The sequence below is a fragment of the Triturus cristatus genome, chromosome 3_2 (assembly GCF_964204655.1).
Source record: "Triturus cristatus chromosome 3_2, aTriCri1.1, whole genome shotgun sequence".
NCBI classification, from domain to species: Eukaryota; Metazoa; Chordata; class Amphibia; order Caudata; family Salamandridae; genus Triturus; species Triturus cristatus.
Genome location: NC_140584.1, coordinates 959,441,846 through 959,513,934, shown reverse-complemented (window position 1 = coordinate 959,513,934; position 72,089 = coordinate 959,441,846). Strand labels below are relative to the sequence as shown.

Below are 72,089 nucleotides of genomic sequence, written 5' to 3'. Positions count from 1 at the left end.
CGCAAGCATTGAGGCGCCACCCATTGTCTCTCCCGAAGCAAGGAACCAACGCATCTCCAACGCTGTGAGCCTTTTGTTTATTTTGCGTTACGCATCCAGGTACTTTTGTGAGAACTGTGTTGCACTTACCATCAAACTGAACTAAGTTAATTCTACCATCTTTAAGTCAATTTTGAGTACAGTATTGTGGATGTTTGTCGTTTGTGGTCTTGTGTCTATATAAAGAATACTTATTTTTATAAAACCTGTGTGGTGTCCATCTGTAGTGTTTTCACTGTATTACTGTATGTGTTCACAAATGCTTAACACACTGCCTCTGAGATAAGCCTGTCTGCTCTTGCCAAGCTACCAAGGGGGTGAGCAGGGGTTATCCAGTAGTGTAATCCCCTTTCCCTGACTTAGAAGCAAGGGTCCCTATTTGGTCAAAGGTACACCTTACCCCTTCAGACCCATTTCACAATAGTCCTAGTTTACTACTACTCGAAGTGGCCTGAAGTAAAATTTGTAGCCAAAGTTGATTCTAAAGAAATCCTTGACTTCATGAAAGAGGTTATCATGTAGGAGGGTTTTCCTAAGACAGTTATCTCAGACAATGGTGTACAGTTTATTTCTGCTGATGTTGAGGAATTCCTTACTGAATCTTCCATCAACCACCTCAAAAGCTCCCTCTATCATCCACAAACCAATGGATTAGTGGAACAGAATCATTGGGGATTGCATACAGTGGGCAATTTTTCACAACAAATTAGTACCAGTTGCTGTAAGGACCATGCTGTGGTTCTACAGAACCCCGCCTCACTCATCCACTGGTGTTTCTCCATTCGAATTGCTCAAGGGCAGGAAGGCTTGCTCTGAATTTAGACCAGAATGGATGTCCAAGTGGTTCAAACACAGGACCACTGCATTCGTGCTTGACACAATGGTTAGAAACAAAGTTGGGGACACTCAATCCAAACAAAAAACATACTTTGACTCTAGGACAAATGTCTCCAATAGGAGTTACGCAGTGGGTGACATAGTCAAAATAAGCAAACAAAGTTTTGTAGGGGAAAGGTGACTCCAAGTTTAGTGAACCTGTTCGCATTTACAAAATTTGTGGCAGTGCTGTTCACGTCAACCAGCGTAACTGATGGAATATGAACAAGGTTGTTCAAGTCAATGACAAGTCATATGATAATTCCTCTCACGGTGCTGATATGGTTACCATGCATTCCCCAGGTCCTAGATCCAGTAATCGTTATCTTGTAAATAAACCTCTTGTTCTCCCCAGGAGGAGTGGCAGAGAAATTAGACTGCCGGCCAGGTTCAGGTAAATCTCACCCTTCCTTTGCACTTCTTTTCTCTCTCTCTTTCTCTCTCTTTTCGTCTTTCTCTATCTCTCTCCTTCTCTTCTCTGGTTCCCCTGCTCTTGCTTCTTTTATTAAGGAAAAGCAATATATGTAGTGTCCTGTCCTCGCACGTGGACATTCTATGCCATGCTGCCTAGCGCTGCCCGTTGGTGCGTGATGAGTTCTGGAGTGTTGACAGTTGGCCGGGACAGTTGGTCAGGCCGGCGCCATGCCTGCACGCATGGCTGAGGGCTGTCTGTGGGATTTCAGCTGCTACCGTTAAATAAAGACATCTTGATCACTCACTGGTATCCTGTCATCTCTACATAGTTCTGCTCCTGGTGGGGCTGCTCCACAGGAACATATCTACATGTAACTTCAATAAATCTACTTACTCTACATCCTACCTGCATGGACCTTGTTACTACAGAGTCACTCCCCTGCATCTGCAGGCACCGCAACAAAGCTGACCGGTCTGCTTTTCCTGAGCTCCCACGGACTCCAAAGGGTTCTGGAACACAGGGGGTGGTTCTGCAACTCCCTCAAAGCCTGCACTGTCTTCACAGCAAGTTTGAAGCAGGTATCCCTCGTCGGAACCGCTGAAGCAGTACTACTGTGCACCGCGTCCACTTGCCGTTGCCAAGGCTTGTTGACCCTCTTCTCCAGAGATTTTCGGGCACCAAGAAGTTCAAGCCTCAGGCATCTCTTGCTACCAAAATCTTTGTCCTCACTGCATCCTCTGCACCATGGGCCTGCATCATTGGTGAGCTGCTTGCGGTCCGCTTGCGACTCCTGTGCTTTCGGCCCGTGGGTCCTCTTGAGGATCTTATGTGGCTCCAGTGGGTTCCCCTGTTGGCTCGGGCCTACTCTGACTTACCAGCACTTGGTGAGTCCCTTGGACCTTGCTGGTCCCGACACTGCACCTTTTTTGTCTGCCACATTTGTTGCCAATGCCAAAGCTTGTTGGTGCTCTCACCGGACATCGACCCCCGGGATCTTAACATTCAACGTGGGACAGCTCATGAACAGCTCCTTGTCTTCCACAGCATCGCCTGGTCTGCACAGCTACAGCGCCAAGGTCATTGTCAACTCTCCTGCCTCTTACGACATTGGTGGACATTCGTCTTCCGTGCCTCCTAGTCACTCCTGAGTGGCATAGACCCTGTCCCCTCTGCTTGCAGGTACCTCTCATCCTAAATTAGCCCTTGGTTTCCATCAGACTTTTTCAGCTCCTTCGCCAGCTGCATCTTTACTGAAGTCCTCCACTGTTGTCTACAGCGGTTTCCGACGTCACTTCCCACCTATGCACCCGGCTTCCCTGCTGTAGATATCCTGGTTCCCGGGGTATCCACGGGTAGTATGACTCTCCAACTTCCATCTTCGACTGGGTTTCTTTGAGGTCCTCTGGAAAGGGTCCTTCTTCTTAAATCTGCAACCACGACTTCCTCATTGACTTGTGTTGATCACGCAGTCATGTTCCCACTCTGCACATAGCCTCCGTGGGGTTCCTGAGTACTTACCTTGGGTGGTTCCTTGGGTTCCCAACACTTCTACGTCTTCTGAGTCCAGTCGTGGGTCACATTCCACTTACTTAGTATATGGTTTGGTCTCCCTCTGGAGACCACTGTGTATTTGTGCTACTTACCTGTTCTATTACTGAAGTATTGTGTGTATTGTGATCATATATCCGGGGAGGAGTTAGTGCTATGTGTTAATGAGTGTTTATAATAAATACATATTTTTATAACTACACTGTGTGGTTCTTTTTCACTTGGCCTACACTATATGATTAGTACTGGTAAAACAAGCTGCTTACACTCCTTCTGGACTAAGTCTGCAGGCTGCTCTCCACAGCTACCACTTAGAGAGCTTTCTAAGGTTGCCTAACACCACTAAAATCACCATAAGGGTTGTCTGGATTAGTGCAGGGTGCTCCATTTACATAAGTGAGTACCATATACTAAGCCAGCCTCCCACATCAGCCACCTAGAGGAGCAATTATGTATTTTGGATTTAATACTGAGGACTTCAAGAAAGGCCACTCAACCATTAAGCACTGTTTAGTCTATAGTCGATAGCCAAGAAATCAATAGAGACCGAGAGCAACCTGTATTGTTGCTTAGTCGATTTTAAGGCAGCTTTTGACTTGGTTAATTGGGATATCCTGTTGGAGAAATTGGAGAATATAAAAAGTGATGGAGGGATAATTATTATTCTGAAGGAATTGCATAAGGGCAACTGGGCAAGGGTTGAACTAAATCGAGAAGGTCTGTTATCCAAAAAAACACTGATTAAAATGTCTTAGGACAGGGTTGTGTATTGACACCCATCTTGTCCGCCCTTAATTAATTAAACTACCCCTCATTTTATCCAAAAAGCAGGCATTTTCTCGAAAAATGGGAGGACTACCTATACGACATATACCTTGCTTGTTATATGCCTAAAATCTGGTCATTATAGATGTATCATGGAAAGGATTGCAAAGGAAATTGGATGCTTTTACTAAGTATTGCGATAAGAAAAAATTGGTAATTAACATGGATAAAACGAAGACTATGGTTTTTGGACGTCAAATGAAAAAATATCAATGGTTGTTCAACAGGGTAAGGGTGGAAGAAGTTACATTATATAGGTACCTTGGATTGAATTTTGGGCTAAATATTAATTGAAAATTACATCTGAATTCCGAAAAAGCACAAGCATATCCTTCTGTCCTGGGCTTACGCACATTTTACAGGGCCTATGAAGGATGTGATATGCTCATGGATTTACAAGATTTTAATGCCATGGTGCAAATAAAATGTATTTATAGTACAGAACTTTTTTATGAGTGGCTATCAAGACTGGAACAAGTTGGAAGTGTCTGAAAAGACTTTTAAGTATTCCCTAATTGTCTATGGTCCAAATAATAAGAACAGAATTCAAACCTGTTTCCTGGTGTTTCAGCTCAATGAAGCTGTGGATATGATATTGGAACAGGTTATTACAGTACTGGGAGGACAAAATTGCATCCTTTTGTAAAAATGAGCGTTTAAATAGTGAGTTGTAGTGGGCTGCAAGTGTAAGAGAGCTTTTAAGGAAACCTTTACCTTGCACGCTATGTTCTCCTACTACAGGGTTACCCAGAAAAATCTTCCGGCTGGACTTGAATATGAAAATAGACATCTTGTCTGGAGAACATGATCTGAGGTATTTACGCTCGGAAACACACATAATTGATTCATGGTGTAGTGAGGATATGTACCCTTACACTTCCAGATTGCCTGATCCAGGTTTGCAATACAGCATTTTGAAATACAGATTGAGTATTAACCCAATGTAGTCGGGTATGAAGCTACCCAGTGCGACTTTTAAAGTTTGTGGACACTGTAACAGTGGTACGAATATGAAATGTACAACTGTGCATATTTTATCGATTGTTGGTTTTATATTGGGGAAAGGTGCAGAGTATTAAAGTCCATTTTAATAAAATATGACCACAAAACACGCTAGGTAATTTCAAGATTGTTATGTGCTATGCAAACATTAGACGTAATGATGGCAGTCACACATTTTTTACAAATGATTGAAAGGAAAAATAAGGGGTATTTTTTCATTTGGTGATGTTTTTAGTTTGTATTTCAATGTAACTATAGTAGTTTTCATACTTGGGAATTATAAAATATTGAGATTAGTTGTTAATGATGTTTGACATGCCCATGTTTTACAACTGGAATAGTTTAGTAGACTATATTCCCAATAAACGTACTCTTTGACAGACTGACTAGCTGTCTGAGACAGAAAATGTAGCGTTTTATGAAAGACTCTCTATGCTATCGCTCATGAATCCCAGGCCACTAGCTGTGCAAATTGATAGCATAAAAAGACTACAAACAAGGTGAGATGTACTTAAATAACTCCATTTATTTTTGTTATATTGATAGTATTTTCCTTTGCATGTATTGCTTTATTATATTTGGCTTTATAATGTACTAAAATAATAAAGGTGTCAAAGTATATGTGACCATTTATCAGTTAAATAAATGTGGACATTTACAAGTTAAAGTTTCATCTGTTCACAAAACTCAAAAATAAATATGAATAAATACTGATAAGACAGCCAAAAAACTAAATATGGATAAATACAGACATAAATGTTAAAAAAAAATACCATAAAACCAAGAGCCATAGTTCTCACAAAGGGCCTAAAGAATCAAGGATGAAAATGGACTTGCATGCTTCAAAGCTGGAACTTTCTCTTCTACCGAATAGTTTAAAACCGTTATTCTCATCTTGTCAATCCTAGCCTTCATAGCTGTCTTAGAATCTTGAAGATTCGGAGCGATTACTCTCCTTTCACAGTCATGTTTCTCTAGAAAATCAGCAGCAGTAGGCACATGAGGAATAGACAGCAGAAAATAGAGAAAGGAACAAGGATAGAATCCCCGGATGCAATTTAATGGGGAGACTTTAGTAGCCAAGTAAAAGGAGTTGTTATATAAGAATTTTGTTAAGGGTAGGTATTCTGTCCAGTTGTTTATAGAGGCACTACAGACACATCTCTGATATTCCTCTAGCCTCTAACCGGCCCTGTTTGTAAGACCGTTTGACTGTGGATGGTAACTTAAGGACAGAGCTTGATGGATATCCAGGGTAGAGCAGATTAAGTGCCAGAACCTATTGACAGCCTCTGTTTGAGATTATGGTGTCAGGGAGCCCATTCAGACTAAATATATCAGTCAGGAATTTCATGCCCATCATGCTGGCTGTTGGAAGCCTCTGAGACATAGAAAAGTGTACCATCTTGGAAAATGGTCCACAGTGAATATGAGCACTTGGTTTGCACCTGATGGGGGCAAGTCCACAATAAAGTCAGTGGAAATCGTGTACCAAAGATGAAGAGGAATGGACAAAGGCTGAAGAAAACCAAAAGGCCTATTATGGATTGACTTGGACTGTGAGCAGATGAGAAATGACTTGACAAAGAGCTCTACGTCCTCGCAAACAGTAGGACACAAGAAGGAACGCAAGACTAATTCAAAGGTTGATTTAACTCCATGATGGCCTGCTCCTGCCAAGTCATGACATATTTCTAGAACCTCCGTTGGAGAATTTTTGTTGGAATTAGCAAACCTTGCTGAGATAAATATAGATCCTGGTGTTAGGCTAAGAGCACTTGACTCTGCAGAACATCAAGACCTTCAGAGGAGATCTCAGAATGACCCCAGGCAGAAACTGAAAATAAGCGCTGGTTGGCAAAAAGATGGAGTCAGTGTCAAGACCTCAGCAGTAACTGTGCCCTTAATTCATCCCAAGAAGAAAAGAAATCAACGCTGGAAGCAAAATGCAAAATATCCTCGCTGGATCAGACAACATTTGAGTGCAGGACTAATATTAAGGCATTGCGTGAGGCTGATAAGAATCTCCCCCAGAGAAAATGTTGGCATCACCAAGACGCATTCACTTCTGGGTTCGCGGTCTAGTGTTTGTGGACTCGCGACTGACAGAACGTCCAATGCACATGCTCCACGAAGGAGCTGCGCACTTCAACTGTAACCGTGCGCGGAGAAAGTGTCTCCTCAACGCACAGGTCTTGAGACAATATTTTCTTTACAATTTTGGGCGCGAGTAGCGTCATTCTTTTCGGAAGATTAGTGTACAGAGAGAATAGTGTGGTCTACTTATCGCATGCGCAACGAGGGAGCGAGTTGACTGACATTATCAAATTAATTCAAAAAGGTAAACTCTTGAACCTTTTCACGTATTCTGAAGAAACCGACACAGCGGTAAGCTTTTGAGTCGAAGGGACTTCTGGTACAAGGTATTGAGAATCCACCAATTAATTTCTATTAAGCTTGACTCCTTAAGAAATTCATCTGCTTCTGACCAAAGACTTTATAGTGGTTGAGCTGAAGTAACCAGGTGTTTGCATTTCCAGTTTTGAAAGTTGTTCATGGATAAAATAGCTGTTTATGGATAAGGCGGCCACAGTGCCTTGAGGAGGTAAATATTTGGTCATATTCAACACGTTATCATACAGTGACAGCAAGAGTGTATAACATTAATTTCCCCCCCCTGTTATTCTATCCAGGTACTACACGAGTGCAGGTCAACCCCCGCATAGAGAGTAGCAAGAGCCTAGAATTCATTGGGTAAACATATATGTAGTAAAAGTCAGAGCATGTTCCCCAAATGGGAAAGTAGGTAACTAACAAGTTTTATTTCCCATACAGGTGACGTAAGAAGACGCTCAAAACAGAGTCTAGAGTGAACTTCAGTCCTCCACGAAGGCTGTCTCTCTTTGTTTTTCCACTTCCCCTTTCCCCCTGTTTCAGCTGTCACCCTGAGTTTCTTCGGGTGGCAGTTGTGGCGGAGGGGCATTGGGACCATCGTCGACTCCAGTGGCTTGGACACGCAATCTGACAGTCAGCTCTCATTTTCATTTGCTTTCAGTCACTCTGTTGACCTTATCATGGATTCTGAGATAGCTTTTGAGTAATCCATATTGCTGACCTTACCAGAGGTTGTCTTGTCTGTCCAATTATCAGCCTGATCTGCTCCTGGATATCTAAACATTTTGAGGTTTAGTAGAAATTGTGGCTAATATTGAGTCAATATTTAAACTTCACTTATCAGTTGCGAACAAATTGATTAAGGACATATTGTTTAATATTTTGGTTTAATTTTACAATGTAAAACATTCAACATCCACTTTAAAGGAGCATGTGACCCAGTAAAATCACATTTAAAAAAATACACAGCTTGTGTAGTACAGTAGTCCCGAAAGAAGATAGCACATCTCGACTGTCCCTCCCATCCGAGTCCACCTTTTGTACTTTCCCACCTTATGTCTCTGCCTAGATGTGAATCTAACCTCCCACAGCAATGACGTGAAAGTAAAGTTTATGATAGTGCTTCCCCTTCCTACCCTAAACCATAGAAGGAAACATTAATTACGCAGCTATGCCAATATATATTTGTGCTAAATAGTTTTTGGGAGAGAATTGAAAACAACTGTTGTTTGCATTAATACATCAAGGCGAAATTGAAAAATCATTGCAAGCCTTGAAAAAGGTGTGCCAAAACACGAGTTGCCTGTATTACGTCTTCAATATTTATTCAATAGACTCTCTTTCTTTATTAAATGATAATAGGTATGGAAGTATTGCTACCAATTATGAAATGTCTACAACGAAATGGTATATTTTGTCGATATATATTAAATGTATATAGATTTACATATTGTGAATTATAAATATAGTGATAAACATAAAAGTGAGTTCTCAAACATTAATTGTGCATTCTGGATTTGGGTAGGAGCCTCTTACAATTTTTGTTATTTGTGTTACTTAATGGATTGTACATCTCATTGTTCTTTGGCCATTGACTGCTATGTGACTATTTTTTGCTCTGCCAATAAAATGCGAATAAAATTGAATCTAAAAAACACAAATAGGTAAGGAGAGGATGGGGAAAGGATGTGGAACAACTGCCAGAGCTACAGACTTTGGAACTAGGGTACCAGGTTCCAGTCTTGGCGTTGGCTCAACATCCTGTGATTCTGGGCAAATCAGAACCATTAGAATGGCGGGCGGGCTACAGTCCACCCGCCACCCTAGCGGTGCTGGGACAGGCCGCCAGTGGTGTGGCGGTCCCGCACCGCCAATTAGTATGCGACCGTCACCGTGGCGGTCGCAACCCGCATATACAACATTGTGGTGGGCGGTGCTGTGAGCAGCACCCGCCACAATGTTGTGAATGCATGTTGTGCAATGGCATGCACAACATGACAGGCACCGGGCGGTGCCTGCCACCTTGTGTATTCCAATGTAGGGGGGTACCATGGGTACCCCCCAAGTGCATCCCCCCACCGCCCCCATCCCCCAAAATAATCACTGCATGCCTTTCCGTGGCGGAGTCTCCGCCATGGAAAGGCATTTAACCGCCAACATCATAATATGGATGGCGGTGCCCACCATATTGCAGGCCTTTTCAGCCCGGTAGGCAGTAGTGACGATTGCCTACCGGCGGAAAAGCAGCAGATGGTCTTTCCGCCCGCCGCGGTATCCCCCGCCATGCTAATTTGGCGGAGGTAAAATGCCGTCCGGCAGGGTGTTTTGGCGGGCGGATCGCCACCGCCGGTCGGGCAGTGGCCATCTGCCAGCCAAGCTAATGGGCCCCTTAATCTCCCTCTGCATAAAATAAATAATGGTGTCCTTGTGTAATTTAACTGGTGCTTGTGTAAAGCTTTACAATGTCTTTGGGTTGAATTTGCGCTGTAAATAAAATCCATTCCATTCCCCAGTACATCAATTGGTATCTTTAATAATCTGTGGGGGGAAATGTAACCTTATTAGTTATAATATAGTTGATATATAGAATTTAGTTATCAACAACTGATAGGTGACCAGTTAACTTTTGCAGAATTTGTCGCTGTGCTCCAACACAAGTGACACATCTACAAGGATGACAGGCAAGCTAGCGTCTGTTACAAGAAAGTAATGTAATTAACAGGTAGGATACTAGGTGTAGTGTCTTGAGATTATGTTTGCCAGGACCCTTGTGGTACAGGTCCAACCCTAAAACAGGAATTACGTAAGCTGCTGGGAGGTGTTAAGTTGTGGTTATAATACCTTATGCGTGCACTGTATGGTTGCATGCTGAAGAATAAAGACGTCTTCTACAAAGCTCCATGTGTGACGTGTTCATTCTCATGCGCCCAGGCTGGGAAAGATGATACAACTCGCAATGAGTAGAGAATACATGCTACGAAGAAAAAAGGTTGCTACCCTGAGAGTTGGCAACAGTACAAAAAACTGCTTGTGTGTGCCACGTGCGCCCCGGTGGATGCAAACCATTTTGCAGATGGCGTATATTGAGTCAAAGCCCTGCTCCAGCCCATACACGCCCATCGAAGAAGCTGAAGGCCCTGCAGAGGAGCACATCTGAAAAGCCCACCAGAACCAGCTAGTAAGGCTGAAAGAAAAGATACTACGTTGCCCGTAACACACAGCCATCATCAGTATAAAGCAAACACTAAAGGTAGTGACAACCAGGTATGAAAGGAGAAACTTACTCACTGGCACATGCGAGTTAAGTGTGAAACGACCTCAAACTCGGATGAGACGACCAGTGCCAAACATCAGGAGTGTTGCATGGAGAGGTTGCTAGTCACACAGTGCGTGAAGAAAGCTGCCTGAACATCACGTGCTCACAAAAGCGACGGAAGGGAGCAGAAGGTATGATGCAGCTACATTCCTGAAGCCACCACCTTGTTTTGACAGGGAAAAGAAACAGAACATCTGTGTCAGGTGGGCTGCCTGGATTGAGAATTTGATGATTTCCTAGACGCACTAGAAGAAAAAGATGACAAGAAAATCATCAAGTATTTGAAGAATCTTGCAGGTGATGGAGTTAAAAATGTGATAAAGAAAATCTCACAAACTGATACAATATCGTACCAAAAGATAAAAGAAGCTTTGGAAGCCAAGTTCAATCCACTACTGAATGTCGACTATGATATGTGCAGCTTCAACAAAGCATGACAAAAGGCTGGAGAAACGATGGATGAGTATGCTGAAAGACTTGATGCACTCCTCAAACATTGTAAGTTCTGTGGCTGTAATGATGAAGAAGCCATGCGCCTCAGAACCATTGATTGTTGTCTTTCTTCAGGTAATGCATTTTGAGAGAGACAGTTAGTTTAGAGAAAATGCTAATGGCTGCAAGGGCCGAGGAACGAGCAGATCAACAAGCTGCTGAGATGGAAGCAGGAACAGCACATAACGAATCAGTGTTGATCATGAAACACATACACAAGCACAAGGTAGAACACCCAAAGTGACATCGCCGATGAAGAAAAGGTTCTGCTTCTGATGTGGGTTTTCATTTCCCCATCAGGGTAGATATTCAGCCATAGAACAGATATGCAAAGGCTGTGGGAAAGAAAAGCACTTCTTAATGGTCTGCAGAGCGAAAAAGAAATAAAATGCATCACAGCGAGAAGAGAAAATGGATACCAGAAAGTTCCAGAAGCATTCTTTTCACACCCAGGCCAAAAGGCAACATCAAGTACGACAAGTAGAAACCAAACAAAGTTTCATTGTCATCTAGTTTGTCATGCAAAGGTTCGTCAACTTCATTATTATGCGCTAGCTAGAAAGATGGATGTTCGTTGATGAGGCTGACTAAAGAACGACATGCACATGTAGGACTAGCTGAATCACCAAACGGAGCGACATTAATGCAGGACTACCTGAATCACCATATGGAGCGAAAAAATTCATTTGGACACTGTCCTAAAATTACATTAAAGTTGAATGGTTGCCCTATGGCATTCACTATAGACAGTGGTGCATTGAGTAATATCATGCCAGTAGAAACGTTTAATAGCTTATCTCCTGTGCCATGCATTAACCTGTCAAACATGAAGGTGTACTCGTGGGCTCCTGCTAAACCGCTACAGAGTCAGGGTCATTTACACCAACCATGAAACACAAAATGTGAGTGCAAGCTCTGATTCATGTTCTTAAGGTAACTTCATCGAGTTCATGCCTACTTAACTTTGACACTGCTGCTGATATGGGACTGATATCTGTAAACTACAACCTCTGTGCCCAGTATGGAATCATGAGTCAGTTCCCATTGTTGTTTCATGGCCTAGGAAGACTCAAGAAAAGAAGGCGCAACCTCATATTAGCTCAATGTCAAGCTTGAAAAGTGTACGCCTCGTTGGCCCCAAGCCAAGAGTTGTTGACCGATTTTTGGGCACCCTCAAGAGAGTAATTCAGCGAGCATTGATGAAGGGAATCAATCTAAAACTAGCCACATGTCAAGCCCTTCATGCCTATCAATTAACTCCTCAATCCACAACTGGTGAGAGTCCTGCCACCTTGCTATTTGGGAGAGCCATCAGAACCAAACTACCACAGTGGAGTTAGAACCGATCGATGAATGCTGATAAGGTTCGTGTCACAGACACATCTCAAAAGTGCAAAATGAAAATATATGCCAATCAGCGAGGGTGTGCCCAGGAAACAGTCTTCGACAAAGGGGACTGTGTACTGGTCAAATAGAAACGGAAAATGGACACTCCTTTTGCTGGTTACCCTTTGAGGGTTGTGACGTGCAAAGGACAAATGGTGACAGCGCAGTGTCCCAGGAAGTCCATCACACAGGACTCATCACACTTTAAACATCAGTGTTCGTCAGCTCCTGAGATTATAAGCAAGACAACCCTGCCTGAATGTCCAGATCAATCATCTGACCCTATGTCATCGGTGCAGAATCAAAGTGCACCCCAAATACCTCATCCCACCTGCTGGCTGACCAGAGCGAGCACTGACACAATTTATTGTGGAAACATAATGTTTTTACTTTTTATTTAACTAAGGGGGAGATGTAGTGTCTTGAGATTATGTGCGCTGCCTTGTGGTCCTGGGTGGACTCTAAACCAGAAATTAAGTAACCTGCTGAGAGGTGTTAAGATGTGGTTATGAAAGTTATGATGCAATGCGTGCAGTGTGTGATTGTATGCTGAAGAATAAAGACATCTGTTACAGAGCTCTGTATGAGGTGTGCTAATTCGCATGCTCCCGGTGTGGGGAGGTCGCTACACTAGATTTAAAAATTGCATTTTATTTATTTTCTTAGTGCTTTTCTGTTTTTTTATGTTGATGAGCTCTGTCATTCTGTGTCGCCTGGCTAATGAAAAATTTGAGTCCTTCTATTTTTTTGTGAAATGGGCCAGTTTGGGGTTTTCAAAATCTAGTCACCTAATTATTTACCTTATCTCCATTTGAATCTTAAACAAAATGTTGCTCCATTTGATACATTAACTAAATGTTTTGGTGACAACATTGTGAATTAGGGGGATGGAATAGTTGTCAAATGCGGCATCCAGTTACGCAGAAAACTTCACAATCGCACTTTTCCAGCAGCCTGTCTCCAAACTGTGATACTCACTCAATTTCAATGTTATTGGAAGAGTCAAGTAAAGGGGTAAGGCAGAAATAAAAATATGACTATACAAATGACAGAAGTTCTTTAATGCGTCAGCGCCTGGGCACATATCCGATTGTTCTTAACAGCGGGAAGAAGCGCGATACAAAGTGCTATATAAAAGCTCCGATGATGTCTATGCACTACCAAGTCTAAAGGGCAAAGAATGGCCAGGTGTGAAACGCCAAGGCACCTGGGGCTTACAGGCTCAGGATCTAACCGTGTAGGACATGGCATCCAAGGCCCGTAGGTAGCGTCATAAACTGATTGAAGGCTCAAACATAGTTTATCCGTGTTCAGCCACCATATGTTGTAGCGACTCGCTACTAGCGAGGTCTTGTAGTAGTCTGTTTATTCCTCATTACCTACTGTTTCTACGATGATAGCACTGGCGCTTTAAGGAGTAACAAGGCTGTCTGCAGTGCAGCCGCTATGCATTGTGGGATGAAATAAAATGTGGGTAGAATTGAGCCGGGGGAGAATGCCCTCGATGAGCTAGTTCAGCCAATCGGGAGCAAAGGCCGGACGGGGGCTGCGGCCGCTCATCCAATGGGAGCGCAGTCCGTTGCGGGCGTTGTAGGGGCGGGGCTGTGCTATTTCAGGGGGCTCAAGGCGGCCGTGCTCAGCGCTGCTGCTGCCGGGTAGGGAAGAGCTGGAACCAGCGTAGCTTGGAAGGGAGACATTGCACCGTAAGGTCCGGGCTCTGTTACAGGTGGGTGTGGGGCCTGCTGGTCTCTCTGGAATGCAGGGGTGTTTTACCCATGAACTCCCAGGGGAGAGGATGTTCCCGAATGGGTTTTAAAAGACGGCTAAATGACCCGAGGAATTTGGGGGGTGGTCACACATGGATGTTATAAGAAGGGCTTAATGTCATCCACGGAGGATCTTTACGTATCATTCAGAGATACTAGGGAATGGGAACGCGACCGGTTATCCATTGATGTTGGGATTCTACGGGTGTTGGGGTTTGGGGGAGAGGAGAGGTTCTAAGCCAGGCATACTCGGGCTGTTGTGAAGGGGGTGTTACCTCGTGCGTTAAAGTGAAGGGCGGTATTACTCGTGCTTGCAGACGAGAGCTTCTGGTGTAACGAGCACAAGTCCACAGTAGTGTAGTGTGGCATCTAAGGTCGAGTAGTGGTGAACCAGTTTGGTAGAGATTGTGTTACCTACGGGCGCTGTGAAGGTATGGTGTACCCTACATGGATGTTGGGGCATGCTAGCTGTCGACTAGTGCTTAATGAGAGAGCTGGTGGGGGTGCACGCTATTACAGGGCCGGGCTGTCACCAAAGGGTGTTGGGAGGAGAGATGGAGATGGTCTGTCATTCAAGGTTATTTCAGATTCTAAGGGGGTGGAGTGTTGAAAGGAGAGAAAGTTAAACTAAAAAAGGCTTTGTGTGATTATAAGTCTCCTAAGGGTGACAGAGTTGGCCTAAGGTGGTACCGACGTATCGGCCAAGCGTGGTGCTGTTGGATACCCAAAGCTTTCAAGAGGAGGAGTGTAAACATACAATGTTTAGCGGGTGGCGACCAGAGGTGGCCGGGATAGAAGCAGTGCGTCAGCAAAAGATGCTGTGGATGCAGGCTGCGCGGAGCATGTCTAAACGAGAGAAAGTGTCCTTCACCGTAGCCGGGTCAATGTCGCCCAAGGGTGGTCCTCGAAGTTGTGTGGCGTTGGAAGGGGAATTGGTGGGCATCCAATAAAACGGCAAGTACTACTGAAGGATGGTGTAAGGGGTGGTGGGGAGGAGTACAATTTTCAAAGTGGGAAGAAAAGGGGTCGAGCTGCACCACGATAATGCTAGAAAGGGTTGCTGGACTGTGTTTAGGGTGCTGATGTTTAAGGAGTAGAGGACTCTTAATGCACGCGACACTGTTATGCTTTCATCAGTTAGTAGCTTTACCCTTTGTAGATAACTGTAAACCATCAATTCTTTTATAATCGGTTGATTTTTATAAGGTGATCTCTTCATTCTTTGGTCCATCCTGTCTCCACTAGAGACTTCAGCTTAGTTTTTCTCATCTCTAATGTTATGTTTACTTTTTATAGTAGGCAAGTCTGCCTTTTAGTTAGCTTTGTTTCTCAAAACCTTTTTGTCCTTGATCAACTTCAGTTTTTTTTTATTTTATAGTAGGTATGCAGTCAATCTCCAAAACTGCCCGGGGTGTCCTACATTCCTTTTTCATCAACAGGTCTTGGGTGAGGACCTATTCACTCCCTACTCAAATATTGAGAAGTAGTCTTTGCTACATTTTCCACTCATGCCGGTCTCACCTTTTTGTTACTCTTCCCCTCTACACTGTTAACAGCGTTAGCCTTACCTCCTGTCTCCCCTTTCACACATTTCCAGTGTTGTATGCAGTGTTCAACTTATGGAAGTTACAAAGTGTTTGGAAAATTGTCACGTTTTCAAGTCATAAAATCTTTTGGCTCAGTGTACTCACGGCTGCTGTCTTCCCTTGTTTCTGTCTATACTCCTGCCCTGTCACAGCTTTCTTTCTTGTTCCCTTAAGCAGAAGCTAAATTCATAAACATCGAAATGGTCTCTACTCCGATCTTCACTCCCACCAAAGGAACATTTTCTGTTCTGAACACCATAATCTTGTACTATGCAACACCTTTAACTTGACCAACCTTGTGTATCATCTCTACGCAATTTCTCTGCAATGCTTTTGTAAAATCATTTGGTAACTTGACTTAAATAAGGGGCAAAATCTCCCAGAATTCAAAATGGATGGGTTGTGGGTGGGTCAACTATTGTTGCTGGGGTAATTGTCAGTAGGGATAACTTGTTGCTTAGGTTCCTGAAGTTATATGCTACTTTAGATGCCTGTTCCCATGCTGCAGTATTGAGGTGACTTTAACCACGACTGGGGATCTGACAGGTCTAAGTCTCTTGAGCTGAATTTGATTTGAATTCAGCGCAAGACGGCACTGACATACCAAACTCCCTCAGACACTTCTTGAAGATCTAATAAATACCCATGTCCTTCACCAAAGTTCTCTCTGGAGAAGCTCTCACCCTTGCTGATCGTTATTGATGCCTCCTCACTCAAGGCATCTTTCAAGACATTCCAAACCTTGAACTTGGGGTTTAATAAGTTTTTTTTTTTTTTTTTTTTTGTAATTACATTCAGCTCCCATATTAAAATACCATGTGGAGTAGGCTCTGGTCCCAGGGTGTGTGCAGCCCCATTACACTGAACAATATGCCTAGTGCAGTCTGGGCACAGGACCTGGCCTTAGCACAGGTGGTCAGCATGCCCTTGTGATAGTATGTTGCACTAGGCTATTTATAAAAGGCCTGTCCCAATTACACAGCAGTACAAGGTCTTAAGCTGTGTGCACTAGCCCGCACTTTAATCAACCAGTTTAGCAAATATGCCACCACCCTGACGCTACAAGCTTGGGTGGCTGTTTTCCTGTAATGTCTGCTGCAAGAAATTTTCATCAGCTGCTAGCCAATCTCATTGTCTGGATTCACAGACTGTCAGAGGGTTTGCTGATCTCGTCCTGACCTCTGAGGAGAGATTACTTTTTGGTTCTCGTGATCCACTCCTGTCTGAGTGGGACTCACTATTAGTTCTGGAGTGTTTTGTGGACTCACCTGTGTTGGCATGTCTATCAATTTCATTTCTTGTAACACCCTCGGGTGTGGGAGGTGCCTGGCTCCTGTGTTTTCAAGTTATCCCACTTGCTTTCCTTGTAGCACTTATATTGCAGGGAGGTGCCTGTCTCCTTTTCCTCTAACCACTATTTGTCTCATGCTTTTATTTGAGCTTCCTTCTTTTAGCGACGTGCAAGGGAGTTGCTCTCCAGACGTGGGGCTGGGAGGCTCCAACCTCTGCTGACTTCCCTGCCCCTCTTATCGATTGGCGGGAGACTGCCTCTCCTGAGGAGGCCTTTTTCAATATAGCAGACACACGGATGCTCCCAAGGCAAGCCTGTCAGCGTGCGGCCGACCGGAGCCAGTGGCCAATCTCCCTGCCAGTTTTAATTCCCAGCATAGGCAGTTTTTCTCCAGGGAGCTCCCCATTTACGAAGAATGCATTGGGTCTATACAGGTAGGCAAGGCCATAGTACAATGTAGGCATTGCAAGTTCTTGGTCTCACCTACTGCCCTTAATCTAGTGAAATGCCCATCTACCCTTAACAATCACTAACAGTTTCTTGCTCAACTGTCGCTCCCTGCCTAAATACAAGAAGGAAATTTGCGATATGCTGAGGGAGATGCACCCTGATGGCCCTCTTCTTGACGTAAACTTGGCTCTTGGAGAATTCCATGCCAGATATTCTTGATCCCCTTACACCATTGGCTATGGGATTGAGATATGACTGGCCTCAGCGTAGGGGCAGCATTGTGGTTATCTTCAAACTTTCCTGGAATTGCACTCTGAAAGGGGTGGTGCTACCAGACTGAGGCAGCACAATTTTCCATTACTCTTTCTAGTAAACTGCTTAACAGGACTTGATCTATTGACCTTTGGGGTCTGCTACCAACTTCATATCAACCTTGGTGATGCCATTTCGCAATTAGCCTTGCGCCACAGAAACTGTTTATACTTGGGGACCTTAATTTGCATTTAGAGGCAGCCTACTGCTGGGCAGCATCTTCCTTAATTATAGACTTTTAAACCCTACATTTGTCCCAACTAGTGTTCGAACCTAAACACTTATAGCTCTACCCATTAGACTATCTTGGTCCAATCACTACATGGTCCTTTTCTTCTTTCTGCTGACCTGGACGGCCCCAGTAGCTCGCACCATCCCCCTCTTCCTTTCGTGGAAAATGGCTAAAATCAATCCCAAGAATTTAACTACCGCCTGATGGCTTCTGGCCCGGTTGTAGGGGAGGAAAATGATTTTAACCTTGTGGCCCACAACTTTGATTCTTGGTCAACTAGTGCTATTAACAGCATAGAGCCTGTGTCATGTAGATGCCACTTTAGATCTTCTCCTTCTGCACCCTGGTCTAATGAACAGCTAGCAGCAACAACAAAAAATGTAAACTACTTGAACGCGAATGGAGGAAAGCTTATAATACTATCGGTTACTCTCAACTTAAAGATGCTCTGAAATATCATAAGCTCATTAGAGCTTCACGTAAAGAATACCATGCCTTGAAAATCGACTCAGCCAGCAAACCTACTAAAGAACTGATTACCTTACTTAAATCTCTATCCTCTTTGGAACAGGTATCAATTAATGCTACTCCTTCTACAGACAATTGTAATAACACAGCTTCCTTTTAGTCTGCTAAAGTCACTAAGATGGACTCCTTCCCTGTGGCAACACATAAGGAAGACTATCCAGTGATGTGAACATTCTGGCGATATGTTCAATTTGGACATCCCCTCTCTGGATGAACTCAAAGCCCTCTTTTTAACCATCAAGTCTGGCTCCCCCCTAAACCCAGCCCCACCCAAAATCCTATGCTTGGGCCTCACTGCAATTCTCCCCTATTTATCTAAAGTGATTACTTAGCCTATCAATCTATGCTTAGTACCAAAGCTATAGAAACACACAATGGTGCTCACCATTTGGAAAACTTCTGGCTGTTTCCCTCCGTCTCAGAACTTCAGACCCTTCTCTCTACTGCCTTTTGGGCTAAAATCTTAGAGAAACATGTTAATCTTCTGACAGCCTTTGTTGAATGTAAAGCAGTGCTCCATTCTTCTCACTTTGGTTTTAGGGCCCTTTATTCTACTGGGTCAGCTCTTCTCCTGTCTGAAGAAGTACTCAGACAGAATGCAGAGAAAGGTCAGTTCTCTGCTCATATTGTTGGACCCAAGTGCTGCCTTTGACACCGTATCTCACAGGATCCTAACTCATAAGCTCCAAGAATGTGGGATAGGGGGTAAAGGGCTTAAATGGTTCAAATCTTTACTCCACGATCGAACCTTTCCAGTCACTCATAAGCCCTGTGTGTCGGGAACCTTTGTCTCAACTAAAGGACTTCGATTCAGAGTCCAACCTTGTTTAATATCTATTTGACCTTTAGCAGCAATTAACAGGTGCAGATGCAAAGTCCAGATGGTCGTGTATACTGAGGACACCCAACTTACTGCGAATCTCTCAGAACCCTACATCATCTCAGCAGATCTTTTTAGATCTTGTCTGGCTGAAGTTGCCACTTGGATGACATACAGCTGTTTAAAATTGAATGCGAATAAAGCAAGCCTCCTGATAGTAGGTTAGACACCCTCGCCTGGTAGCCTGTTTCCCTTGGTCAGCTGCCGGAACCCAAACAGAAAGAGAAGTCTAGGAGTCTGGCTTGATTCCAATCTCTCCTTCGAAGATCAGATTAGAAACATTGTGGGCAATTGCTTTGTCACCCTTAGAAAAATCTTAGACTTAATTCCAACCTAATCCTGCAAAATCATTGTGCACACCAGTCATTACCTCCCAATTAAACTAAGGTAATGTCCTATATCTGAGTCAGAGTCCAAAATGCTGCAGCTAGACTTGTGCTCAATCTTCCCAAAAGATCCTCTGCATTTGCAGCGCTCAACCAGCTGCACTGGCCTCCAGTGTCCCAGAGAATTAATTTTGAAGCCACGTGCTTCTGCTGCCACCTCCTCCATAAGCAAGGCCCAATATACCTTCATCTGTTACAACCTTATACCCCAGGTTGCGATCTCAGATCATCCAATGCTAAACTACCAGAATACCGAAGATAATGAAAACGAGACTGGGGGCTCGATTTTTCTCTTTTCCAGCCACTTAAATGTGTATCTCCTTCCGTATGATCTGGGAGCGTCTCCCTCAAACATCGTTCAGAAGTAAACTGAAAACCTGGCTGTTCTGTAACTCTTAACTCTCCCGTCTTTTCACAGAAACAATGAGGGGCCCCTTGAATACCAAAGGAGTGGGGCACCAAAAAGACCGCAGTCATCCCCTTTGGGCAACTCAGTACACCAAGCTAAACACTCATACAATTATATCACCAGAACATACCACCACCATCAAAGGCCAAGTGCTCACAGTTATAAAAATATGTTATTAAAATTAGCCAAACATGTGATCAAAATAAAATGCATTATACAATTTTAAAATAAGTTAAAAACATTCAGACATCTATTACACGAACATGGTCCTAAGGAGAACCTGCAAGAAAAATAGTTTCTAATCATCAAAAAAAGGCCCATACATTAGATCAAGATAATTTGTTAAATATATATATTTTTTGTATGCAAAGACTTTGACAGTCAATGTAACAAATGTCTACACAATCTACAATACGCCTTTACACAGTTGCGTTGACGTGTTTCGGTGGGTCTCACTGCTTAGAACACCACCTTCCTCAGGACAAGAAATAATTTCTCCCACACAAAAATACGAATCTGTTGTATGGGGGGACACCCAGTCTTGGCTGCAGTATCTATTTCTTGCAGATCCAAATGTGAGTACTAGTAAATCTCACTAGGGCTTCAATCTTTTTATAGCGTAATTCTTCTTACATCCTTAATACTGTTCACTCCCCAAAAATTTAGTTGACGGGAAGGACTGCTCTACAACTCTGCAGTTAACGATCCCACATCGGCACTTCAGTCTATGGTAGTTCAATTTCTTTAAAATCTTGGGCATGTCTGTGCTAATACTCCAAGGGATGGTCCATCCTCTGGCGGTTTCTAACAGATCTTGCAACCAATATTCCGGCCACGATGCAGGATAACCCACGTCTGTCGAAAGTGATCTCCCATCTTGCCTTACTCTTGTTAGTCTTCAGCCGGTCAGGGCTTCAGTGCGGGGACACAGCGTCCAGATGTAACCGTGTGCTTTGCCAAATTCGTTAATAATTAGCCATAAGGAAATAACGTTCATTTGTCAAGTTTGTTAACTTTCCAAATTTGGGTCCATAAACTGTCAGACTTTTCAGTTAACTCTTAAAAGCTTAACTGACTTACCCCCCCCCCTTTTTTTTTTTTTCTCAAACTACTGAACTGATTTACACCAAAGACTTTACAGAACCCTGGACTGATGTGCCAAAACGAAGCAATTTGTGCAGATTCAGCAAACCGCAACAATGCTAACTAATAGCATTTGAATTCAAAGTGGGGTACTAAAATCTTTCGCTGTGTGTGTATATATTCTAAATGTAACGGAAAGCAACTTCGCGAACCCACTGATCAGGTCAGTATTTCTTTATTTAATTGGCAAAGACACGTGCATTTATTGGAGAGCTTCTAAGACCAGCCCTGATTAAACAATTCCGTTACCAGGACGCACAGAAGGACGGCACACAGGAATCCTTATAGGAGCAATTTATTAGGCTTCAAAACGCTTCCATAATTTTCAGGCAAATATCCAGCAAAGTACAAGGTGCATGTTAACCCCAAAGTCAGACCTATGTGTTTAGCCATAGCCTTCTGTGTGGGTGTGGGTCCTACTATTTGAATAACAGGTATTTATTCTGGCAGAGAAAAGTGAGTTTTGACTACAGCCGTGGTCTGTCACATCTATCTCTAGGTCTATCGTGATTCTGTAGTTGATTCAGTTCACCTTTCCTTAGGAAAGGCATGTTTTTCCGTCCAACTCAGGCAGTGTTTGACGAATCTGCATCACACTTGACTAGTTTTATCAAATATGTTGCTAGATAGTTGTAGGCATATGGCCCCAAAGTTGTTTCTCCTACATCATAAACTGATAATCAAACTTCTCATTACAGGAGGGCTTAGTTCAAGTTTAAGCTTGGTCCTTTCATGTAATTTGTTTTGGGTTTTAAAGTGATTTAGAGTAGGCAATAAGGGCCACCTTAATGAAAGGATTACATCTTGTGCTATCTGTACTTTTGCATTCACTAATTGATATGGGGAGCTTAAATTCATACTTGAACCAACATTTGTTTGTGGCCCAAAGTCTACCTTAGACTTGAGTTGTACTAAATTGAATAGTACAAATTATTCAACCATGAAGCTTCAATCCCAGTGTCTGAAATTATTCCCAGCTTAACAACTCAGTGATTCTATTTTAAACCGCATTGCTTTTGCCATGCACCTTGGGCCACATGGGGTGTACAGGTGGCGCAACGTGTCTAACTGAGCTCCACGTCCTCAGAGGCTTCCATACCTGTGCTTTTCTACTACAGGTCAAGTGTACAGTGGAAATCCAAGAGCTCTGAATAGCACATGGTTCATTGTCCTCAAACATACCTCTGAGGTAGAATCTGTCTAGTACTGTGAAGCCCATGAGCTCCCTTAAATGCTCTTAAGAATGCATCATAAAGACGACCAACTTTGCCCATGCTAGCCATAAGCGTCTCCTGTAGCTTGGAGCAAATACCTCCACCCCGTCCAACAAAGTGGGAATGATACCAATTTAGATGTATAAAGGAGAATGGGGAAAAAATCTAAGGCTACCCCGAGCCACCTGAAGATTTTTGTTACTTTTTGATTGATAGAGGGCTCTCAGACCTATCCACTTTATCAATTAACCACTTTTCAGCTTAGTCCTGACCCTGACTCTATATCCTAGTGTCCATACAGAGGTGTCCTGCAACCTAGGCGTACTGCTACTGAGCCCTTGCAGCCCATTAGTGAAGCCCTGACAGATGTCAGCTGGCACCCAACAGCCCTGACTGCATCACAATGCTGAGTCTGGAATTTCAAGCCTCTGCCAGCAAGGTAAATCTCAACTCTTTCCATATTTACACCCTCTGGGGACAGTCAAAACATGTACATGTTGAGTGCCTCTCCAGGAGTAAATCTATCATCTCCCTTGCACTTGTAAATAGTCTTGCAGTGTTGTGTTGTTTTTTTTTTTTTTTTTTTGTCCGGCCATACCACTTTCATCAATTTTCTCCTCTGGGGACTATTCCGAGATTTTTATGCTACACTTGTAGTGTAGGGCTAATCAGTTTTATCCAGTGGATCATTTTTGCATATTTGGCAAGTACTAATAGTAAAGATATAAACGTTACACGTATTTTTCACTTGAGGATTAAGAGTGCAACCCCAATATACAGTGTCAAAGAGCAATCTAATCGCTCTCTTGGAGCATAATGCCTATGTGGATCTACTGACATTAAAATGTTGGAAGTTCTGCAAAAACCTCTGGCCTACATCGAAGTCTTTAGGATCAAATTTCCAGCCAAGAATTGGCTTCCCTATCGGGAATTCTTAGTTTGTCCTAATAAGGAGCAGGGGATACTCTTTAATTGAACCAGCTCTGATCACTGGATCACAGCAAGGATTATTTGACTCTGCTTCTGGATATTTCACAACAGTTGCACAGAACTCACCTGGAACTCAAAGCCAATTCTCTTCCACTCGAGGATAAAGTGTTCATTTTCTCCCAGACATCACCATAGCTTTATCAAACCAGTACCCTGAGGGGTGGATGGCTCTTGCCTCTCTATACAGCTGATTTAGATATGGGATTGAATTGTAGTCCACTTTCTGGTAACATCCTAATGGCTAAGCAAATGTTGGGAGGTAATTTTTTAAAAACACTTTTATTGTGGAGCAGTTGAAGTCCACAAGACCTACCAAACACATTGTTCATAACAAAAGGAACCAAACCTGGTGTGATGCATACCTTGATCTGTCTCAAATACAGCTGTTTGCAACTCAGACTAATTGTTAGATAGTTCATCATAACCCCAAAACTTTCTTGAGGGAGGAAAACCGCGAAGGGTAAAATGATGTTGGAAAGGCTAGGCTTGGCAGGGAGGAGCCAGAAAATTTGCCATATCAGCCCAGAGTCCCCACAGTTTAATAGGATCCCCCAAATCCTTGTTGTGCCAGTGCAGTAGTTCAGAGCAGAATTGCATGGTATACAACGCATCCAAATTAACCCTAGGAGTGAGAATCAGTACATCCACTCCCTCTGCTCAATTCAGCATTTTTTCTGATTCCCTCAAATGTGTAAGCAGCCTTGACTCTGATATAGTATTGTTCGCTGTAACCATTTTCGTTTGTGCCAAACTCAAAAAAAGTTGCTGTGCCCAGAGTTGCTATATTTGCAGCTTCAAAGGGTGCTTCCTCTTTTCCTGGGTTGCCACAAAAAGCAATCTGTTTCCCACCAAACTTGGAGTTCTCTTCTTAGGACAGCTGTTCTTGCATGACCTTGCATCACGCCAATCTGGATTACTCTTCAGCACCATGATGGCCTTCTTTACTAGTGTGAGGGTTGGCTGGTCCAGAAGCTCTGGAAAGAAGACTGTCGGGTCTCTTCATTAGACCAGGATGATGAGATGGGGCAAGTAATGCCTGCAGCTGTGAGGAAACATCCATGTTTGCCCCCAAAGAGGGAAAGTCAAGACTTGCATAAACTGTCCTCCTGTTATCCAGCACTTGTCTTCTGTCCTCCATTTGCAGCATGGCATGAGATACCAGCTTCTGGAACATAGCACCCCTTCCTCTAGTGACTGCACACTAGTTATGTAGCAGCCTCTCAGTACATGCCACTATGGTCTCCCTTCAACTTGGTGTCAACGTGCGCTTCTACAGCAGCTTCTGTGGATTTGTTCACCCAATGTTTTGTGACTATCTCCAGTGCTGTAATTTACTTTAACCACACTAAGTTCTCCTGCCTCTCCATTTACAGCATAACCCCCTGCCCTGTCAGTTTTCTTTTGGGGTTGGCCCCCCTCCTGCCTACTCTGCTGATCCGGTATGGTACTGATTAAAAAAGCTTACCTGTGCTTGACACATTCCTACTGTGGAACCACACATTTTGAAGGAAGATCCAATGAAGAACCACACACCTGTGTCTGCTGTGGATGTTGACAAGAATAAGGGCCAGTATTTTCCACACAGTAAAGACCTATCCTTGGTCTTCTCTCCCCTTCCCTCTTTATACATAACTGAATCAGGACTCAACTTTGCAAGATAGGACATGGTGGCAAATTTTCCCTCTTTATACATAACTGAATCAGGACTCAACTTTGCAAGATAGGACATGGTGGCAAATTTTCAGTAAAATTTGAAATCCTTTCTTGTTTAGTGCACTATCTAAGTAATGCATTGGAGTTGTTTACAAACCAAGTTGGGGACGGGTGGATGCCCCTAGTCTAGATTAGTGACATGGGGCCCAGCATGTTTTTTTCTAATTAAAGTACCTCTCCTGTTCAATTTGTTAAAGGCAGACCTACTACAGTAAAGTGCAAGAAGAGCAGACTAATCTAAAGGTTTATTGCCATTTTTAAGTATCCTGCGCAGACCATCTGTAGTTGACCAGCACTAATAATGGTGTTTTTCTTTTAGGTTCACAATGTCTGACAGGAAGGCTGTAATCAAGAATGCAGACATGTCTGAGGACATGCAGCAAGACGCTGTTGACTGTGCCACACAGGCCATGGAAAAGTACAACATTGAGAAGGACATTGCAGCCTACATCAAGAAGGTACTTTCAGCTGCTAGATTAACTTCTCCTAAACAGACTTTAACTCCTAGTCTCCACATTCCTGGATGGGAAGTGATGGACAATGGATACCTAGCGTCCAACACCCCATTTTTCTAGTTTGACTCTTACATTTACGATTTCTGGACAGTTTTCTTAATCCATTTGGTAAATTTAATATCTGAAACAGTAGTTTAACTTTCCTCTGATCACCCCAACACAGAGCATTTGTTCTCATCCCAATATATATTTTATTAATCCAGAACGATTGTATTGCAGTTAGCACCTTCAGTATTAAATCAGATTTGTTTTTCTAGGTTCATGTAGTGTTATCTGCCATTTAGTTATTTGGCTTGGGAAAACTTTTTTTTTTTTTTTTTGCAAAAAAAAAAAAAAAATGTAATTTTGTTTCCCTGTCCGTTTGCAATGATGGACCTCGCAATGCTTCCTTGCCATTACTGCAAAGTGGCAAAATACTTACCAGAGTTTCCATTCCTGTGACCAAGGCGTTGGGGGTAGTTTGAGATGTTTCATCCCATAGGAAGCCTATATTTGCTCCTCATTTAAATGAACATTTAACCAAATTGATTTAACTTAACTATTTAAGTGAGTATCGTGGAAATGTAAATTTTTGACAGCTAGATCAGAAAGCAGGAGGGTGTTTGAAATCCAGATTTTTGGATTGGAGCTTTGGCTAAATTCGAGGTACTCCACAGATTTGAGGAATTTTACATTGTTTCTTGTACAAATTTTACGATGAACCCAGTACAACCTTGAACCTATGGTGGTATGAGTGTTCTGCACCTCTGCAGATCACAGAATAACTTGTGTTGCATGGCATTGATTGACCTAGACCACAGAGAACCCATTGGATTAGTATGTTGGGGGTCAACAAAGCCAGAATACCAGTTTTAACCCCTTCCATGCTCATGACGGAACGGTTCCGTCATGAGCCACGGTTGAGCTGTGCTCATGACGGAACCGTTCCGTCATGAGCCCGCCCGCGCTCGAACCCTTCAGCACCGCGGCGGAATTCGCCCAGCGCTGAAGGGGTTAACATTGTTCGGTCAGTCAGGGCAGATATGCACATCCATATATCACTTAGAAGACCCCTTCCCAACAGACACCCCTCCAGACCAAACTACCCAAAAACTTACTCCACTGTTGAAGTAAAGTCCTCCTAACCGCAAACCAGGAACATCCATCTACATTCCCATGTTGCATTACTACTTTGTGTTATGCAGTGAAAACTAGGTCTTGTTTGTAATAAGAGTAATCTAAACCAGTTAGGATTCTCACACTTAATGGCCATCACCCATTTGAGAAGCTTGTGATTGACCCAGACTACAAACCAGTAAAGCTGGAAAATCTGCAGAGCTCTAACAATCCGTTTTCATTTTCAATGGCAGCCTGGGTCTCTTCCCTGGAGAGCAGTCTCTGAGATTGATAAATGTGAATGGGCTCTCTGCCCTGGTTATTTGAGCCAGGACTTCTCAAACTCCTTATCTGAAGCATCCTGTACAATGAGGAACTGGTCGAAGTCTGGAGTCTGCAAAACAGGAGCATTGCATAGTACTTCCTTCAGGTCTTCTAAGGCCTTCACAAGTCCAGATCACTTTGTTAGGCTGCTGCTTAGTTGAGGGTGGCTACGGGTGCAACTACAGGCCCATAGTTGGCAACAGAATTTCGTTAGAAGCTGAGTTTAAGTATGGGAACCTTCCAATGCAACACATACTGGGTCTTAACATCCAACGTCTGAATCTTCTGTTGCCCATTTGATGCTCAAGGTAGATTACAGAGGTCCTACATGGCACTTGTTGATTTACTGGCAGGATTCACTGTCTGTATCCTGACCACTGTTTAAGTGCTTCAGGTGGTCCTCAATTGAAATGCTAATGCAGCAATGTTAGTCGAGGCCTCACAGAATCTCTTCAGCCCTGAGAGCATAGTTTAGTAGGCACTGAAAAGTGGCAGGAGCGTTCTTGACACTAAAAGCCAGGACCAGAAACTGCTACAAACCCTCAGCCTAGTCTTCTTGGCACTACATGCCAATACGATTTGCAAATAACTAGTTAATCAAGTACTCCAGAAACATGCATCCAGCAGATTGGCCAGTTCAATATTGTGGGACCAATATTCCACACAAGCCAAAGTCTGCAGTTGCTTGCTTGGGCACCAATGCTACTGGAATGACTAATAGCCCTCAAGTCCAGTCTTAGCAACCTCTGCTTTGGTGTATTTTTGGATTCAGTCTGACCAGTGGTAGCTGGTGGAATTTTAAATGTGGTGAGCCTTAAGAGCAATAAATTAAAGTGTTAGCAAAGCCAATGCTTCTGAAGGGGGCTCAAAGGGGTGTTTTCTCACCCCCCTCCCACCAACACACTCCCAAGGAGAGATATATATATATATATATATATATATATATATATATATATATTATATTATATTTTATTACAATTTTGGCACTAATTGACCAAAAATAGTTATTATTCTGGCTGCAGAGCTGCTGACTTTTGAACTGGGGAACCATTTTCAATTCTCATCATTGGCTGTACATCCTGTAATTGTTGGCAAATCATGTAAGGCCATATTCACAATTTTTTCGTGCAACTCACCAAGAAGACAGCTTACTGTGCTGCGTGAAAGGGAGAGCGCAGTAAAGTGCCATATCTATATGGTGTATTCATTTTTTATTGTGCTGGCACACTTGGCTGCCAGCGCCACCAGGGGCATTATGGTACAAGGGTACCTATGCTGGTGGCAGGTATGTTTATGTGCATTAAGGGAAACCTTCCTGCACAAAAATAATCCTTTGAGGCTGTTTACTCTTTGTGTGCTGCAAAATGCAGCACATTGAAAGAGGAGAAATAGATCTTTCTCCTTGTTGCAATTTCCTGGGATTCCTTATATTCGGGTCTAGCTTATGCTATATAAACTCCACAAAGCGGTTTAAAACAAATATAGATACCAATTTAGTGGCTGATTTGTACAAAATGCAACCAGAAAATGTGGATAAATCTGCTTTAAGTGTGTGATCTTAAACACCTCTTTTATTTCACCAAAACAATTTTCTTCATCACTTATGAAAGCACTTTCAAATATCAGAGTACCAGTTTTGCAAAAACCTATCGTGTTTGATTTGTTAGGCTATTATGTTCTTTAATCTGGGTCACATTCAAGGGTTGTATGTTTGTCTTGCCCCTTAGTTCATTAATGGTTCATGTAAAAAAAAATTAAATCACAAACTATTTCTCAGTGCAATAGTGACGTATTAGTGTAAAAGCTCCATTTAGATTAATTATTTTAGAGTTCGAAGAGATATGTTAAGTGTTTGTATGCGCTGCTGCTACTGGTGAAAAGGGTAAAACAAATATTGGGAAAAGAAAGCGATTGGATAAAGACAGTCGGTGAAAGGAAGGAGAAGGGGGAAAGGGAGGGGGAAGTGAACCAGACCGTGAAGAGGAGACCGGTTAAGACCTCCTACCCCAATTGTCTTACTGTCCGGATGGTGTCGCAGACAGAGGCACGGCGCACCAACCAGCTGCACTGCTTTCTTTCCACAAGGCCAAGCTTTCAGAACCTAAACTCCTCTCTGGCAGGAAAGCTATAAACAGATACACGAGGCGCCGAAGTATACACTGTATCTGTTTAGAGCATGCAGCACAGAGCCATGAGTTTAGTTTCATGGCCCTCTTGTAAAGGCTGCAACCCCTCCCTGCCTTAACTCGTCACCCTGTGACGACTGGGAAAGGGAGTGGCAGTGACAGGCGGCTCTAACTGGCAAGCAGCCCCAGGAGTAAAGGATTAAAACTGTACATGCCCGAGGCTACTTCAGAATGCGATGCAACATTACGTCATTTATGGGCAGTCCCTTGGGACCCCCAAGTATTGCAGAACTGGGCTGACAGCATGTCAGCCTGTAGTCTCTCCGGAGGAATGACTGCAGTTGGTTCACATGGAACACCCTGTTCGGGTCCTGAGTGGCAAGTGTGTCCAGCACTTGATGCCCCTGAGTTTTTTTGGACAACCTGTATGAAGGTTTAAATCTATATGCCCACTCACTATTGTGAGTTGTATTTTTTCAGGGCGGGCCATTTTTAGGGCCTTTTGTTGCTTTCTGGTGAGAGCTAGAAAAGAACAGATGTTTTGCTCATTCTTAAAGTGAATGATCACTAAAAATGCCTTTAAATCTTTTTATCTTGTCACATTTTTTGTGTTCTGATGTCAAAGACAGACGTCAAATGTCAGTTTAAGCTTCAGGATAAAATGAGCAGCAATTGTTAGGCATAGTGTTCACTTTCTTCCTCTGCCTGCGGAGTTAGAGGATTTTATAAAGTGAACTGTGTGAGAAGGGGAATAAGAAATGAGGCTACAGAAAGTCAGTTTCTTATACGTTTAAATAGCTTGTAAATGAACTGTACACACAGAGTAATTCTGTAGTGTGACAAACTAAGATTTTAATAGGATCAAAACCAATCCGAACACTTAAGGATGTGCAAATGATTTATCGGGCTTCTACAACGAGTAGCTCATGAGCTACTAGGAGCTCTCCTGCTACCTCAAAGTAGCTCTCCAGTATGCATCCCTGCTTATTAAATCAGGTTTTGCCTGGTTTAATGCCTCATTCCACATTGACAAAACCCATTTTACATTGCTGATGACTAACATGCCTAATGCACTGAGGTGAATACTGCAGGTAATCATGCATATGTTGGCCACTAATTCAATCTTGTGTGAAGTGGTCTCTAATAAAGCACTAGTGATATTAGTAGCTCGGGTTGCTTTTCATTGAACAGAAGTAGCTCTTATTACCCCCTGTGATTTGCTGAACCCTGATTTTTCACTCATTACGGTTTGTACACTATAGTTTTAAAAAACTTTATCAGTAGTAAAGTTAATGGCCATTTAAATAGAAAATGTACTGTATGTAAATGATGGGGCACCACCAAATCATGCTTTAGCCAAATTTATAAAAAAGTGAGTTTTTAAACGTTTCATACAAAACATTCATGGCCCTGCCCTGATGACTGTGCGATTAGTGAATTAAGAGGCAAGTCCAGGGTCATGTGTACTGCATATGTAGGATAGATTCTTATTATACATGGAGCAAAATGTAAGTATATTAAATCCAACAGTTTTTGTACTGCAGACCTGCTGAACTTGCAATTTTTTATGAACTTGTCTTTATTACCATTTTTCCACACTCGACATAAAATACCAATAGAGTGTAACATTGCCACAATGATTAACATAGAGCGATTCAGAATCACAGTGCACATGATCTGTCTTGCAGAGCCCCGACCAGGGGTAGGGTACATCACCACATATCGACAATATTCAGTGCATTAGGAAAAATCGGAGGGTCCAGCACGAACCCCCTATTTGAAGGTGCTCTTATATGTGATAATAAAGAAAGTTGAATGGAAAAAATGTGCACCTAGGATCACACAATTTGAGACCAGATTATGGGTCAATCATGTCAGTTAGGTCGAGTAGATTATTCAGGTCACTAGACAGGCAGGTCTGGTAACATTGGGGTTTGAGGCCTGTGGACTGCACCCCTTATCTTCAAAGCTGTAGTACAAATGAACCCTCATACAGCAATTCCTGACTTCTCGTACCCAATCCACATTGCTTTCTAGTCGCAACATTCCTTCGTCTCTTGGTGTGCCTGAGGGTTGCTTTTCATCTGCTTCCTGAAGCCAAACACATAGACCCACGTTCTTGTGGAGCAACTTGGAAGTTCCTGACCTTCTCAAAGGGGCTGAGCCTTACTCATTTCTGTGAATTTTCTGAGCGAATAAGGGGCCTTGGCAAGATCCCTAGGAGTGCCCTGACTACTATCCTAAAGTTTAAACAGGGTTTGATTCAATTGACTAGGGGGCAGGATCATATAAAGAGTTGGACAAAGATACCCCTATCAGCCATGAATTTAAATTGATCCTTCAATATACCTCAAACTTATTCCAGATATATGACCAATTACCCAGCAACACACATTACATATTCTCCTCTAGCTATCGGAGAGGAGTTCTCAAGTTTGATTCCAAGACTGCTATTAAATCTAGGAAAGTTGAACGTGTGGATTATATATAGGCTTATTCAGTACTCTTTATATGCCGCCTTTTTCCTTACATAATTTGTTGAAATTTTTCACAGTATCCAAGTCATTATGACTTCAATCCAACAAACCAAAGGTGCCACTATAAACATACAAATACACGTAAAAGTGTCCTTTGTTTACAATTTTTGTACACAGAACATTAAATGTTCAACATGTATCAACTTGTATTTTTAAACCACATAGTCCATAAGGCGCTTGGGAGTCTGGGGCAAAAACTTCATATCCCTTTGGGATATTTTGTAGTTGTCTTGTCTAGGTTTGTGGCTCCCCCCCCCCCCCCTCCCCCCCACCTGTGTAGGACTAATAGCGCTCAACCCACTTCTATACACCGACTCGTTTCGACCTTCCCAATGGGGTCTTTTATGAAGATCTTCCTCAGGGCAAGCGATTTAATTTTGTGACCATTATATTCTCTTGATCCCAGTAAAATAGCTCATTTGCTTGATGCTGAAGGGGTGGGGTGAAATAGGCCAGTTGTCATTGGCTCTGTATCCTTGTCAAAAACCTGTTACTGCCACTGACTGCCTTGTTCTTACCACCTGAATTCCTGCTCAATTGGGAATTAAGACCGGTTCTACATAACTTCTCTCTACACATTACTAGTGAGTCCAAAGTAACTGATCTTTTTAATTCACAATTGACCTATTAAAGGCAGGTTGTGGGCAGGTGTTGCAGGATGCCCCTGTGCATGAGGGAATCATTAGCCTGTTTGGTTCAGCGTTTACTGGCTCACTTTACAGCAGTCAATTCTCCCAGCCAACATACCTTCCGATCTGTTCTTGGCTTCCTTTTGAAGTTCCATGACTGTAGGGCGCTCAATTTGCACCTGGCAGAATTTATTTCCCAAAGTTGGACCTCCTGGAGCTAATTCTGGGTCTTTGGCAGTGACCCAGACTAACACCTGGTAAGCTTTCAGCACCACAGACCCTCTCCCTCTGGAGCAGGGGCAATGTGTGCCACGGCTAGTGCTGCTGTGTAAACCACAAAGGTTCAACAAGAAGAAAACGTACAACCGAGCCTTTTTGGGGTTGGTGCGCAGGATTTGGAATGCACTGCCACCAGAAACTAGACTGAATCCCTCTACTGCATCTTTCAAAAAATAAGTGAAATCTCTCCTCATGACTAAATTCACTTGAACAATGTTTATAAGTGGTGATACAACTCTTGATTGTACAGTATCTTGTTATTTAACATCTGTTTGTTTCCTATATTCACCTTGTAAAGCGCTCTTGATACCCGCAAGGGTCTTGTTCGCGCTATATAAAACCTTAAAAATAAAATAAATCAATCCCTGCTTCCTATCCTGGTACCCTTTCTAGCGTCCATCAGTTTGTTCACTACTGCCCAGTTCTGACTGATCCTTTACAAAACTAACAGTTATCCTAGCTACTTGGAGCCCTTCATCCTGATTGACCATGTTTGTCTACATCCCACGAACCTTGTCTGCCATCATAGTATGCAGGTCATGCTGTGTTTAAGGTGAATGTAATCTTCTGTTTACGACAGTTGGAACACAGACTTGCAGATCCCACTGCTGCCACCATATGTCAGAGTACAGTGAGGAGGAAAGTGTGGTGTGGAGAGCCAGTCTCTGCCTCTCCATCCTCAGGAACATAGTAGATACACTATCTTGGGAAGCTATTTGCACCCTTTTTGCATCATAGGATCTTCATTGATAATGAAATTCTTGAATAATTCCCTGTTGTCTACAGGACAGCATAACGTCTTTTTTGCATATTTGTTCTTCCATGGAAATTCCATTGTAATATGTCCTTATCGAGGAGTTTATAAACTATCATAGACAGTGGAAGTCTATCTGTTGCAATTTGGCTCCTGAACGTCAATGTTTCCATGGATTTTCTAAAATAAATGCATTCAAGCATCTGACATTCAAAGTTTTTTTTTTTTTTTTTTAAGCCTTGTGTATATGAAGGTAGGAAATGCAGTCTAATAGGCTTACATTTAGAACAAAGAAAAACGCCTGCCCCTTTAAGAACCTAGGAGGCTTCTCTTTCCATAATGCATTGTTCTGGTAGTTTCCTCAGAGCCAGTTCCTTTTTCCAGCTTGCTAGAGCAGTATCTCTGAACAGCTTTGAAGTTTAATATTTTCCATCGAATTTAATTCTCCTTTAACATCTGAGTGTACAGAATGCCATCCTTTTTCCTAAGCATTATAGATGGCCACATGCTCTGGTCTACTTCACTGCAAGTTACTCTAAAAGAGTGCGACATTTAACTCTTAAATACTTAGATGGGGAAAGCATCAGACTTGGGCAGCATGATGCAGGACATGAGGGCTTAAGAAAAGAGGAGGGTTTAAATGGCAGTCTCTCACAACCCTCTAAGCATACCACTATCTGACTCTGAGAAAGAGAACCTGTCTCTTTTGAGAAAGTGGAAGCTCCTTTCTCTACTGCAGCTTGAGCACTTAGTATGCCAATCAGAAGACAACGGAGATCTCTCCGAATTTGGACTCCTCATTCTCTTACTCAGACTTGATGTGCTCATTCACCATCCAGTCTGTGTAGTAGACTGTATTCTGACTTTGCATGTTCTCCAGAAAAGACTTGATAATCCTTTGGAGGCACCTTAGCCAGTGGTGGCGATCATACTGGAGACTCTCCGGCTAAGGGCTGTGCCTAAGCCTCTTTTACCTCTTGTCCAGGTCTGCTGGACATTGCAGAGAAGAAAGATAGGTGTAGCCGCTTTGATAGTTGCTGAGACAGTCTCTGAAAGAAATGACCATCCTCAGCAAGACCCAGAATACCTAAACTGAGCCTAAGCTGGATTTATTAAGTCATGGGAGTCTGGTTTAAGCACTCTTCACACCAGAATAAACTGCTTCTCCAGAAACCGCTAGAGGTTGGATGTAACAGGATGTTGGATGCATGGTATGGCCATCACATTTGAAAAATGCCAGTGTGACAGCCCTCCTATGCAAATACCATGGGGCATAACTTGGACTTGATGAAACCCCACAACAGGGCTTTAATATTAAAACTAAAGGAGATATCCCTGTTTTCCAACCAGGTCCTTGGCCCCGCTTTAGACCGTGCTGAGCTTAGTGCAACTAGTTATTGCCACAGTATTTCCCATGGAAGGTCTTCATGGCTACCCCTGTCATTCTTAAAACCTGAGGTGCAATGAAAGATTGCAGACTTGCCTTTTTTGAGATCGCCACAATTTGGACAAAGCCCTGAAGAGCTGCTTAGAATGCAGAGCCATTGAAGAGCAGACAAAAATTCTTAAAACAGAACAGACTCAATTAGAGGCGGTACTTCAGAAGGTTGGTTCAGTCCCAGAGATGGTGCGATCAACCAACAGCAGAAGCACCTGCAAAGTTAACCATATTGTAAGTGGTACCAAAAATAAGACCACTCCCTCTAAAACATCTCCTTCAAAAGGGAGTCCTCTGCTAACAATGATGGCCCCCATTCACCACAGTCACAGGAGTGGTTACATTCCACTTGGAAGAGTGGAAATTAATAACCATGGCCAGATGAATGCAAAACCTCATTCAAAGACTGCTCCTCTTCAGGGCCATTCCACCGCCCTTTCCACCCAGCATCTTTCCTTACAAGACCACTTTTACTGCAAAAGCGGGTGATGGATAAAGTAATTTTTTTCCAGGTATTTCCTGATCCCAAAGAATACCATTGTTTTGGATTGTCTTGTTTTTTGTAATCTACATTTTGTCAACACGTTATCACCTATGGCCATCCATCAACCTATCTACGCAAAGACTGGTATCATAGATCTTTATGCCACTTATTTTTTAGATTCTTGTAGCACAAAGTCTGAGATTCCTAGGAGACAATCGTACGTTTACTGTACCGCCATTTGACCTGAGATCTGCCCCACAAATCTTTTCAAATTGTATGCAGTAGTAGCTTTTCAAAAGCAGATATTTGTTTATACCTCGACTGGCTAATCAAAGCAGATTCTCAGTCAAAAGCCATGCAGAATTTCAGAACCACAACAAGGTTTTTATCCAAGCTGGGTCTCCAAATCAAAGTCTAGACTATTGCCAGTTCAATTCCTAATGTTTCTTGGAGCAAAGACGCTAAACAAAAATGTGCGTCTTTTGAAGGAGAGTATTGTCCAGTCAGAAGAAATGTGTGGAGCTGAGACCAACAATCCTACAGCAATCTACAGAAATCGAAGACCAAGTGTTCCAACAGCACCAGATCGACAGACCATGCTGGTACCCCTAACTTTAACTAAATCAACTTGCACTACAAATGATTGCTGTGCAGACCAGATTGTTTTGACCAAACTTTGGGGCAGAACGAACGCCTGAGCCTTCAGTCACTGATTTTAGGATGCATGGCTCCTGAGATCAGGTAATACAGCCATTGAAAATCTACCATCTTACTGTATGGATCTAATAAAAAATCAAAATGTCTATCCTTAAGCTGTTTTTTTTTCCAATGGAAAGGGTCTTGCATTTGGTCAAAACAAGGGTCCCGATCCTATTTTATGTCAAGAAGATGTAATACTCCCAAATTTGTTACATCTAGCCAAATCTGTGTTGTAATACTCCCAAACTTGTTACATCTAGCCAAATCTGTGTTGTACACTTTATCTATTACAGTACATTAGTAGCAATAACTGACAGAAAATCTCTGCAGTAGTTGTCCTTCACAAAAGTCTATCTACAGGTTTTGTAGTCTTATTTCCACTGGCTAAATTCAGTCTCCTCCATGGCAACACAACTCGGTACTTTCAAAACTGAGACCGCCCTTTGAGCCTATACACAGATACCTTCTAGCATCTGTCAAGGAAAATAGCCTTTTTAATTGTTATCAGTGAGAAGAGTTGGTGAATTGCAAGCTCTTCAAGCAGTAGAATGTTTCTCTTTCTCACCAGCAGAGGGGATGCTTCATTTGTTAGGAGGGTTTTGCGTTTTATCCTGGATAAGATGAAGGATTTGTAACTCGACTTCATTGTTTGTGAATTATGGTCACATTAGACATACTTTCTAACAATCCATTGCCTTGTGGATAGCTCCACGTGTTCATTAGCTGTCTAATAGACCGCTCTAGTAAGCCCCAGGCCCATTCTACTAGGGGGAAAGCAGTTAACACACCCTGGGTTAGCAACGTACCAATCGAAGATATGCGAGGCTGTAGCATTGAAATCAGTGCACACATTCAATAGGTATTGTATAGAGTCCTACTAGAGTAGAACATAAAATGTCGGAGATTCCTAGTAGGAGACTATCACTTTACAGTAGTGCCATTTGGCCCAAAACCAGCCCCACATCTTTTAAAAGTGTATGGCAGTCACAATTTACCGAAGAGATTTGTTAATACCTCTGGCTGAATCTGCTTTAATTAGCCAGTCAAAGCCATGCAGGATTTCAGAACCACAGCAGGGTTATTATCCAAGCTGGGTCTCCAAATCAAAGTCTAGATTATCATCGGTACAGTGAGCAAGAAACACTTGGATAACGTTCTAAAACAAAGTCCCTGCCTCAGATCTCGAAAGCACTTTTTCCCCCTTGCTGCACAGCAGCTGCTCTTTATACGGTTTGCTACTCTAGTCAAAAGTTTGAATATTAGTGAAGATCCAGTGATGAAGGTTGTGTACCTGTAGTCCTGGTTCTGTATCTTAGGAATTTTTATTGGAGTCCTAAATGACTCTCGCCTCCTCAGCTGATTAGTTGGGCACTAGTTTTTAATCTATATGCTCTTTGGTGTTCAAGCGTCTTATGGTTACAGATTTCTTTTTTCTTTACTCAATGTAAGCCGATCAAGCTGTATTTTCAACCTTCATGTACACCATGCTTAAAGGGAACTTTGCAGGATAGATGCTACAGGTGCACTTTATTTTGGACCTTCTATGGCAACATTATGGGGATTCACGGAGCAAAATTACATCTTTTATAGACTTGTCTGTGATTTACATGAACTAGGAATAAGGGTGTTTTTACAATGTAGTCTCCAAGTCTTCTTGGGCTTACACCGGGAGCGGGTATTCATGCCTTTGACTGTTCAAGATTCATAGAATGCTGAACCAGGAATTCAGGAAAATATTTTTCTCCAGTATTAGGGTGTCTTTCATAGATTCACATGCTTGAATATTCCCCGTCGTCGGAGTGGGAGTCCCACGGTAAATAATATAGCAATATATACAGTCATAATAAATATATATATATATATTCAAAATAGAATTTTGAGATTTCCTATGGAAACTCAGTCCTAACTATCTACTGGCGACCGCCAGTAGATAAAAAAAAAAATATATATATATATATATATATATATATATATTGTACGTAATCCTATAAAAACAGAGATATAAGTAAGTGATAAACATCAAGAATGCCCCTATATGAAATCTCCATAGAGATGCATGGAAAGAGGAAAAAAGACATTCGCAGTCTATCTCTGTCATTATGTTAGTCCAAACTACGGCTAATCAGGCACCAGCTCCTCTCTAGAACCTTCTCCTCAGAGCTCCTCACCTCAGATTTTCTACCGCACGTCGTGTGACAGGGAGTCTCCCTGAGCTCTGCTCAGTTTTTTCTCTTCAACATGTCTTCAAGTAAGAAGTCTTTGTTTAGACCTTGTTCCTCTTGTGGAAAGCTACGTTTGTTCTCAGAAGAGCCACACAGTAAGTGTATTGACTGTCTTTACCCTGACCATGAAGTGGGTAAATGTAAATTCTGTAGAACTTTTTCTACAAAAACTCTGAAAGACAGGGAAGACCGTCTCTTGTTGTGGCTCCAGAGACTTAAGGATAAGGATGAAGTAGTTTCTGAGGTAGAAAGCTTTACTTCTGGCCGTTCCCACACAGCCTCTAAACGCAGTAGTGTACAAGACCTACCTTCGCCTTTTCTTAAAAAGAAGAAAATGTCTGTCTATGACATCTGCCACGTCTTCTTCCATGGCTACTGCGTTGTCGCCCACGAGACATAGTTCTCAGGCTGCTGAGGCTTCGACTTCCCAGTTTTCTGGCAAAAAACTGGCTTCTTCGTCAACGAGCCTTCCGACGAAATCCGCAGTTTCCTGCTCGTCGACGGTGACTGACTACGACGTCAGCATCAAGATCGTCGACGGCGGCCCCGTCGACCGTTATCGTCGACGATGATCATCAGTACTATAAAGACTGTCATCTGTATTGCCTATTGCGGCGTCGACGAAGAAGGAAAAGACCTCGTCGACGTTACCATCGTCGTCGTCTAAGATTGCAAAATCTGCCTCGTCTATGTCGTCGATTGCTTCGAGTGCTCCGTCGATGAAGAAAGAACTCGTCGACGGTGGTTCCGTCGCTGTTGGTTCCGTCTACGAAGATGTCGTCCGTGGCCTCTACCTCAAATCCCGTCTACGGCAGTCTCATCGGTGAAAATCAAGATTAAAAGAACGCAGAGGTCATTAAATGCACAAGTTTCTTCCGCGTCTTCAGCGACTACTTCGTCTTTTGCTGCTGCTCCCTTGTTGCCATTGCCACCAAGTAGTTGACATGAGGTCATACCTTTGGATGATTCCCACCTTCCTTCACCTTTGTTTGCTACTGATTCGGATCAAGATTCAGAAGGTTTACCTGAATCGTTTGGAACGGCACACAGTCCGTCGGATTTAATAATAAAATGCCAGGATGAAACTAGTGAGGACGAGGAAAGGTTTTACCAGGAGGAAATTCCTACGGAAAGACAAACTGCGACGTTACCACTGTCGCTTATTACAAATCTTCAACTCATGTTGGACGATTATAATCGGCGTTTTCCTCTAACACCACAAGAGTCTGTAGTTCCGGCTACTCCAGTGGTACCAACATCTATATCGAAACCAATGCCAGTTGTAATACCTTCAGTACCGCTCAGACAATCATCAACTCTGACGTTACCTTCTCAAGAAACTGAAGAGGAAGTTCCTCAGGACAGGGAAGATGGTGAGATCCTGGATGATGGGGGCAATGGTGATGAGGATGATGACGATATGGCGGAGTGGGATGACTACCATGTCCAGACACCATCTCCCTCTCCGGTGGTACCTGGTGACTCACCACCTGTTGACATTGCAAGTTTTCACCAGTTGATTGGATAGGGCAGCCCAACGGTTCAAATTAACAAAGGAACATAAAGAGGAGGATTGTTTCCTGTACGATTTTAAAAATCAGCCTTTCAAGCAGACCCATACAATCCCTATTATCGAATTCATTTGGGAGGAAGGCAAAAAGATAATGAAGACACCAAATAGCCTTCCGGCACAAGTGCCTAGACTGGAGAAAAAGTATTGGTCACCTTTAGGAGCTCCAGCGTGCCTCACTGGTCAAAACCAGATTCTGTAATCACACAGGCAGCGCAACGTCGGGCTAGAAACCCTGCGTCTACGATCACTGCACCACCTGATCGTGAGGGACGTCGATTGGATGCCATAGGGCGAAAATTTTCATCGATGGCTTCCACCATTGTAAGAGCTGCTAATGCCTTAGCCATCCTAGGTCGTTACGACCAAGTATGGGCGGATATATCCGCTCTAGTTGAAAAATTGCCTGGGACTTCTAGGAGTGAAGCTACTCCAAGAGGGAGAGAGTACTTATGCAGAGATAATGACTGTGCAGTGGATATCGCATGTACGGGTTTCCGTCAGCTTGCTGGAGCGGCGGTATTGCGCAGACAAGGTTGGTTGCGCTCAACATCCTTTCGCCAGGAGGTGCAGGCAATATTAGATATGGCATATGACGGAGAAGCTTTATTTGGAGATCATGTCGAAGCTCTCCAATCGATAAAGGATACGGAGACTGCTCGATCTCTGGGTACATTACAATTTTAAAAACAGCCCTTTCGGGGTGGACACGGTACCTCTAATTTTCGGAAAGGAAGCAATCCGTATCGACCATACAACCAGGGTTCCAACCGTTATTCCTATAGTCAACAACAATCCTCTCGACAGCAGTCTTCCAAGACTTACAGAGGTAAATCCTCGTACAGAGGTTCCACTTCTAAAAGACAATGACTTGTGTCAGTCCCAGACAATTGGAGGTCGAATCTCACTGTACTGTTCTCAATGGTCCTCCATAACAAAGGACCGTTGGGTTCTGGACATTGTAGAAAGAGGTCACACCTTGGGAGTTCATCGAATTCCCTCCACCTACGCCACCTACCGGACCACCACCGGCTCATATCAAGGAACTTTTTAATCAAGTTCTACTTCTACTGTGCAAGGGAGCCATAGAGGTAGTACCAACATCTCAAAGGGGAAAAGGATTTTATTCCCGATTCTTCCTTATCGCGAAAATGAACGGGGAATGGAGGCCCATACTAGATCTGAGGGCTCTCAAGTATCTAAAGAAACAATCCTTTCGTATTTTAACGCTTGTCGATCTTGCGATTACTCTCACAGGGAGATTTCATGGCAACAATCGATCTCCAAGATGCATATTTTCAGATCCCCATACTACACTGGCATCGGAAATTTCTACGCTTTCGAGTGGGTCGAAAGGATTTCCAGTTCAAGGTATTACCATTCGGTCTACGTTCAGCCCCTTGAGTGTTTACAAAGGTGCTCGCTCCTGTGGTAGCGTTCCTACGTCTCCAGGTTGTTCAGATCTTCCCATATCTGGACGACTGTCTCCTAAAATCAGTCGCAGATCAACTTCTACAGGACACACGTCTTTGCCAAGAGGTGTTTCGCTCCTTAGGGCTTTCTATAAACTCCTCAAAGTCCCATCAGCAACCTTCTCCTCGCAAGGATTTTCTGGGAGCAACATTGGATACAGTGTCAGCAAGAGCATTTCGCTCCCAAGACCGTCTACAAAGGATTCTTCGACTGGTAACCCTTATCAGATCAAAAAGATCCGTTTCTGTAAGACTATTGAAGTCATTTCTGGGGATGGCGTCATCGTGCATTGCCTTGATCCCTCATTGCAGATTAAGGACACGCCCCATCCAAGAAGAACTAGACGTTCAATGGCGTCAGATTACGGGTTCATTCAACGACGTTATAAACGTCGCAGATCGGATGAAGTCGGCACATGAACTAGGAATAAGGGTGTTTTTACAATGTAGTCTCCAAGTCTTCTTGGGCTTACACCGGGAGTGGGTAATTATTCATGCCTTTGACTGATCAAGATTCATAGAATGCTGAACCAGGAATTCAGGAAAATATTTTTCTTTTTGTGCTGTGCTAAATCCATGACCGTTCAAAGTAAATCTCACTGGTCCCAGCACTCTCATAGGCCCAGAATCTGTATGCCAAGTGTGGTACACTTTCAACCTACATACAAGTACAGGGAATTTCAGCACAAAGGGTGGCTCGCAGCAAAGCAGACACGTGGGGTCAGTACAATGCATTCCTATTTCACAGGAGAAAGGCCTGGTCAGGACTAGTAATTCACACAATTGTACGCTGCCACTACCTTTTATGTGACAAGAACAGTAGTCCCATGTGTATTATGAAAGCTTGCTTGGTTTCCCGCCAGGTCACATAACGTTTTGGACACTGGCATTGTCCACAACAGGCCTAGGCTACAGGATACTCACTAGATTAGCGTGTTTGAAGGGTCAACAGAAAGGGGTACCAGTTTTACATGCAGTTTGGTCAATAGGATGCATACACCATTGCAGTGACTTGTACAAGTTGGTTTAGCAGTGGTAATGAGCTTGTAGGTGCGGTGTTGCTCTCCTCCATTGTGTGTGAAGTAAAGCTGAAACTGCTGGTAGAAGTTACTGTAATGGTATGCAGGGACATTCCATAAGGAAATTTTAGGCTTCTAAATGGGTACTACAGAAGTGTACCTGTCAAACCTGCTACTTAGCCGTAATTGTATAGTATGTTGCAATTTGGATGTGACCTAACCATTTGTAGGTCTTGTGAGAAGTTGGCCTGATGTATGATGTCACTAGTTCTAGTGTACACCTTATATCAGTCCAAACAACCCTTATGGTGATTGGTTGTAAAGTCAACCTTATAGACCAGCTATCCTAGTGGTAGCATGGACAAGAGCAGTCTTAGGCTAAACTCTGAATGGCATGTGAAGCCAGCTGTTATACCATATGTAACCCTTTAAATACCAAATGAAAGGACACCACAACAGATATATATATATATATATATATCTTTATTCTAGTCAAACCCTCAGCACTCTTTATGAGATTAGAGGTAAGTACAACAGTCTTATTTAAGCATACATTAAGTCACACAGGTAAGTAATACAGTTAGGCCCTAGGGGCCACGCAACCCATATACTAAAGAAGTGGTATAAGGACCACTGTCATGGAAATAGGATAGGCCTAGGCCTAGGGAATCACTGGGGCTACACTAAACTAGCAACAGTTAGGAAGTGGGAGGCCCCCACGGGATTCAGGTGCAGAGTGGAAACACTCACGCGTAATGCGTAAAAGTCGATGGAATTACTAGCAGTTAAAAATTAACAGTTTAAGGACACTTCTGAAGCAGCTAGAGAGTCGAGACTCGGAAACTAGACCCTAGGATAGTCACTACCCTTGTGAGCACCGAAGTACCCAAGTTACCTAGCCCACGGGCTGCGGGTGCATAGGTGGGAACTTGCGTCGGGTTTCGTCGTGGACTTCTATGGATGCCTGAAGGAAAGTTGCTGACAGGCAGTCAGTGAAGAGTTTCCGGTGGATCCCAAGGCTGGGATCAAGAAGAGAGGATACCAGCAAGCAGAAGGGACAGAGTCCAGGTCACTAGCCAGTGACCACGTGGAACCAGGAAGGAACCAGGCGATGTCGTGAAGATTGCAGGTGAAGGGTGAAGCTTGTTGCTGCAGCCACGGGTACCAGGAGACGTCGGACGACCAGGAGGCGAGCTGTCCCACAAAGGCTCTTGCTGTCGGCGGCGTCTAAGTCGAACTAGGACTCACCAAGCCTTGGCAAGCGGAACCCACAAAGAACGGAGGACTTGCTTCTGGTGCAGACCAGGAAGGTCTGGGGTGCTTCTCTTTTGCAAAGAAGCGGGAGCCAGTCAGGAGGAGCCGAACCAGCAGTGAAGATTTCAAGGCGTGTCGTCACAAAGGCCGCTAGCCAACGGGCAAGCAACCGGACAGACGCGGCAAGCAGGAAAATGCAGAAGGGCCCCACGCAGGACTCGTGGAGTGTGGGGGGCTGATCTTCGGTGCAGATGGTGCTTGGGGTTGGGGCTTCTCAATCCCCGGTGCACAACTTCGAGGGTGCCTCAGAAGCTGCGCTGGAAGATACTCGCCACTTTTCCCAGGTAGCCGGTCCCACGTCTCTCGTCTCCTCCACGGATCTCAGCTCGGCTGTGGATGTGGATCAGGGTCGGAGAAGTCTGGAAGTCAAGTCTCTGGTCGGGCTCTGCAGTCGGTCCCTCGTAGAACTTCAGCAAAGGGTAGTCACTTGATGGTACCTGTTTGCACAGGGTAGCTACTCCTTGGCCACAAGGGAGATTCTTCAGTCTTCTTCTTTCGTCGAATGTCCAGAGTTTCTGTTCAAGTTGCAGGTTCAGGATAATCTAATCTCCTGGGGCCCAGCTACCACTCTTATACTAATCTGGGGGCTGGGTTACCTGCTAGGTCACGCCTTATGGGTGGGACCTGGGAGGGGGTGGTTACACCCCCTTCCCTTTGTCCAGTTTCGCGCCAGGACTGGGGCTGGAGTGCCCCAGCACCGGTTTGAACTGGACTATGCATGGGACACCTTGTGTTCCCCAGGCATGTCTCATTCCTTTCAGCCCTCCCTGCCCCAATACACTAAAGTCTGTCTGGGTAGGTGCTAGCACCTCCCCAAGCAGGAAACCTATTGTCCAAGCCTCCCTTGCTGGGATCACTCCCAGCAGCAGGAGGTCAGGCTTGTGTCTGTGGCAGCAGCATCCATTTTGTGATGCTGAGGCTTTGGTTAGAGTTAAACAGCAAAGTAGGATTTTAACATGTCTCTCCCTCTAGAAGGGAGGAATAATATCCTCATCACCAGAAATGGTATGGGGGTATTATTCCAAAGTGTTAGACACCTTACACGACATGTTTTGATAAAGCCAAACCATAGTTACCATAACCGTTTAAGATTATAAGGCACTTTAAGAGTATATGGTAGGCTATATCATAGAACAGCTATAAGGACATGGTTCCGAAAGCTGCAGACAGGCTCAGCTCATGCTAGAGCACCATCTCACATGTTACCAAGCACTCTGCCTCCAGGATTGTTAAGGCCTGCCATAGGAGTGACTGATAGGTACACATGTGTCTATATTATAAGGGTAGATGTAGGCATACTATATCTAAGCAAGGGGTGATTACACAACCTTGCCCCAGCTGAGTGATCAGCCAGTTGTGTCTGATTGGAAGGCCAGACCAGGGGTGGCATAATACATGCTGCAGCCCCTGGGAGGCCTAGGGTACACCTATGCCCTGGGTACCTAGGGTACACTGTACAGGGTCCAATAAGGTGATCCTTACCAATTGGTTATGTACCTAGGGTACATGGAGTCCATTTTAAAGAGAGCAGACAGCCTGAGACCCTGGATGGCCGGATCTCAGGCCAACTAAGTCGAAAAACCAGCTAGACACTAGGCAAAGTTTGGGGTAACCATAGTCAGATATCCACCTTCCTTCAGGTCTCGCCTGACCCAGCGCATGCGCTGGTCTGGCGAGACTTTTTGTGAGGGCTCAAAGTGCTACCACTGTAGCCTAGAGCTACAGCGCGGGTGCGCGCACCTCACTTTCACTGCCGCTTTGTTTGATCGCAATCAATTTCACGCCGCTTTGATGTTCTCCATGAGCCAGACCCTGCGCTCATTGATTCATCAAACTGCACAGCCACACTCCAAACCGAATAATTCAGACGTCATTTAGAAAGCACTTTGACTAATAGCATGTGAAGCCGATACGTTTTGCCAATGCTTGTTTGAATTTGTGTTGTCTATAAAGCATGCTATAGCTAAAGTAGCGATCGTGCAAAAGACCACGTATTTTGCAAACTCACAGGATGAAATTCTGTCTTTAAAGAGAATTAATGAGCTGGGGCATGCACTGCAAACACCAAACTAGCCCACAGAACGCAACAAACAGCAATGACGGAACGACGCAACCTTGCACGTGGTGCTGCAGACAGAATAAAACAGGGCCTTGGCGTTCACCATCAATGTAGTCGGTCACTCCAAATACAGCAGTGAGTCAACACTCATTTCCAACAGTCTTCGACTTATCCTCACAACAGACGGAAACACAACAAAAAAAACAAGCAACCCCTCTGATTCCTGTAAACAACTGCCTCAGAACTCTAACCTTGACGTTCTGAAAGCGCTACATGACAGTACACACCGTAGTAAGCACTATACAAATGCACACAACGTCTTCAGAAAGAGCCACCTGACTGATCTGCTCCTGTGGGCAGGAGGAGATGGAAGTTACAATCTCTGCTATTAAAGCCTTGCATCTTCCACGTGTGTGGTCATCAATGTGCGTGTTTTACGGAGCATGAAGAGGCTTGAACCTAAGGCAGCAGTGCACGCAGTATTTTTATTCAGTTTCAGTGAACTCTGGAAAACTCACTAAACGCTGAATGCACTCTCTTGAACTGACAAACATGCATATCTCAGCGTTGTGCGTGTTTTGTACTGCTAACGATTTGTCAATAAATGCACAAAAGTCACTCACGAATGCGAAGCGGGAAAATATGTATTTTACACTCGGATATCAGTAGGCACAGCAACGGAAAGCGCAAGGGGTAGCCTCTGGACCCCTTCAAATGCATGCGTCTCTTTTATCGCTTTTGTTGGCAAATAGGAAAACTTTTATCCGTCTGTGATCTGTTTATTGCACCGCTTACCAGTAATACTTCTGAGAAGATAGTGATGCACTGCTCGGGTGTGTGCACTGCTGTCTGTGGTAGAGAGCTGGCTGAAAACTGCCCTCCAGTGCATCAGTGTCTGCCCTCAAGTACTCGCCCAGGATCACATCGGCAGGGGGCCTCCTGCAGCTGCCACTGTGGTGCCCTACCCTCTCACCAGTAACACTTCTGAAGAGATTCAGTGATGCACTGCTCGGGGTGTGCACTGCTGTCTGTGTGTGGTAGAGAGATGGCTGAACACTGCCCTCCAGTGCATCAGTGTCTACCCTCGGGTACTCACCCAGGATTCCAGCGGTAGGGGGTCCGCCTGCAGCCGGTGCCCAGTCATGTCTGTTACTTGTGCGGCCTCAGGCTTTTTATTTCCTTTTCTCACCAGCAAGAGAACAGTATCCAGTGTGGTTACATGTTGTCTCCTTCACTGAGTAATAAACGTTTCCCTCATGTAATTGATAGATCTTTTCACTTTAGTAAAACCTTTCTTATGAGGTGTCAAACTCTTGTTAAGCCTTTATTTTTCCAAAATAGTGCTGCCACAATATTTAATAAAGGGCCAGTGACAGGACTACGTGATCTAATTACGACTGTTTACATTTCACAATTTCCATATATTACAAGTGCTTTTTTTACCAGGCTTGGGAACTTTTTTCCGGAGCCGAACAGATTTTGGGGCCTCCTGCTCCAGACAACTTTGAAACTATGATCCAATTTTAGCTTTTTCATGCCCTCCGAGGACAGGTCACTGACGCTGCTTAGGCAGAATGGTCCTAATTCTAAATGTTTTTTCCAACTTATATTCAGGGATAGCCAGGAGTGTTTTTAATATTATATTATAGCAGCAACTCACTAATATCATTGCAAAGAATCTCTGCAACCCACTGCCATTTCTCATGAAAGGAACTTTGTTTTACGGATATTGTATGCTGCTGAAAAACAAACACAATTTCTTTGCAACATGTCTGCAGTAGTGTCCCACAATTACCATACAAAATATTTTTTTATTCAAAACAATCTGTTTAAAAATCATTCAAGGCTCTCGGTGTGAAGATCAAAGCTGGATCTATCTAGGGCCCCCTGAGAGCCTTGGGCCCTGGGCCAGAGCCCACTGTGCCCATGCCTTAAAAAATCTCTGATCTTTGGTCACTGTTTTGGGCAGGGTGATTTGTCCCCACAATCCAGTTGTATTTTGCAAGGCTCCAACCCTGTTTTCCAGGAAAACCTCCAGTAAAGCCACCCTTGGAACAGAAGAAAGCTGTGTCTCTGTCCTCAATCTGGGGCCTGTGAATGTCTCTCTTGCCAGCTGCACTTCTCTCGTACGTCTTGCTTGATTGAGGGCAGTGAACATGCTCTATGTCCTTTTACAACCGGTCTTGGTGAGTTGAGCACATTAGCCCTAGAAAGTTCATCTTTAGTTCCTTTCATGCTGATATTCAAACACATATAGTTTGCTGGGCCCTGCATAATGACCTTGCATGATTCTGACACTCTCTGTTCAGAAGAACAATGTGTCATGGCCTGACAATAGAAACAAGCCTTGGCATAGCCAATAGGTCTCGCCTTTGGGACCTTATAAGTGTTTAGCCATGCAACAGTTGATGTTGTTGCAACAAGGGTATTGTGCTGGATTACTAAACACTTATAAGGTCCCAAAGGCGAGACCTATTGGCTATGCCAATGCTTGTTGAATGTATATATATGTCTAGTATACCAAAATGAGTATCAAACGGGGAGATCAACCTTTGTCTCCTTTGGTATTGGCTGGGGTGGATGAGAAGGTTTAATTGACTGTATAATATGTAATCTAGTAGAAGTCTTCCTGCATTCCTGGGAGCATGACTAGGACACCATAGCAGGCTGAAACAGAGGGTGAGCTCCCACCAATGACTATCTACATCCTCACGCATCCAGGTTACTCACAGGCTCTGAGCACAGCCAGGCGGTGGACTAGTCTGTCTGCCTGGGCCAGGAATCTGTGGGGAGGCCACATTAATGGTGTGAGGTTGGCCTGGTATATGATGTTCACTAGTTAAAGTGACCACCTTGTACCATGCCAAGCAACCCTTATGGTGTGGTTGTATGTCAACCTTTTCGGACTAGTTGCCCTAGTGGTAGCGTAGGCTAAGCAGTCTTTGAGGCTAAACTCGTTAAAGCGTGTTAAGCAGGCTGTTTTACCATATGTAACCCCCCTTTATACCAATGAAAGGACACCACACAGATATATATTCAAAATATATATGTATTTATTACTCAAAGTATCCCCTAGACTCTCTATGAGCACAGGAGCACAAATCGTTAAACAAGAAAGTATTACAATATACAGAAGTTGCACTTTATATGGATAGGCCCTGGTGGCCGCTCGAACCATATACCACTATTTTAGTATAAGTACCACGAACAGGAAAGGGAAAAGGCCTACGGCCTCTAGAATCGCTGGGCCTACAAGGAGCTAACTTCAGTTAGTGGCCAGGAGGTCCACGGGTCGCGTGTGCAGTGAGGAAAGTTACACGCGGGCTCCCATACGTTTTCAATGGGTGCATAGAAGTTCAAAAGTTACTGCTAAAAGGGTCTTCTGGTTGAACTACGAAATCAAGACTTCAGATCTAAACATTAGAGATGTCACTCTACACTTGTGCACCGGAGTGCCAGCTTTACCTCACCCACAAGAAGCGGGTGCATAGGTCTCGAAGTGCGTCGGGTTTCGTCTATCTGTTCAATGGAGCCTGGTGGCAAAGATGCTGCAGGCGGCCGGTCCAGAAGAGATGTGGTGGATCCAAGGGTGGCTCGGAGTTGTAGAAGACCTGTAAGCAGAGGGGACCGTGTTCAGTCACTAGCCAGTGACCAGCGTGGCACCAGGTAGGTACCAGGCGATGTCGGGTGCAAACAGGTGAAGAGATGTAGCTTGTCTCTGCAGCCACGTGGTCCCTGAAGGTCGACCACGTCCAGGAGTCGGTTCACGAGCTGTCCCACGCAGGCTCTCGCTGTCGGCGGTGTTGGCGACTCAAAAGAAACAAACCAGCCTTGGCAAAAGCAGGAGTCGCAGGAAATGAAGAAAGCTGGTTACTCTGACCAGCAAGGTCAGAGGGGCTGCTCCTTTGGCAGGAAGCAGGGGCCAGTCTGGAGCAACCAGACCAGCGTTGTATTTTTCAAAGATGGTCGCCAAGATGGCCACTAGCCAACGGGCCAGGGTCCGGTTAGGCGCGTCGAGTTGCAAAGTGCAGAAGGGCCCCATGCAGATCGTGGAGATGCTGGAGGGCTCACCTTTGGTGCAGATGCTGCTCGGATGTTGGGCTTCTCAGGACCCAAAGCACAACTTGGAGGGAGCCTCTGTTGTCGCGCTTGCAGCTTGTCGAGTCTTCCAAGATGGCTGGCTCCACGTGTCTCGGTGCCTCCACGGGTTCCTTCTTTGCAGGGACTGTGGATCGGGCTGTGAGAGGTCTGGAGGTCCAGTTCTTGTCGGTCTCTGGGCTCCGGCGGGAGGCGGCGGCAAAGCAGACGTCGATTCGCTGGTTGGTGCTTGCGTTAGCAAGATGGCCACTCCCTGACCATAGGGGAGAATTACTTCAGTCTTCTGTGCAGCAGAATGTCTGAAGTCTTAGGACACAGCTCCTACCTTTAAGCGGATTCTAGGGGCCGGACTACCTGCTAGGTCCCTCCCTAAGGGTGGGACCAGGAAGGGGGTGGTTACACCCCCAATCCTTTGTCCAGCTCGCCCCGGGGCTGGTGTGCCCCAGGACCGGTTTGAACTGGCATATGCACCGAGGCTCCTCGTGAGCCTCAGGCATGTCTGATTCCATTCAAGCCCTACCTGACCAATACACAAAATCCTGTCTGGGGTGGTGCTCTCACCTCCCCTGGCAGGAAACCTTTTGTCCACGTCTCCCAAGCTGGAAGGACTCCCAGCAGCAGGAGGGCAGACTTGTGTCAGTGGTGGCAGCATCCATTTTGTGGAGCTGAGGCTATGTCTGATTTTACCCGGGTTTCAGGTACTGTACATGTCGTGTCCCTCTAGAAGGGTGGAATGCTAACCCCGTCGCCAGAACTGGCGAGTGGTTAGTATTCCAATTCGTATGACACCTTACTCGACATGTTTTGATAAAGCCAAACCAAAGATAGCATTTAACCGCGAGGTTCATAATGCACTTAAGAGTATATGGTATGGCGATATCTGGAAACGGTAGAAGGAAGTTGTTCCGACCACTGCAGACAGGCTCAGCTCACGCCAGAGGATCATCTCACATGGAACCAAGCACTCTGCCTTCAGGATTGTTAAGGCCTGCCATAGGAGTGACTTATAGGTTAACATGTGTCCCATTTAAGGTTAGGTATAGGTATACTACACCTAAGTAAGAGGTGGATACACCAACTTATCCCAGCTGAGTGATCAGCCAGTTGTGTCTGATTGGAAGGCCAGACCAGGGGTGGCATAATACATGCTGCAGCCCCTGGGAGGCCTAGGGTACACCTATGCCCTGGGTACCTAGGGTACACTGTACAGGGTCCAGTAAGGTGATCCTTACCAATTGTGTATGTACCTAGGGTACATGGAGTCCATTTCAAAGAGTAGATAGACTGAGATCCTGAATGGCAGGATCTCAGGCCAACTAAGTCGAAAAACCAGCTAGACACTAGGCAAAAATTTGGGGGTAACCATAGTCCGATATCCACCTTCCTACAAATGGACTCACACAGACTGCGTCGGAGTTCAAAGATTGCTGCTGGCTAACTAAACCAAGCGCAAGGTACCCTAGGATGGAAGACTGAGCCTAGTGAATAGAGCAGGGGTGGGGTTGGTAGGTCCTCCTGGAATTGAGGCAGGCGGGCACCTCCGTCCCTCCCGCACAGCAAGATGACTGGCGCAGGAGGAGCAACCGAGGATGGATTGGGCGGCAGTGATGCTCGGACTATCAAGACATAGGCCAGGGGTTTCCAGCTGAGGATGTGCTCTGGAGGACATCACAGCACAAGGGAATCAGAGGCACCCTCCAAAAGACCACAAGCCTGAAGCCCTACTGACTGGTGGGGGTGGTGGATTTGGCCTCACTGACCCCATGTCCTAGGCTAACTCTCGCCCAGTACACACATGGAGCGACCTGGGAAGGGAGTAGTGCCATCAAGTGAGTGTTGACAGATGTGGCGACAGAGGCGAGATACTTACACCCAGGAGGCACGATGGGCCGTGACCAGGTGCCAAAATGTGTTTGCGCAATGGTGGAGGATGAAGACTCGTTCACTGTCCAAAGAAACTGGGCAGAGATCATGGTGGGTGTGGGCAAGACAACGCGATGGCGAAGGCTGGAGTTGTGGAGCTGTGCCACGCTAATGGGTACCAGGGGACTCTAGACCGCAGATAAGGTTGGTGCAAGGGGAAGAAAATCAGTTTTGGAAGCTGCTCTAGGACCTGATCACGTACCCACTCCTTGGATGACCGCCCCCAATCCCCATCCCCGGGAGAGTCTGGAACACGTACAATTCATCTACAGGCTTGATGGAGGGTAGGGGATGGGCGACACTCTTGAACCCATCAACATAAACTGCCTCATGCAACTGGTTTTAACTGATAAAACATGCACTAAGAAGCTGCTGGCTGGCACACAATCTTTGACATAGGACCTTCACACATGAGATTTTGGTAAGGGACAGAGGCTCATCGTTTTATTCTGGAATGTCATTGGGCTGGGGAGCAAATTGAAAAGAGGGGGGTGACCCATTTCTTGAACAAGCTGTACACACCTATCTGGTCTATGTAAGATACACGCTGGACCAGGAGTGAATAAATGTCTAGGGAGGGGTAGATGCAAAGTTCTGTTCACTCTGGATTTACTTAAGGGTTCGTGCAATGGGTATTTTGGTCTACAGGTCGTTACATTAAAGGTTTCCAGAACATTGGGGGGAGGGGGTTGTCTTGTGCAATGAGTGTGATGTGGCAAGGGGAGTGGAGAACAATGGCCAAATGGTACGTCCCTCCAGGACTGCAGTCACCGATGTTAGTCGCAGGGAGGCTGGCTGTCACGTGGGCCAGACACTCAACATGGTGGACTCTAATCTCCCACTGAGAGAGTCTGGGACAAGCTTGTATGGGCAGTCAGCTGGGGGGGGGTGGGGGGGATGCATACTACTGCAGACAATCGGAGCCTGTGGGGCTGGATGACTTGTGGCGCAGTAAGAATCTCGCTGCCAGGCAGGACACTGTTGCCGGGCATGATAGGTTCAGTGTTCAGGCTGGATTATTTCCTGAACCCACTATCCGATACTTAAACACATGGTTCCTGCCACGTGGATTTCTGATCACTTAAGAGTTAAAAGCCTTTTATGAGAAGGACAAGGCAGGGGTGACCTCCCCACCACTTTTCCCCTCCCCATTTGCATTCACGCTGGTGCTGCTGACTAATTGGGTGAGTGGACACCCATTACAAGATACTGTTAACACCTGATTGCGGAAGACATGATCTCCCTGTATCCGGGTGATATTATACCGAATGAAACCGGCGTAGTCTACTGGCAGAGTTCTAGAAGTTCTGACCAAATTCTGGCATATCTAAGGAATACGCATTAACTGGCAGAAGTCTGGTTTTCCAGATAACCCTGTGGAGCCTCGATGGCCTGGGAGTGTTCTTATATGCTTGATGGGGTTCTATACCTGGGTATATATGTGACCCTAGACCTGGCCGAATTACGAAGACTTGATCTAGGAAGGGTCCTCAAAGAATATAGGCAAGATGAAAGTCACTGGTGTAGACTACCCATCTCTTCTGAAGTTGTACTACTGGGCGGTGCAGCTGTTGGTAGTGAAAGACTGGGTGTTTGAGAATCATCAGGAGCTGCCACCAAAAGCAGACAGACATGGTAGGGGCACACAGGGTTTACCCTAGACTATATGGCAAAATCAGACTACACGGGGTCTGTTCACAACTGAGTGGTAAGTTGTTTGTAACATTAAGACCATGATCTCTCATGAGCGGTCTATTCCAGCTCTTGTTTAGTTTGAAAGGACGTATGTCTATGACAAAATGGCATCGAGACCATAGTTGATGAGCAGAAAACAAAGCCAAAAATTTGGTGCTGGTTCTGCTTTCAGTTTTGTAGCAAACATAAGTCTGAGGCCTAGTACACCAATAGAAAGCAGCCGCTATGGGATCCATACTGGCATTTATGGAATATTGCATTGTTTAACAATGTTGTAGGTAATTGGCCTGTTTGCAGCCCCCATGATAAAAATAGTAGAATGCAGCTAATTGCTGGTTTGTATTTTGCAGTTTGTAAAACCTAATTCATCGACTGTTAATTTTGAAGGGCTTGGCCAAATTTTCATTCTTAAAGGCAATCGAATGACACTACTTTGGCATTGGCCCGAACTCCAAACAATCTACATTCATGTGATTCAGTCGGCTCCTACCTTCTAAACTTCCTTAATGCTTTGCTCTTAGAGTGGAGATAACCCAAATACTTATTTATGTTTCTACTTTCAGCATCATGTCTGTCAAATGTAAGTAATGCTCTTACCGATGACTCCCATAAGTAGTTGGCATGTGCCTTGCTATGATGTGCAGTTTAGTGATTGTTTCTATTTTGCACCATATGATTAATGCTAAATTTGTTCTTTTGTCTCGCTTAGGAATTTGACAAGAAATACAACCCGACCTGGCACTGCATAGTTGGAAGAAATTTTGGGAGCTATGTAACACATGAGACCAAGCACTTCATCTACTTCTATTTGGGTCAAGTTGCAATTCTTCTCTTCAAGTCTGGATAGGCAAAAAGGACTGAGTGAAACCTGGACTGAGATGCACTGATGGCTGAAGCCAGACACCCCTGTAATGGCTGTGCAGCTGCATGGACTGTAAACTATTTAATGTGTATGTAAAGTCAACTGACCGTCCTGTTGCCTGAGAAGAAGGCAGCTTTGTTTTCTTTTCCTTTTGGTTGTTGCTTTTTTGGGTTGTATTGCACTAGGAAACAATGTAAATGCTCAACAATTGCCTTTTCAGTGGTAGAAATAAAATGTTTCACTCCATTTACTTTTGTTAACATTCTCTATTTAGACATACCAAAGCAAGTAGCTAAACAAATGTTGGTGTGCCTTTTATTTTTGTTTTGGTCGCTTTTATTTTTGTTACACTAAGTTGATGCTTTAATTCCCATTTGCTTGACATATTGAACTACCCAAAGTTTGGGGTTTTTCCAGATGTGAGTTTCAAATGGAGCTAGTTTTGTCTGGCTTAAAGGGAGAGGAGTTTTTTCAGACGCACTGTGGAACCTACTGATCTTTCTTCAATGTCTGTTTTTTGTTTAAAGTCGGAATTAAGTATTTGCTGCACATGCTTGGTTTTACAAAAGCTGTGCACCGGTGGTTACGTTGAGGGATATAATCATTGGGTTGCTTCAACTTCTTAGAATCCCTGGACAATGTAACAGGTGACTGGCTTGCTTGTTAATCGACCTGGGTAAATTGTGGAATTGGCAGTTATTGCTGGTCAGTCCATATTGTACAACCAGTCCCCATGCCCATCAAAACTGTGTAATCATTGTCTTATTGGAATCTTCTTTTCTTTCACAGCACCAACTTAATAGTTTTGCTGGCATGGACTTGAACATTTGTTTGATCCTGACACAACTAGAAACCTTGCCTGTGTTTATAGAATAGATCTTAAAGAGCAGTGTTAACTGATATTGTACTTGTGTACCAGTTCACCAGTGGGCTGATGTGTGGGACACTTGGTCTAATTAGAACTAAATCTGGAAAATCGCAAGTGATCTTTACAGATTGTATTTCCTATCATTCCTTGTAGCTTGCAAGGTGCCTTCCACTCGCACTCAATGAAAATGTTACTTTGAACTGCCAATAGTTCGGTCTTCTGTACTGTTATATACTTCTCACTGATTTCACTGTAAATAACCATTTGTAATATCATGGTTTTGTTTGGTGCTGCTTTCTCTTAAAAGTTGCTTTATTGGTGTACAGTAATATAAGATCAAGCGGCCATTTCTGCAAGCGCCATTGTTTCTTTAGTAGTGGCCTCAAAGGTACAAATGTGTAATGCGGACCAGGTACGTTGATAACCTGGACTTGGAGGACCTTTGCTGAAGTTAATTCACTGTGTTACAAACTGTCTTGATGTGGCTTGTTTCATAAATGGACAAGATTCTTAGATCTATTGGTCGACTTACGGAGAATAGACTATTCAATAGTCATTCAAAGGTTTATGTGAAATGCGTATCAATGTATTTAACTGTCAAATCTTAATATATTTATGTACAGCTCATGGCAGTTGCATGCCTATTTTTTAAATGAATTTAGTTTGTAACTGCTTTCTCACTTACATAAGACTATTTTGAATCCAGAAGGAAGATAGAATGTCACTGTGGGTTTTCCCATGTTGTGCCTGTGGGGGACCATTCCTCGTGCCTGCTGCCCAGCGGAGTCTACATTGCAGACCTGATGCGACATAATTTGCTCTTGGGTGTTTGTCCCAAATGTTCATTTTTGTGTTTGAATCATGTTTAAAAACTGCATTTTGACATTTTTCTTTTGTGACAAGGCTGAATAAAAGCTGGTTTCCTTCATTTGTTTTTTGTTTTGTTTGGGAGGGGGCTTATGGCCATAGTTTTGGCCCCAAATACTCTTGAGTAGCTTCAGGGACTCGTTTTAGGCGGCAGGGCAGAACTGGCCTTACCAGGCAATGAAGCATTCTACTTTGCGCTTGCTCCAGTCTGACTGGTTGAAGAAACCTTGTTAAGCCAGAATTGAGATGGTTCTAAGTGTGCAGACCTGAAGGGACCTGATAAAATTGCATGACCATTAATTACCGTTTCCGCTATTTTGATATAGTAGTTTGATTTAATTTCTTTAATGACATTTCTTCAAACACAACTTGCAAATCCGTTTGTTTGGGAATGCCTTTTTTGTAACTTTGTAGAATCCAATAGGCAGGGGAGGAATTGGGCCTGCAAATCCAATCCTTTGTTGGGGCTCTCCATTCTCAGCCTGTGGGTATTGGACCTCCTATGCGCAGGTTCACAAATTGCTGCTGTAGCTTTGTGCTACATGCATATCTAGGACTTGGTCTGTGGGTCTAAGGTTTACTGGGAATGGAGCAACCGTAGCTAGACTGCACTGAAAGACCATACTAGGCCAATATAGTGGAAGTGCAATAGGGCCCCCGATTTCACCATGTATTGTCTTCACCCCGGCCAGCTCCTTTTTATCTACTCTTCAGGGTAGATCGTGACCTGCTGTATTTGTTCTGATATTCTTTGAGTCTAGTCAGTTTCCCTAATTTCAGCATTAGCTCTTAGCTTTTGTCCAATCACTCTAATTCTGATGGATACTTTTGACCTCCGATGCCTCCCCTTTAAAATATTCCCGGGCACCAAAAAATCTGGAAGATTAACCGAAGCTCCCATGCACCAGGAGAGCTTAGTGTTGCAAGCTTACACTGGCTGGATGAGCCCCAACGCCCTACTACTTCCCAGATAGGGAATCTAAGAGTGGAAACCTTTCAAAAAGGGTATTTTCTCTCTACATGGTTTGACAATTGGGTCGGTTAATGCTAGTTACCTGCTGGGATTTAATTCCTCCATTCCTTCCAGGTATACTGGAAGACCTTTGTCCTACATTGACTACGGCCATTCAAGATGGCCATGATGCTGACCTTTTTGATCCACTGTGGGCTGGACTCCACCAACTCTAAAAGTGGCTAAAGTAATTAGCACTAGTCTTGCTATTCATCGCTATGCCTGGCTGTGATTGACAGTTTTTTAGAATGTCTAATCGTCCCTTGTGGACCAGTCTTTTGACTGTACACATCTTCTGGGGAGCCAGCATACTCTGCTCTTCAGCGCTTCATAGAAAGCAGGAGTAAAGCATGCTCCTTGGGCCAGTCTGCTCTGCCACACCAACTGCATCAATCTTTTTGGTCCTTTAGTGGCTTTAGCAGAAATACCCAAAAAGACAACTGCTTCAACCCCTGGAAGGTACCCAGCTTTCTCAACGGAGACCATTGAACCCACTGGCCTCGTGGTCACCATGCCAATCAGCCCACTGTTGCACCACCCATGACCCCATTGTCCAAGCCCCTGTAGCATCTCGGTGGAGCACATCCACCCAAATGGTGGCAGATTCAATGGTCCTTAGGGGGTTGGCAGATGATAACGTTGTACAGAAGGATGTCTTCCCTTTTCTAATTGGTCAGCCACAACTTCCTCCCTCAATGATTGGCTGAGGACCATCTGTCATTTTATGCAGGAAGTGCAAGCCCTTTTTGCCAAAGGGGCTTGTGAGAGGGTACTGGCAACAAAGTGGCTGTTACTCCAACTACTTCCTCATACCAAAGACGTTTGGAGGCCTTAGACTTATTATAAAACCTCTGCTCTTTACTGCAATGTGATTGTTGTCACATCACTATGCCTAAGACTTGATAACCTTTTTATTAAAAAAAACTCTGCTCTCTCAACACCATCTTATGAAATGACTAAGATGCTAACCCGACTCGCCACTTGCCTTCGACCCTGGGGACTGGTTGGTGTTTGATCTATAGGACTTACTTCCATATGCCCTTCCCACAGGCCCACAAGCACCATCTGTGGTGTGGGACAGGAGCATTTTCAGTTTGCTGTGTTCCCCCTTTGGTCTCACCAATGCCCCTTGGGTGTTCACAAAAGTGGCAGTGGTAGCAGCACATCTTCAGAGGTCAGGAACCCCGTCCTCCCCTTCCTTGACGAGCGGTTGAAGGCGAACTTATCCAGGCAGTCAACTACCCAGACTACGGTGTATCTCCTTTCCTCTTAAGGGTTGGCTATCAATGTGCCTAAGTCGCACCTGACTTCTCAGACACTCCATCAGAGCCATTCTGGACACAGTTCAGTGTCGGGTCTTCTCCCTGCAAAGGAGAATCTAGGACACTTGGGCTATGAACTTGATCTTTCAGCCTCGGTCCTGGATTTCAGTGCAATCGACTCGCCCAGCGGTATTGCAATAAACAGGGCAGCATAGTCTTTGGCCCAGTGCTAGGTGGGACCACACCTCTGGAAATGGTTAGACCATCAAGGGTTTTCCTGGTGGTGAATCACCTTGTAGGATCTTTAAATGACAGGGCAGATGAGTCCAGCTGTCGCTGCCTAGCAGATCACTAGTGGCAGTTGCACCCAGAAGTGACACATGGTCTTTTTTTGGACATAGGGAGAAACTTGGCTTAATTTATTTGCAAAGGCTGAGAATGTGTAATGTCAGCAGTTGTGCATGTTGGAGTTTCCTAGGCATCTCTTGCTCAGGGACGCATTCCACATAGGGTGGAACTTTGGACTCTTGTGAGTCTTTTTACTGATACCTCTTCGCACTGAGTTCTGACAATCAGGACTGACAGGGTATCCAGAGCTGGTCTTGAGCATCTGTCCTCCAATCAGGGTGCCCCTCCCAGAGAACCTGCTGTCCTGCCTCACTACTCCTGAGAGACTCCCATTGCTTGTACCCTAAGAGCACTGAGCTATTTGTCAGCTTTGGGGGGTTCACTCTAGCATAAAAAGGCAGAAGCAGACTGTCTCCTGCTGCTTTGCATCAAGATCTGCTGTGCATTGGCCAAAAAGCAGCTGCCAGGAAGACTTTGGGCCAAAGCTGCTACTACTGCGTTGGCAACCAAATTTCCTTTCTTGGACATCTGTCGGGGCATAGACAGCCTCCAAAGCAACTGATTTCAGCATCTGGGAGTGGTACCTGTATGGGCTCTGCACGTCGTTTCTGGAGCAGAATGGCCTCCGTGTGAAGCAGCTTGGCACCACCTACTAGTGTGCAGAGGTACTTCTCAAACTGTTTCTGGATACAGTTGGTTGCCTGGGGATTGCTCAAAAGGTGAGGTATCTGAGGTTAGTTTCTACCAGAAAGAGTGGTACCGAAAGTAACCTGCTCTATTATGCCAAGTTACTCATAATTATTTGAACAGGTGTAATGGCATAATTTTCGGTAATTTTGTGTCAAAGGCTAATGAAAAATTATTCTGGTATAATGAAGTTTGTCAAGGACTAATGTAGGAGGCTTTTACAGGATTTTTTTTCTTCTCAGCCACTTTGCAATTTACATTGCAGCAGATTTCCAAAAAGAGCCCCTCAAATTATGGAAACCTCAATTACTTAGAGCCTCTATCTTAACATGGAATGCTCACCTTTTTCAGAACTGAGATGTTGAAGTTGGCTGTATCGTCAGTTTTTGGGGTTTTATTTTTGCTTCTCTTGCAGTGCTAGTGTAATCGGTTTGCTGGTTCTACCTGTGCATCAACTGTAGCTGCACAGTTCTTCACAATGCCATGATCTCAAAATTCATATAAGGTAAAATGTCTGGCATTAATTTTTTTTTTTTTTAGAAACGCCTGATTTGTCCTAATTAAAATAAGGATACCTGCCCAATAAAAGGCCATAATTACATTAGCCAGAAAACTGCTAAATACCTACAGGAAATATTGCCCCAATGGTACAATGCATGAAGTGAAATTCAACCTGCCTCTTTTTCAGGAACTTGGAAGGCTGCACCGGTCCATCATGGCTTTAGTTGAGCAGTTTGTCTTCTGCTCAGAAGACGTTCCTGAATACAGTCCTGCTTGAAAGTTATTTTTGGATATACATTTTCAGCTTTTGCTATGCTAAATTACATAATTGTTAGAACAGTACACTTTGAGTATTGTTTTTTGGTGCTTTTTCTGTTTTTCAAGAGTTATTTCATGCCTGTTTTTGGCCACTATGTTGGCCCAGATTGGGGAGGAAGAATCTGTCTTGTCTTCCTGACTTGTCCAAAGTTGCCATGTAGGAGGCTGAGGCACTGGAAAGTTACGCCTCCGAGTTAAGAGGAGAAAATTGTGATCACAGCATCACTAGCTGTATCATTTCTGCTTTTGGAGGGAGAGTCCACCATCTCTTCACAGGAGGCTGGTTTTACCACTTCAGTAGGTGATAGGGCAGCAGCCTGCCAGTGGTACTCCATCATATCTTAAGGGTACAAATGGGTTGCTATGGGGAGGATTGTCTTGTCTCTCAGGCAAGAATGGGGTGTCCTATCAAAGTCTTGGTAGTGCTGGGTACCGCAGCTGTGATAATTGCAGTAACTACGGTGGCTAAACATTATTCTTATCCTCTGCCAGTGAGGTGTTTGCCTTGGAAGTTGTTGCCAGCCTTCGAACAACCTTTGAGAGATTCCCTGAGGCTAGTTTTGTTGCCTCATCATGGCATAGGATATCTGGCTGAAAATCAAGAGTTGGAGCATGTTTCTCCTTGCAGACTTACAGACCCAAGATGTAAAGGCTCTGGTATGTGATAGTGTTGAACGTCTTCATTCGCCTCTCCTGTATCAGTGTAATCAAGAACATCGCCTTTTGGTGACCTTGTTACCTTTCATGTACTCTCATAGCAGGGAAGATGTTAAAAAGTTGAAGTTCTCCAGTATTGGGGTATCTTTCATAGATTCACATGCTTGAAGCATTCCCTGTCTAAGTGAGTCCCAAAAAGCAATTAGTAATGACTTTAACATTCTAGTTAATAGAGAAAAAACATTAACTTTAATATCTTGTCCTAGTCATTAGGAATGGTCCAAACTCCAGCCAATCAGGTGACTGCACCCTCTAGAACCCTCTCCACAGAGGCTCCAGGCTCTTAGATTTTCTACTGTGTCATGTGAAGGAAGTCTCCCTGAGCTCTGCTCAGTACTTTTCTCTTTGGCCTACTGAATTTGTTTCTCCTCTTCAGATCAGCAGGTCTTCAAAAAGATCTCTGCAGGCATTGTGACTTCTGTGGGAAACTCAGACTTCATTCAGATGACCCCCACAAGAAGTGCATCTTCTGCCTTCACCCTGATAATCGGGTGAGACTAAAATTTGCATAACTTTTTCTGAAAAGACTGATAGAGAAGGACGTCTTCTGTGGCTTCAGAAGTTGAAAACTAAGGACAGTCCTCTGTCTGAGGAAAGCGATTCCTCCCTCAAAACTACTGCTTCAAAAAAGAGGGCAGGTGAGGCTGATTTGGTGTCTCCTAAGGCTGTCTATTTTCTAAAGAAACCTGACCAGCCTTCCTTTTCTAAAAAGGAGTCAGCTTCTCATAAGGGTTAGTCTATGCCCTCTACAGCTTCTAAATTAAAGCTGACGTCCAGGTCTCTACCGTAGACTGTTCTGTCGCCTCAAAGACACTCGGATGACACCACAACTAAGACTGTTTTCTTCATCTGTCTAAGCTAATCAGGTCATAGTCTTCTCTGTCGACTATAGTCTCTGTAAGGGGGAGACCATCTATGTTGACGACAGCATTGTCTTCAACGTCACCGAAGGAAAAAAGGACTGCGGTTAAAAGAATTGTCAACGGATCTTTCTTCACCGCTGTGGCTGTCAGTGGCTCTGGAGAACAAATCTCAAGTCGACAGCCTTGTTGCTGGAGCCAAAGACTATGCACACTGACCTCTGTCAGCGATCTTAGTCCATGTCAAAACTGTTGAAGGAAGAACTGTCGACAGTGTAGGAGGCTGGCTCTGTATATACTATACCAAATTGAGGTATAGTGTGCACAATCCAGTGGAACCCAAAAGGTAGGCAGAGGTAAAAGTAGATGCCTTACTCTCTATTTGGGGTAATGTGGTCGAGCAGTAAGGCAGTATCAGAGGACAGTGTTAAGCATTTGTTGTACACACTCAATCAGCGAATTAATTCACACACAGACTGAACTTCAGACCAATTGGTTTTGTTTGAAAATATTTTATATGAAAGAGACCATTAGTTATGGATTCCTCACCTTAGAATTACCCCCAGGTGTCAGACTGGATCCGGAGAATTTTTTTTTCTCAGCAGTACCTCTGCGCGTTGATAGGTGGCGTCGGTCAACTCAGTGTTCTTCGTGGTTGCCGGAATGACATCCCAGTATCTACTTAGACGCTGCCCTCACGCGCTGAAATCCGTTCCTTTTTCCGCACCAGCCAGCATAGATCCGGAGAGAGCGGTACCTCAAGTCACTTTTTGACTTTTTGCGACTTTTGTCGACTCTTTAGACTCCTGGTGCACAGGGATGTCATTGCGGCGGACCGGCTTCAAGCCTTGTGGCTCCTACCACAAGTGGATATCGGTGACAGACCCCCATCTTGTGTGCCTCTGGTTCCTGGAGCACGACCATGACCCAAAGTTGTGCTCCGACTGCTGGGCCGTAGCCAGAAGTCTCTGTGGGAGTGGTCCCGAAAGCTTCTTGAGGCCAGGCAGTCTGCTGCGCCCCACTCAAGGTCCCGGTCAAGAGGGAGGTCGCGCGTCTGGTTGCGGAGCCATCACCCCTCAGTCTTCATCTTTGGGTAAGTCGAAGCACAAGAAAGTGAAGAAGCATCGTCTCTTCGTGTTGTCCCCGTCTGTCGTCCGATGCGGCAGGTAGTCGTCCAGCTCCGCCCCCAGAGACTGTTGGGTCGACTCCAGCCTTTCCTCCCTTTCCTGGACCCAGAGCGACCCCTGCCCAGCTTCGAAGCTTTAACAAAGCCTTACACTATCTTCAGGCAGCCCAACTGCCGGCGCGCCTTCGGGCTCCGCCGACTCGTTTGGGGGCTCTAGGCCTTCGATGTCTGTGGCTTCAGCTCCGGCACCGCAGGGCCCCCAAGGATCCAGGCCTGGATCTGGATTGGTGCCGGTTGACCTCGTGACACTTCCTCCGGTGCCGAATCCAGTGATTACACCCCTGCTGCCTCCAATGCCGGTAGTATCCCCAGCTGGCGTTGATCCCGGCCTCCCCCCCCCCCCCCTTGATGAGGACACGGACAGATGTCTATCGGCACCAACTGGTAGTTTTGTACCCCTGTGCTATCCTGATGTTTCCTACCGCCCTGAGTGGCTTACAGGTGAGGGTGAGGACAGAGGGGTCTGTGGACCCTCTTGCCAACCAGTTGGAGAAACCGGACTAGAGGAGTTGGGTGAGGCTAGTGGTCTGGATACCTCCCCAGATCTTGGCATGCTATCTCCCCCTACCGTGGCTACGGAAGAGGGTGATTCGTATGCAGTGGTGTTGCATAGGGCAGCTGAGGCCCTAAACCTCTAGCTTCCTACGGTGGCGGTTAGGACTAACCTGACAGGTGCTTCAACCAGCAGCAGCCTCCTCGGAGCCCTTGCTGCTACTCAATGTGACCCTTACAGACATCCTTTTGGGCACTTGGTCCAAGCGCAACACAGGGGCTCCTGTGGACAGGATGATCGCCCGATGCCACTGCCTGGCTCCGGGCGACCCCATTTTTCTCTTCCCATCCTACCCCTGAGAGCTTGGTAATCCAAGCCTCAACGTCCACGGGTGCATTCCCTAACGCACCACCTGATAGGGAACCCAAGAAGCTGGACCACCTTGGGGAAAAAGTTTTCTTCATCCAGCTTGTGACTGCGGTCCGTGAACACCGCATGTCTATTGGGCCGTTACTCCTCGGCTGCGCAGGTACTGACAGTGCCCGGAGTAGGCCCGGGCCGTGCTCTCCCGTGCTGTTGCCGAAGGGAGAGACTAAGCGAAGTTCACCATCTGGTGTGGGCTGGACACCGCCGACTCACTGGGCAGAACGGTTTCCACGTCAGTAGCATTGACACTACGCCTGGTTGAGGTCCACTGGCTTTTCGGGGGATGTCAAAGCAACACTTTTGGACATCCTCTTAGATGGCCGTCGCCTGTTTGGCAATAAGGCAGACAACGCGCTTTAAGGATTCTAGGGCTATGGCCAGATCCTTGGGCCTCGCTACCGCCTCCCGCCCAGCGCAGTCTGCTTTTCGCTCCTTTCGTGGCTACGGAAGGTGTCCCCTGCCACGTTCCACCCAGAGCCACAGGCCTGCGCAAGCTGCCCAGCATCTACGCTGCCGGGGAAGTGGATCCCACTGCCGTGGGTCGGGTGGCCAGCGGGCAGGCCAGTCCACCAGCACCTCCTCCTCTGCAGCAGCCTCTTAACCCTCCCAGTCCGACCTTTCAGACCCACCAGTTGCCAGTGGCTGGCAGTATTCGCCATCACCGTCCCCACTGGCTCAACATCACGTCAGACGCGTGTGTTTTGCAGATAGTCCGAAGGAGCTACTCCCTCCCCATTGAGACTACCCCTCCATCCATGCCACCTCAATTCCATCGCATGTCGGAGGATCACCTGGCCCTTCTCCAACAGGAAGTCACGGCTCTCTTGGCCAAGGGAGCCATCAAGCACGTTTGTGCCCCAGGAGTTGGTCGTGGTGGTTGTTCCCACTACTTTCTGGTACCCAAGAAGGTCCAGGGCCTGCATCCTATCTTGGATCTCAGGGACGTCAACCACTTCCTCCAGAAGGATAAGTTCAAGATCTTGACACTGGCTCGGGTCTTATCTGCTCTTGACCCTGGAGACTGAATGGCAGCGTTTGGACTTGCAGGACACTTATTTTCACATCCCCATCCTGCCGGCTCACCGGCGTTAACCTGTGGTTCACAGTAGGCCACAGGCACTGTCAGTTTACCGTGCTCCCCTTTGGCCTTGCCAGCACCCCTTGGGTGTTCATGAAAGGTGGTCGCAGCTCATCTGCGCAGATCAGGGGTTCCAATCTTCCCCTATCTCGATGACTAGCTGTTGAACGCGGGCTCACCCTCCTGCATTCGCTGGGGTTCACCATCAATGTGCCGAAGTCACACCTGATCCCCACTCAGAAGCTCCTTTTCATTGGAGCAGTTCTGGACACAGCACAGTTTCGGGTTTATCCTCCTGAGCAGCAAGTCCGGGATATTCGGGCTATGATTCCAATCTTTCAGCCTCTATCCCGGGTTTCGGTCAGAATGACCCTGAGGGTACTGGACCTCCTCATGGCCTCCTGCATCCTGCTGGTGGACTAAGCTAGGTGGCATATGCGGGCTCTGCAATGGGACCCGAAGTTCAGTGGGCACAGCATCAGGGGAATCTTTCTGATTGCATCCAGATCTGAGGGCACTGCACAACAGTTGCAGTGGTGGCTAACAAACCGAGATTAGGTCAACGGTAGATCTCTCTCCCTTCTCCAACTGGAGTTCACAGTGGTGACAGATGCATCCCTGCTGGGGTGGGGTGGCCTCATGGGAGAGGCGGAGATCAGAGGCCTCTGGTCGCCGGCGGAGTCCGGGCTCCATATCAACCTTTTGGAGCTTTGGGCTATTAGTCTTGCACTGAAGCATTCCTTACCTCTGTCCGAGGAAGAGTAGTGCAGGTGTTCATGGACAACACCACCGCCATGTGATACTGCAACAAACTGGGCGGGTTGGGTTGTAGACCCTATGTCAAGAGGCTCTCTGCCTCTGGACATGGCTGGAACATCAGCGCATGTCCCTGGGGTTCAACACCTGGCAGGTTCCCTGAAGCCAGAGCGGACTAACTCAGCAGCAGGTGCATGATGGACCACGAATGGCGTCTTCACTCGGAGGTGGTGCAAGGTCTTTCAGCAGTGGGAAGAGCCTTGGTTAGATCTATTCGCCACCAAAGAGAACACGCAATATCAGCAGTTCTGCGTGTTGGAATTTCCAAGGCGGCACTCGCTAGGCAATGCTTTTCGGCGCAGGTGGAGTTGCGGTCTTCTATACGCCTTTCCACCTATACCACTTCTGCCCAGAGTGCTGAAGATCAAGCGCGACCGGGCCCAAGTCATTCTTGTTGCTCCGGATTGGGCAAGAAGAGTCTGGTATCCTGACCGGTTAAACATGGCCATTGATCGCCGATCAGACTGCCTCTTTGCAAGGATCCTCGGTCGCAGCAGCAGGGGACAGTCCTCCACCTGAACCTGTCCAGCCTCCACCTCCTTGCGTGGAGATTGAGCGGTAACAGTTGACAGCTTTTTACCTTCCTCCCAAAGTCTGTAATGTTATCTTGGCAGCCAGGTGTCCCTCCAATAAAACGGTATACACCTGTAGATGGAACAAATTTGTGGCATGGTGCACAGCAAAGGCTGTGGATCCCCTCTCTGCCCCCCTTTCAGCGGTTCTCCTGGTCATTCTTTCTTTGGCCCAGCAGGGCTGTGCTCTGGGCACTCCCAAAGTATCTTTCGGCCTTCCTTCGGCTGCCTGACCAGCCTTCTCTTTTCAAGTCCCCTATTGTAAATCGCTTCCTTTAGGGCATTACTCACTTGTTTCCTCCTGTGCTTTTCATGATGCCACAGTGGGACTTGAATCTAGTCCTTATCTTGTGTGCTCCTTTCGAGCTGCTCCATACCTGTCCTCTCAGACTCTTGACCCTTAAAACTGCTTTTCTGGTTGTCATCACCTCTGCTAGCAGGGTGAGTGAGCTCCAAGCCCTTTCTTCGAAACCTCCTTTCCTGGCCGTTCATCTGGACAAAGTTGTCCTCCGCACTAGGCCTTCTTTCTTTCCCAAAGTGGTTACCTCTTTCCATATAGGACAGACCATCACTTTGCCCACCTTCTTTCCTCCTTCAGAGGAAAAGAGGCTCTTCCGTCTGGATCCAAAACTTGCAATTTCGTTCTATCTGGATCGCACAAAACCATTCCGCGTGGATGACCAGCTCTTTTTTGGCTATGTGGGCTCCAAGAAAGGTCAGGCCTTGTTGAAACGAACCACGTCCAGATGGGTCGCTCTTTGCATCAAGATCTGATATTCCTTAGCGAAAAAGGAACTTCCTGTGGGGTTGTGTGCCTGTTCCACCAGGGCGACGGCAGCCACTACTGCTTTGGTACGAGGAGTCCCCCCTTCTTGACATCTGCCAAGCAGCTACATGGGCTTCACTGCACACGTTTACCAAACACTACTGCCTGGACAGCCAAGTCCAGAGAGACTGCTTCTTCAGCCGTTCAGTTCGACAGGACTATCTGGTGTGAACTTGGTTCGCAGACCCACCCCCGGGGTTGGTATTGCTGGGGTACCTATTCTTAGGTGAGGAATCCAGAACTAATTGTCTCTTTGAGATTAACAAGTTACTTACCCTTCTCTCCTATATTAATCCCCAAACTACTTCAACTCTATGACATCACTCGCAGAGGGAAGACTGCCCCCTACCACTCGGGAGGCGATCGTCACATCCCTCTTAAAGCCAGAAAAAGATCCCTTATGTCATCCTACCGGCCTCTATCAATCCTGAATACAAAATATAAGATTCTTAGTAAACTCCTTGCTAACCGCCTTCTCCTGCTTCTTTCGCGGCTGATCCATACAGACCAATGCGGCTTTGTCCGACGGCGGAGTACGTCGCTGAATCTTCGGCGCTTTCACACCATCCTGCATGCCTCCGGGCTCCGTCCAGCGAGGGCAGGGTGTCTATCCTTGGACATATCGCAGGCATTCAACACTCTAAGTTGGTCCTATATGCTGGCAGTGTTGGCTAAAATGGGCGTTCCCCCAGAACTGTGCTTGGATTCGGCTGCTCTACACCGCCCCCACAGCCAGGGCGAAGACAGGTTCGATAATCTCCTTAGCCTACCCTATTTTTCGGGGTACGCGCCAGGGCTGCCCATTATTGCATATCTTGTTTGTTTTGGCGCTTGAACCTTTGGCCCAGAACCTTAGGCGGGCCATGATCCCCCATGGCATTCTGATGGACGGTGTCCTGCATTCAGTCTCGCTTTACGCAGACGACATGCTGCTGTATTTTTGTGATCTTCAAGCCGACATGAGGGAAGTGGCGTATCTTTTTCTTCTCTTCGGGGAGGTTTCCAGATTGCACCTCAATGCTTCCAAGTCCTTAGCCTATTCCTTCAGTGCCGCGCTCATGGCTCCGGAGCTCCGTTTTTGGCCCTTGTCGTTCAGGGTGGCACCAGTCACTTTTAAGTACTTGGGGATTAATATCTTTCGGTCAGTGCCGGATGTCATAGCAGGTAATCTGGTACGCACAAACTCTTCCATACGTTCCCAAATTACATTTTGGAATACATTGCCCCTTACCATCGCGGGACGAGTAGCAATATCGAAGATGGTGATGCTGCCTCGCCTGCTTTACCATTTCGTCAACCTCCCGGTGGTATACCCCGCTTGGATCTTTTGAGAGTTGGATGTACTGCTGACCTCCCTGGTCTGGGGTCCAGGGAGGCGCAGGGTGGCATTAGCTAAGCTGCGGCTCCCGAGCGGCGCTGGTGGTGTGGGAGCACCCGACTTTAGGGCATATTGCATTGCTGGTCAGCTGCAGTGGTTGGCCTACTGGCTGGCCGGGAAAAACCTGTTTGAAATCGGCTACACCCCGACCCAACTAGCGCGTGATACCTTGCAGTCACTGTTGTGCCCCGGTGCCCCTAGGATCCCCCGGCCCTACTGAAGGTAGCGCTTCACTATTGGACGAGGGCATGTAAGTATGCTAAAATCCAAAATCCATATTCTCCCAATATGCCGCTGTGTGGCCTCCTCACGAGGCAGGGAATTCTGAGTGCCGAGCGATTACGGAATTGGACACAACAGGGGTTGGAGACAATAGGAGCCTTTTTTCAGGAAGGCAGTTTGATGCCACATGTGGACTTTGTGAGGGTAAATGGGGTACCAGATACCCAGTTTCTGCTCCATGCGGCGATCTCCCGGTATATCTGGGCGCAGTGGCGGGCGACACCTGTAGAACCCTCAACATTCCACCTCCTGCGCTCCCTTCACATAATGGGCCATGGGCGTTTCCTGGTTCGTTGGCTGTACCGGGGCCTCCGGGAACACACACAGATCTCTTTGGCTCCTCTCAGGCTGCGGTGGGAAACAGATTTGTCCCGGGCATTTAGTGATAGAGAGTGGACCTCTACACTGGAATACCCTAAGAGTGTCCCGCAATTGCAGGTTGAAAACTATTCAATGGTTTGTTCTCCACAGGGCTTACCTTACACCCCACGCACTAAGTAAGATGTACAATACAACAGTTGCGGCCTATCCCCGGTGCCGGATGCCGACCTGATGCATATGCTGTGGCTCTGCCCGGTGCTGCGGGGATACTGGGGTAGGATAACGCAAATCTTAAGTACAATCACCGAGCGCCCCTCCTGGGACGCAGCAGAGGCTTGGTTATTGGGCCTTTTACCGCTTCTCCTTAAAGCGAAACTGTTGTCATTTTGCCAATCTGACATTAATGCTGGCAAAGCGCCTGATAAAACAGCGTTGGAAGTCTCGTGCCCCACCGCAGGTAGAGGCCTGGGGAGAGGAAGTGTTGAGATGGTCGGTGGCGGAGCGAGAGGCCCTGCACCGCGAGGAGAGTCGGGGGCTGCGCAAGCGTCCTATATCCCTAGAATGCGCACACCTGACTGAGCTGTTTAGGAGTGAAGTGGGGGAGGTAGAGGGGGCTGCAGGGGCCGCTCCTCAGAATCCCCCTGTATGAGCCGGGATGCATGTCGGAGGTTGGGATTGGTGATTGCTAGAACCTGTCCCCTGGCACTGGGTGATGACGTGTCCCGAATGATCGAGGCCACTTCCCGATGGGTGGTGATCTGCGCCTCCCCCCCCCTGTACTCCACTTGGTTTCATTTATCTAGTTCTCCCCTCTTGCTGCGCTGTTCAGCTGTCTTCCTTCCCCTGCCGCACGCGTGGGGAGTGATTTCCTTCCCCTCTATCCCCCCCTTGCCTCCCCCCCCCCCCCCCGGGGGAATGCTCTACGGCCCTCAGACTGAATTTTTGTGGCATGGTTTGGTATGGTGGGTGGGTTCAGGGTGGGATTGGGAGTTGGGGGAGTATTGGGCGGGCACTGCTCCCCGTGGGTAAAGTATATTGAAGGATGGGTATGCAATACAAAGCAATGTACATGGTTGGAGGACTTCAGGTCGTCCTGAGGCATTTTAGGAATGTATTGACGAATGTTCTACATTGTTTACATGTTTGCACATGTTGCCTGCATTGTCTCCTCTACCCTATATATACTTAATGTGATTCATGCAATTTGTAACTCATTGCTCCTTCTCATGGAAAAACTTAGTGTTTTTAAAAAAACAAAAAACAAGTTACTTACCTTCGGTAACTATGTATCTGTAAGAGACATAGATTAGTTATGGATCCCTCACCGCCCCGCCCATCCTCCCAGTTCTCCGAACTAACTTCTAGGGTAAGGGACTCCCTTTCAGGTCCCTAGTTTTCGTTCACCATTGGTCAGTGTCTTGTATGGTGTGCGCTTCTGATGTCGAATGTTGTGCAAAGAACCGACGTCCACGCGCGAGGGTGGCGTCTGAGTAGATACCGCAACGTCATTCTGGCGACCACAACACCAACGGTGAATGCGTAGTTGCCACCTATTGACGCGCAGCGGTACTGCTGAGGAAAAATCTCCAGATCCAGTATGACGCCTTGGGGTAATTCTAAGGTGAGGAATCTATAACTAATCTATGTCCCTTACAGATATATTGTTACCGAAGGTAAGTAAATTGTTCTTTAGTTATTTTATTTCCTGAGACCAAGCAAGCCTGGCACAGTTAAGTGATATTTACTTTGCAGTAAATGTACAGTTTGGATTGTAATTGTAAATGCACTTTGTTTTGACTTACAGTATTGTTTCTGAGAAATGCAATGCTTTGTAAATACAGTACATATGCTTTGTATAGGATTTTCAGTAAGAGTACAGGTAAGTTACTTTTGTCATTACTTTTCTTATACAAAGCAGTATACCTGGAAAAGTAAAATCGTTTTTGTTAAATAGTACAATTTTTAAGAATTCTTTAGGTTTTCAAACTCCAAACTTTTCCAAGAAAAACAGTCAATGTTAACACTATTTTCCTCCATAGGATATCGGTTTTAAGGTAAGTATTTGGGAGTTTCTGGGGGTAGACTCAGGCGCCCCCCCCCCCCCCCCCCCCGGGTCAGGGATGCACTCTTGTTATACCCTCAGCGGCACAATGGCGGCCGGGTGCAGAGTGCTGAGGCCCAATGTTATTCAATAGGGGGCCTCCGGTTGGTGGCTGCTGACGAGCAGGCCACTTGGATGTGGGAGAAAAGCTCCTAGACTTTAGCTCAGGGCACATGGGGAAACAAAGGTGCACCCTCAGCAGCACTAGGGCGGCTGGGTGCAGGGTGCTGTTTTGACGTTGGGCGCCCTGTTTGCAATGGGGAACCTCCGATTAGCAAAGGCACTGCAGGCTTGGGGGGCAAAGGTCTTCTGGGTGCGACCATCACTTCGAGAGGTAAGTTGGGGGTTGCTTAGGCACAGTCGGTTCGGCCACCCAACGCCATGGGGCATCGGGTGCAGGGTTGCCTTTTAGGGTCGGGTCTTCTTACCAGCTCCTGGTCACGGTTGGGGGAACTTCTGGATTTAGGCTGCAGACATCTGCTGGAGATTTGAGGCAGGTCAGAGGTCGCCGGATCTCAGGACAGGATCGCCGGGGTGACCTCCTCGTGATGTTTGCCCACTCGAGCTCAGGCCGTGGGCTGCGGTGCAGAGTGGGGCGGATTTGCAGTATCCGGCCAGAGGTTGGAGATGAACAATTCCGGTGTTCACGGGAGACAGTCTTTGTGGTTGAAAGCAGGCAGGTCCTCTGGGGTTTTTGAGGTTGCTGGCTGCAGGATATACCGGGCTTTTGCAGGAGCAGGTTTGAGGTGGATACAGGCCAGTAGGACTGGGGCCAAGTCAGTGGGCGTCTTCCTCTTGTTAACTTCAGCACGGCTGTTCGGTCCTTCTTTTCTTGTAGTTTCTTCTCGTCGGAGGGAGCAAGG

General features: G+C 45.4%; 1 protein-coding gene across 1 annotated transcript; it reads left to right on the top strand.

Annotated features, from left to right (window-relative positions):
- Positions 1 to 13,748: 13,748 nt before the first annotated feature.
- DYNLL2 (dynein light chain LC8-type 2) lies at positions 13,749 to 56,103 on the top strand. The gene is made up of 3 exons (XM_085649504.1): positions 13,749 to 14,019; positions 25,513 to 25,651; positions 54,155 to 56,103. The coding sequence occupies exons 2-3, from the start codon at positions 25,520 to 25,522 to the stop codon at positions 54,290 to 54,292; spliced, it is 270 nt and encodes an 89-aa protein (XP_085505630.1). The 5' UTR covers positions 13,749 to 14,019; positions 25,513 to 25,519; the 3' UTR covers positions 54,293 to 56,103.
- Positions 56,104 to 72,089: the final 15,986 nt, after the last annotated feature.

What these genes read in the sequence shown, in the direction of transcription:
- DYNLL2 (XM_085649504.1), top strand. Translation starts at nt 25,520, where the DNA reads ATGTCTGACAGGAAGGCTGTAATCAAGAATGCAGACATGTCTGAGGAC. An exon ending in TTGCAGCCTACATCAAGAAG is followed by an intron (nt 25,652 to 54,154) that starts GTACTTTCAGCT and finishes TGTCTCGCTTAG; the next exon opens with GAATTTGACAAGAAATACAA.